General features: G+C 45.5%; 1 protein-coding gene across 1 annotated transcript; it reads right to left on the bottom strand.

The window, feature by feature from the left end:
* Positions 1-25268: 25268 nt before the first annotated feature.
* Positions 25269-60916, bottom strand: MARCO (macrophage receptor with collagenous structure). The gene is made up of 13 exons (XM_020914529.2): positions 60720-60916; positions 47086-47187; positions 45438-45569; positions 44018-44062; positions 39161-39259; positions 39015-39050; positions 38443-38541; positions 38287-38349; positions 29314-29358; positions 28355-28453; positions 27811-27855; positions 26934-27110; positions 25269-25559 (listed from the first exon to the last, which is right to left on the bottom strand). The coding sequence occupies exons 1-13, from the start codon at positions 60826-60828 to the stop codon at positions 25429-25431; spliced, it is 1182 nt and encodes a 393-aa protein (XP_020770188.2). The 5' UTR covers positions 60829-60916; the 3' UTR covers positions 25269-25428.
* Positions 60917-72089: the final 11173 nt, after the last annotated feature.

The raw sequence follows: 72089 nt of genomic DNA, 5'->3' as shown, positions 1-72089 counted from the left end.
GGGGCGTGGGGGGCCGACAGACTGGTGCATGCGCATAGGGGTGTTCGTTCCCTCCCCGGCACAGCTTAAGATGCGCTGGGGGACTGTGATGTCACCGCACCCGTTGGTCATAAGAGAATGCATCGGTTGGAAATCTCCTCTGGCATTTCTCCACAGCCTTCAGAGGAGACAGGTGTGGCCGCCCGTGTGCTCAGCGTGTGCCTGCTGTTTCTCCTCTGTCCGTGGGATTTTCCGGGCAGGAATACTGGAGCGGGTTGCCATTTCCTCCTCCAGGGGATCTTCCCAGCCCAGGGGTCGAACCTGGAAACCCGTGTCTCTTGTGTCTCTCTGCACTGGAGGGTAGATTACTTACCACTGCACCACCCGGAATGCCTCGTGGCCACCGGTAGAGGCTGCCTGACTTGGATCCTGGGAAGAACTGTGGGTGCCACCCTGTGTGCCAGTGGTGGGAGGCACACAGGGTCAAGGAGGCTTGCCACCACTCCCACTGCCCTCAGGTGCCATGGACTGAAAAAGCGCTGTGCGGGGAACACACCCAGGAAGACCCAGCCCGTGGACCCACCGTGGTGGCTCAAGCCTGAAACTCCACTGTGGACTGTGATAGCTCAGAGCCCCAAATTCACTCTCTGTCTGGCATGAATGAGAGTTACCCCAAAGCAGCATGTCAGCTCCATTCTAGGGGTGAAGGTCCAGGCCAGCCAGTGAAAGAAATACATAACCAGCCAGCAATTTGACCTACTCAGCTGTGATCCACTCCTAGAACCATAGCCTGCTCATGGGGCCTTAGGAAGATAATGAGTCCTTGAGGGCTTCACTTGTCTTGTAGATGCTCTATATTGGGTAGAGGGTCTGAGAGCAGCTGGGAAAACAGGGTTAGGGTCCTCACCAGTCTAAATCTGGGGTAGGGCTGCCCTGCTCAGATGCTCTTCCAGCCCTGCAGATCTCAGGTACTAGAAAGGATCTAAGAAAATTTCAAGAAGGGCGTGGCTAAAACCTGGGAGCACACGAGATCTGAGGATCTGCTCTGGACCTCGGGTTCCCTGCTGGACTTCTAGCCAAGATTGATCCCAGGTACCCAAGGGCGCCCAGAGAATTTCAAGGAACATAGCCCCTTTAGGTGCAGGGCCAGGGCAGGGGTCAGCTTGCGATACTTCCAAAGAAAACACTGAATGAGCTTTCGAGTCTAAGGTCCATGAAAGACGGAACTGCATAAGGACTTGTCTGCCATGTCCAGCATTCAGCCTGGTCACTCTGGGCCTGGTGGGCTTCAGTGGGGCAGACGGACTTGGCCTGGGAATCGATAGTTCAGGTCCTCTAGGGAGGCCACTGTTTGAAGAGAGTAACTCAGCGGGCCAGTGCCTCTCCTCTGGCCCTGCCTTTCTGTGCCAGGGCAGAGGTGCTCAACCGGGATAGGCACTGCAGTTATCTGGTGATGTCCCAGTCCCATGCCAGACCAGTTACAGTGAATCTCTGGGGGCTTCTGTGCTCAGAGAATGGATGAAGAGGGAAGAGTGTGCGGCACTGGCTTTGGGGTCAGCAGAAGGAGAAAGCGTTGGTTTCTCAGTCATGTCCAACTCTTTGCAACCCCATGGACTGTGGCCCCACCAGGCTCCTCTGTCCATGGAATTCTCCAGGCACAAAAACTGGAGTGGGTTGCCATTCCCTTCTCCAGAGGATCTTCCAGGACCAGGGATCGAACCCAGGTCTCCTGCACTGTAAGCAGATTCTTTACCGTCTAAATCACTAGAGAAGCCCCTTGAAGATCAGCAAGCCTGAGTTTAAATCTTAGTTCCTCTACCTATAAGCTGTTTGACCTTAAACAAGTTAATTAACCTCCCTGAGATTCAGTTTCTGCCTCTGTAGATGGGATAGGACTCTGCCTCTCAGGACTGTCACAAATGCAGTAATTGAGACCTTGGACTTGGAGATCAGGCACGTTCTCTGTTCTTCACTAGCTGTGTGACCTTGGGTGATTATCTAACCTCCTTTGAACCTTCATTTCTCCAGTTTTTAAATGGGCATTATAATGTCACCTCCTGGGCTGTGGAGACGGAGTAGGATAAAGTGTGCTAAATACCTAACATAGTACTTGGTGCATCATTAGGAATTTTTATAAAGGATGATTCTCCTGCCGGTAGACCTGACTGTAAGGAGTGGCTGACCCAGATCGCTCAGTGGTTTTTGGTTGTTTCCACTTTTGCTTGCCTGTCTGCCTCTCCCGCCCCTGGGCCTGACAACACACACCTCATCAATCCTTCTCTACCCTAACTGCTCCAGTCATATTAATCTTCCTTGTTCTTTCTTATCTCCCAGCCTTTGCTCCTGTCAGGAGCAACAGAGTGATACCCCCTCTCCTCTCTGCCAAACTAGGCTGAGCACCTCATTCATGCCTTTGTCAAATTAAAATCTTCTCCATGGCGAAAAAAAAAAATACCATGAACAGAGTAAAAGGACAAACCGCAGGAATCTATTTACATATTTATATCCACACAACACGAAGAGCTCTTCCAAATTAGTGAAAAAGAATGATCACTCAATTAAAAACTAGGGAATGGACACATAAGACAGTTTCTAAAAAGGGAAACAAATGCTCAATAAACATGAAAAGCAGCTCAGACTCACTCACGATGAACAAAAATGCACATCAGAGCCATGAGATGCCATTTTCACAATTACGCTGGCAAAATAATGATGACCACATATGATCAGACAAGAGGATGGGGAGAAAGCCAGTCGGGTACTGTGAATGGGGATGTGAGCTGGTGAAGCCTCATGGGACAACGGTTTGACAGATTCACCAATATTTTTAAAGCTCGTCCCCTTTGAGAGGGCAATGCCACTGCTAGGAGCTATTTTACAGTTGTAATTACATGCGCACCTCTGTGTGTTCAGCAGATCTGCCGTTAACCCCCACTGTAGATGCTGTTCTTGGCAATGAGGGGAGGGCAAAACACAGCTACCTCTGGATTAGTTTCTTAAGGCTGCCAGAACTGATTACCATAAACCAAGTGATTTACAACAACATGGATTTATCGCCTCACAGATCTGGAGGTCAGGTGGCCTACCATCAAGGATGCAGCAGGGCTGAGCTCTGCTGGAGGCTCTATGGGATGATCCTTTTCCCTGATTTCCCAGATTCCAGAGACTTCCTGCATTCCTTGGCTCATGGCCCCTCTCTGACTCTGAGCTTCCTGCCTGCCTCTTAGGAGGACACTGTGAGACATTTAGGGCCCACAGGAATAATCCAGGACGATCGTCCCAACCCCAGATCTTTATTTTGATACTTTTATGTATTTCCTTTTGGCCGGGCTGGTCTTTGATGCAGTACAGATTTATGTCTAGTTGCGGTGAGCGGAGGCTACTCTCTGGTTGTGGTACGTGGGCTTCTCACTGGAGTGGCTTCTTCTGTTGTGGAGCACAGGCTCTAGGTGAGTGGGCTTTGGGAGTTATGGCTCACGGACTCGGACTCAGACTCAGAGCACAGACTCAATAGCTGTGGCACATGGGCCTAGTTGCTCCAAGGCACGTGGGATCTTCCCAGACCAAGGATCAAACCTGTGTCCCCTGCATTGGCAGGCAGATTCTTATCCACTGCACCACCAGGGAGGTGTCTTAGCTTTAATCACAACTGCAAAGTCCCTTTTGCTACAGAAAGGAACGTGGCCAAAGGTCCTGAGGATTAGGATGCGGGCATCTTCCTGGGTGGTGCTAGTGGTAAAGAATCTGCCTGACAATGCAAGAGACATAAGAGATGCAGGTTCCATCTCCGGGTCGGAAAGATCCCCTAGAAGAAGAAATGGCAACCCACTCCAGTATTCTTGCCTGGAGAATTCCATGGACAGAGGAGACCGGTGGCCTACAGTCCATAGACTGTAAAGAGTTGGGTATGACTGAAGTGTGTTCTGCCTGCAACACAGCCTCATGGGGTTAATATTCTAGTGATATTTATACACAAAGATATTCATAACAGTATCACTTGTAACAGCAAGAACTTAGCAAAGAAAAGCCTAACCATCAGTAGTAGTGAACTAGTTGAACTAGATATGATACACCCACTTAGTGGACTCCCAGGCTGCCTAGGACCTGAACGGTAGAGGTATATGTAGTCCCAGGGCTCCATCTCCCAGACACTTTGCCGGGTGGAGAAGGGACTCCAGAGCAGGACGAAGAGTAAGCTGACAACTGAATAGACAGAGAAGTGCTTGCACTTCTGCAGGTATAGACTATATATGAAACTATACACAGGAAACTACTAACGAAGACTGAGACGGGGAACTAGAGTTTGAGTCAGACGGAAACTTACTCTTCATAATATATCCAGTCATAATTCTTTTTTTTTTTTTTTACCATCTGTGAAAATAACTTTTCAATGAAAAAGAAATCTAGCTAAAGAAAAGATAGAAATGACACTCTCAGTGTCTTACCTGTCACCTCCATCACTTCCCCAAAGCTCTACCCTATCATCTTCCTCCATGACCTCCTCTCCCAGGTACCCCAAAGCAAGAGGGAGTTTTCTGCAAACTTGAAGCATCAGAAACCCCCATCCTCGGAGGACTGGCTAGAGGGCCAAGGGTGCTCAGAAACTTCAGGCTGAGGCAGTGACAGAGGTGGAGGTGGGATCTGAAAAAGAAGGGAAGTAAAGGCAGGAAAGAGAACCCAGCTAGTCTTCACTCATTCATTCAACACAGAGATGTAGGGAAGCCCTGTGTGTAGGGTCTGAGTCAGGGCCTGGGAGGGGGACCTTGAGATAGCCCAGGGGGATGAGCTTGAACCCCATCTCATAACGTCCCCCGTCTCATTTCAGACTCAAAAACATGTGTCAGTTGCCCGCCCTCTGCCAGGTCCTGGGCTGGAATTCTGCCCCACGGAATAATGAAGTCAGGCTTGAACATTAGAGACCCCTTTGGGCTGCACGGGGCCCAGAGATTGGATGGGCCGAGGATTAAGGCAGGAGATCAGCTGGAGGCTGGTTCAGGGGAGAGGGGACAAAGATCCAGATTGAGACAGTGGCTGCTGGGGAAGAGGGAGAGGGTCTGAAGGTGACTTGTGATAGAAATGAAAGGACTGGGAAAGTGGAAGCGCTCACGCCAGGAACTGCTGGCTCTCCGAGAGACTGCTTAGATGACAGCATCTTGAAGCGAGAGAAGCGATCTGGTGAGAAGGTCCTAGGTTGGGTCTGTGCAGTAGAGGCACGCGTGGGGCACTCAGAGGGTGGTGAGGCTCCAGTGGAGGAAAGCCGAGGGGGCCCAGGCAGCAGGCGTGACCCCAGGAGGGACAGAGCAGGAGCCCTGCTGGAGGGGAGAGGCTGTGTGCGCATGCGCAGCGCTCTGGCTTAGGTTACGTCAGTAGAAACTGCAAGGTCTTCTAAGGTGTGCTCAGTCAAGCTCTACCGCAGAACGAGAAAACATGCGCTTCATGTGGAGCACTTCACTCACGGTTTTTTTTTTTTTTTTCCTCTCCTTTTTCTTCTTCCCCTGATTTGGAGGATGCTTTGGGAGGAAGCAGGTGGAGTTGCAGGATAATCACCCCCAGCCACCCCTTGGCATCATCCCTACTAGGGAGCATGTGGACAATGAAGAGAGAAGTGAATGCCCATTTTTGAGTCACAGGAAAAGGGAAAGAAGCCAGGGAGGAAGGCAGAGGGAGAGTCAGGGGGACGAGTGGACTGAGACTCCAAAAAAGATTGAGAAAATCAGGGGGAGAGAATGTTTCAAAAAGCTCTATGTGCTTTTTGAATTAAAAAAAAATTTTTTTGTAAGGAAGTAATGATTAACACAAATATCTCCAATATCTATGTATCTATCTATCCATCCATCTACCTAGTCAGTAAATACTTAAGACATGCCTGCCAACAAGACATTGCATTAGAATCTGTAGGTAATGCTATTACGGCACAGTATACTCTAGTCAGTTGAAAACTGAAACTAGCTATAAAATATTTAAATAACATTTTAACCCTGGAGCCACAATGGAAAATACTGACAAATTTGACTGCACAAAAATTAAAAGCTTTACTGCAAGTGAAAAAAATCTTCAGGACAAACTGTAAAGGTATTTGTAATGCATATGACAGACAAAAGACTAATTTCCTTCATTTACATTGTAGGAATCATTCTGAGACAGACCCCAAATGAGCAGATGTGAACAGGAAGTTCTCAAAAATGAAAGCTGATATGAAAGTAGTCTCAACCTAACGCATAATTAAAGAAATGTAATTCAAACCTTCATTAACCACATCTCAGGCTGGCAAATATGAAAATGCTCATTACTACCCAGGGCCATGCAGAGTGTGGGGAAACAGACCGCCTCTTACTACTGGTACCAGTTAACTGCTGCAGACCTTTTATGGGAGGTAATTTTGGACCAGGTCAACATTTCAAATACGTATCTCATTTGACCTAGGAATCCCATCCTAGGAATGAGTGTTATAGGTGTCTTGCATAGACACCAAGGTGGACCAGGAAGGAGCTCCTGGTGCAAAGACTGCACACAACCCAACATCCATCAGCTGTGAGTGGAGAGATAAGTTATGCTGTGCCTGAGTGCGGAATATCATGTGGCCACCAGGAAGCTGTCAGCTCAGCAGAGAACAGAGTATCATCTCTCGTGATGACATGACACTGATAAAAATTGTATACATGATATACGGATTATATTTACATTTTGTTTTGGAAGAAGATTCGTGATGCTAATGACCATTTCTGTCTTGAGACACTATGTGAATGATTGTTCCATCAAGTGAGATAACAGATACAGGTGCAGGTCTTTGGGTGAAAATCATGTCTGTTGACTCTTGAGTGTAAAGTACACTTGGGAGGAGGACTGAACACAGTTCAATATAGAAAGGAAGGCTGCTAGTATCTAGTTTATGTTTCCAAGTTCTATATGAACTTTTAACATTATGTGCATGTAATATATTTTATAATATTTAAAATATTTTATAATAGCTTTTAAATAAATTGCATATTAGGGCAATCCTTGAGCTGTTGGCCCAGGGCCACATGTGAGAAACATCATTCAACTTTTCCCCCAACAAGAGCCAAGATGGGAATTCTTTGTGATCACCCCACTGTACCACAAGTTGTTTCTCTACCTTGTGAAATCCTTTCATCACTTTTTGTTCATGGAGGTCCTTAGGAAAACCCCCTGAAAGATTCCTGAGATGCACCCTGCTCCAACTGCCACAACAAACCCCACCATCTTGCCTCAAGATAACCATAACAGGATTTTGTTCTGAACCATTTCCATTTCCCTGTAATCCCCAAACATCAAAGTATGGTCTTAGCCAAAGATCTAAAGAATCATGCAAGTGGTGCTAGTGGTAAAGAATCCATCTTCCAATGCAGGAGATGCAAGAGACACAGGTTCCATCCTTGGGTCCGGAAGATCCCCTGAGGTGGGAAATGGCAACCCACTCCAGTATTCTTGCCTGGAAAATTCCATGGACAGAGCTGCCTGGTGGGTCACAGTCCACGGGGTCGTAAAGAGTCGGACACGACTGAGAATGCATGTTGACACTGACATTTAACACATCACTGATTTGGACAACTGTGTGTTTCTGTGTGTGTGTTTGCATCCCAAGGTGAGCAGAACAGTGTGATCAGTGGACAGAGCCCTGAATCAGGGACCAGAGGGCGTGAGTTCTAATCCCCCTCAGCAGTTGACCAGCTGTGTCCTGCGGCCATCACAATGCCTCTTGACCTTCATCACTTGTCTCTTAAAAGAAGAAATCCAACTTAGTCATGGTCCCTAATGATCCTCACAGGTCAGACATTCTGGTTTTTCTACATTTCTTTCCTGGCCCCAACTCAAAGCTTGGTTATATATTCTTCCATTTCTCTACTTTACCTAGAACCTCCTGTGGGGCTGAGCATGCAGAGGTCTGGTGTGCATGGCTTCCTGGGGTGGAGAGTTTGGGCCTTAGAGGCAGATAACCTTGGCTTCGAACTTCATTTCTGCTCCTCAACAACCATGGAATCAGCCAGTTATCTTCTGTGAGCCTTGATTTCTCCATCTATAAAGTACATTCAAGGTGGTGGTACAGATTAGAGAGTGCCACCTCCATCTCAGGGGCCTGGCACATGATGAAGGTGAGTCACTTCAGTCATGTCTGACTCTTTGTGACCCATGGACTGTTGCCTCCAGGCTCCTCTGTTTATGGAATTCTCCAGGCAAGAAGACTGGAGTGGGTTGCCATGTCCTTCTTCAAGGGATCTTCCCAATTCAGTGATCAAACCCAGACCTCCCACATTGCAGGCAGATTCTTTATGGTCTGAGCCTAATAGGTGCTCAATAAAAAGGGAAATTCTTATAATGGCATCAGAAAGCAATGGCAGAAGGGCACAGGATGCCTACTTCCTTACCTCCTTCAAGTCTTATCAAACACCCTTCCTCTCTCTGGGCATTTGTGTCCTCACTCCTCTGACAGTGTGTATTGTGTTCTATTGAAATAGTCTGTTGATGTCTCTGTCTCACCCACTAGACTGTGGAATCCTTGGGATCCTGAATCATGAGCCCTAGTCCCTGGCACATGCATGCACTGTGATACATAGAGGTCTACGTGTCTATCTTCTATGGGCGTCCCTGGTGGTTCAGATGGTAAAGAATCCGCCTGCAGTGTGGGAGACCTGAGTTTGATCCCTGGGTCGGGAAGATCCCCTGGAGAAGGGAAGGGCTACCCACTCCAGCATTCTTGCCTGGAGAATTCCCATGGACAGAGGTCGCCAAGAGTCAGACATGACTGAGCGACTTTAGATATGTGGTCTTAGCCGAAGATAGAATGAGTTACTAACTTGGACAACTGTGAGTGTCTGTGTGTGTGTCGAGCGTTACCTGCCACAGCTAGGTCTGGGAGGCCTGCAGACTTTGGGGGCGGTTTTGGCTCAGGCTCAAGCTATCCCTGGCCCACATGTTTCAGCTCTGACTGAGCTAACCTAGGCGGGTTCCTGTATGCAGTGGGGAGTGGGGGGCTCTCTGGGCACACCGATATACGCAGTGACCCCTCAGCCCAGCGCCTGGTGCAGACTCAGCTGTCAGCCAGCCAGGAGTCCCAGGGAGAAGCACGTCCATTCATCCAGGAGATAAAGAGACTTCAGGTGCAGTGGAGAGCATCTGCAGGCGCCACTCACCAGAGGAGGAGGCTCATTTTTAATTAATTGTAGCCTCTTTCATCAATGACAGCAGGGGCCACAGTCAGCATCACAGAATCACTTTAATTGCCTCTGAGAACTCTCCACACTTCGGGTGTCCTGGGAGGGTCTCCTCGGCAGGCCCAGGCAGCCCCACGGGCTCTCCTGTTCACACCAATTGCACAACTCCTCGAGGGTTCCCACAGGTCAAACCCAAGCTTTTCTCTCCCTCAAAAGGCCCTCTGCTTCCGTGACTAGCACAACTACAGTCCCAGGCACCCCAGCCAGGAGCCCAGGAATAAGGCTAGAGCCCACCCTCCTCTCCAGGCATCTGGTTGGAGAGGCCCATCCTATGCCCCTTTCCCCTGTTCAAGGCCTCGACATCTCTTAGCTGGGCTGCCATGCCAGTCTCCTCACCACTCTTGACCCCTACAAGTCCAGCCGCCCCCCCACCCCGAACCTCACCCAGCTCCCTCTTCCTAGAGCGTCTTCCCTCTGCCCTCACTCCCCGAGCTGACTTTATCCACTCCCTGCCCTGGGGGAACTCTTGCTAGAAGCTGCCCCGGATCTCCATCACCCCCCAGTGCTTCCGTCCTCCTCTGGGTCCCTGGGCCTTGTATTTAATGGCCTAGCTGTCTGTGGATGGTTCTGTTTCGCAGTTGGATGGAGAGTTCTGGAGGGTCAGGCTGCAGGTTGCCTCCATCCCCACACCCCCACACCTGACATACACACTGTGTCTGGGCAGAGTATGTTGGAACAGAGTTAAATCCAACGTGTTTATAGTGGAAACAGCCAGAGGAGACAGACAGCTTCTGCCCTGAAAAAGATGAGCTGTCGTGTGCTGGGGGTACCGCCTGATGACAGAGGGCGTGAAGAGTCCCCCGCAGCCCCTGGTTACGGAGGGGCTCACTGAGACCCGGGGTGTGCACCCGTGGCGGGCTCTCTGCTGCCTTCCCAGGCCGCTGGCCACCCTCAGGCAGGCCTGGGATGGGGCGGCTTTTCAGAGGCTCTGGCCCTCTGGTACCCGGACTTGAATTCACAGATGGCATAGTCCTGAGACTATATGCATGAAGGCCCTTTCTTGGCTCTTTTCTGACCTCTCTGGCCAGTCCTTGGAGGAAGCCCCTAGTTAGGGAGTTCTCCATGCACAAACTGCTGGAGATGTTGAGGGTGGGGGCGCTTGGGAAATGACCTAGTCTCATCCCACCTTGTCCAAATAAGGAAATGGGTCCAAAGGGGAAGGACCTGGCTGGAGGTCACCAGCTCATACTTGACAGAGTAGAGGCTGGGACTCAGGTCCCTGACCAGTTTGATGCCTTGTCATTGTAGAATTCGACCTCAGTCTCCTCCACGCTTTTCAGAAGTTCTTCCATCAGACCTGCTGTGGTTGCCCCCTCCTCCTGCCCAGCTTCTTTTCCCTGGGCTGTGGGCACCCGCAGCATTAGCAAGAATGGGGAAGGACATGAGCTTTGGGTCAACCTTGGGATTTGGATTTCTACCCCTGCTGCATGTCAGTTCGCTGGTCCCCCTGGGTAAAAAAAAAAAAAAAAAATCTAACCTCTCTGAGCTTCTTAGTGAAATAGGAGCTATAGAATCTCATGAGATTGTTCTGAAGAACTAATGTATATAAAGAACCTCACACAGTACTGGTTCACAGTGAGTACTTAATGAATGGGAGTTCTGCAACATCCTAAAATGAAGGTGCTGATCCCCTAAATGGTCCCTTTTGAATGGCTTCCGTCCAGGGCCAGCGGTAGATTGGTTACTACCGGGCATCCGGAGGAGAAACGGAGGAGAGAGTTTCGTGGAGGCCCGGACCGGGCACAGATGGATCGAATTTCTTCCGAGCGGTGGGCTGCGTCCAGCCCGGAGCCTTTGCGGGGATCCGCAGCCTCTCCAGTTCCGGCCCTGGCGGAGCCGGGCAGAGACTGAGGTCGGAGCCCGGCGGGCCGAGCACGGCCTGCAGCGCCCCCTCGTGCCCGCAGCGGGGAGGCGGCCTCCCCAGCGACAGGTCTGCAGGCCTTGTGCTCTGAGGGGAAAACGGGGTCCAGTCGATCCTGCGGAGTGGGTGTTTGTGGGGCAGGAGACGTCCCCAGACTGTCCCCCGGTCGCAACCCTGCCACCGTCTGCAAAGGTCAGTCATTGCCCAGTGTTTCCCGAGTTCTTGGAGTCCCCCAAGCCTGTGGTGCCAAGACCTTCTGTGTTCCACGCAGCATTCTTCCCAGCCCCCAGCAAAAGGGGCAGAGGGCCGGAGCAGAGCTCCCATCTGCTTATCGCGGGACTCCAATCAGAAAATCCAGAAAAATGTCGTTCTAACATGCATTTTAACAAGCATGCAAATTTCATTTGATGGTTTGTATGATTTTGAGTAGGGCTTCCCAGGTGGATCAGTGGTAAAGAATCTGCCTACCAACACAGGAGACGCAAGAGACACAGGTTTCATCCCTGGATGCGGAAGATCCCTTGGAGAAGAATTGGCAACCCACTTCAGTACTGTTGCCTGAGAAATCCATGGACAGAGGAGGCTGGAAGGCTACAACCCACAGGATCGCAAAGAGTTAGACACAACTTAGCGATTAAACAACAACAATGATTTTGAGTGCATTTAGTGAGGAGTTACCATACAGCTGTTTGGTTCTTTAAGATTTTATCATACAGATTTGGGCAAGTGGTAGGGAAGGAATCCCACTGGTCCTGGGCCTGGAAGAGGGGAGTTCAGAGCAGAGACCCCTCTGGCCCCCGCATTCGTGGACCAGACCAGCCCATCACTCTGCTGACGTGTTCACTTGTGGTTTCCCCCCTGAACCCTGACCTCAGAGGTCACGAACTGGGTTTTTATTCTTTGTGTCAGTGGCTCCCTGCATAGCACCTCACATGGAGAAGCCACAGGTGAATGCCAGATTAGGGGGCAAAGGCAAATGTGAGAAGGTGAGGTTGGGGACACGGTTGTGACAGGTTGAAGGAAAAGAGAGGTACAGTACAGAATTAAGCACAGAGGGGCCCCCGTTAAAGACACCCCAAACTCCCCTAGTAGGACATTAAACCACATTCATTCATGTACCAGAGCCCCCAAATTTGCCAATCCTGCAGGAAACAGGACTTGACCCGGTGAATCCTGGGTTGAGGTGGTGCCCAGTGGGGTGGATGGAATGAGACTATGTGGTTTTACCAAGGCCATGTCCAACAGGCGTGTGTGCAGAGGGTCACTCACCTCTGTCATCAGAAATACCGGGTTCAAATCTGGCCTCTGCCTCTTGCTAACTGTGTGACCTTGAACCCACAGCTCCTTATCCATGATCCTAGGAACTCCTACCTTGCAGATTGTTCTGAGGTTTGAGAATATGTGCCTGGCAGAGGGAACCCTCAAGACAGTTGCCTAAATACTCCTAATGTTTCCAGCGAAGGTGGCCATGCAGCCCTGCCACCCCAGCTTCAGATCTTTCTCTCTCCACTGGCCCAGGACCCATTCTTCCCCAGACCCTACTCAGCTGCTGACTTTGGCTCCTGCCCTCTGAGAAGATAGAAACAATCAGATGAGAACTCCCTCATCCCTCATCTACCAAATCCACTGGCTTCCATGTCTTTATTCAGATTTCCATCTTCCTTCCTGCTATCCTAGAACTATTCCTGTTCCCACCAATTGCTCAGAACTCTCTAGTCCTCCTAAAGACCTGGCTCCTGAAATTGTGCCCTCCCTCCTGAATTATTAATTGAACCTATCTACTATGCTCATTCCCATCGGCATAGAAACAGGACTTTATCTTGTTACAAAAAATAAAGTCCTCCCTTGCATCCCACCTGTCTCCCTCCAGCTGCAGCCCCATTGCCCTCCACAGCCACACAGCCGAAGCGTCTGCTGGGCCCTGTCCTGTCCTCTGAGGTGCCTGCGCACCAGTGATGCCCAATGACATGCAGGGAGACTGGGATGCAAAGTCCGAGGTCGGGAGGGGGATGGACCCTGATGAGTCCATTTATTGTTTATATTAAATAATTTCTTTTCTCTTTCTTTAAAAATTTATGTTTACCTTTTTAAATTGGGGGATAATTGCTTTACAATGTTGTCTTAATTCCTGCTATTAAATGAACTGAATCATCTATAAGTATACAAATATCCCCTCCTTCTTGAATCTCCATCCCACTCACCCCCAAATTCGTCTGCCTTAGGTCATCACAGAGCACAGACCTGAGCTCCCTGTGTTACATGGCATCTTCCCACTAGCTATCTATTTTACACATGGTGGTGTATATATGTCAATACTACTCTCTGAGCATCTGTGAAGGCTCTTGAATAATCATAATAACCCAGACTGACCATTTACCACATGCCAGGCAACATTTAACATGCTTTCCTTTAACTTATCATTTCTTTTGGTTTTTCTAAACTTTATCTTTTACTTATTTGTTTTATTGGAGTATAGTTGCTCAACAATGTTTATCAGTTTCAACAAAGTGGACCAGTTACATGTATATTTATATTCCCTCTTTTTTGGATTTCCTTCCCATTTACGTCACCACAGGTCACTGAGTAGAATTCCGTGTGCTATACATAGTTGGTTCTCACGAGTTATCTGTTTTTACATAGTAATGTGTATACGTCAATCCTGATCTCCCAATGCTTTCCCCTCCCACTTCCTCCCCCCCCCCCTTGGTAACTGTAAATCTCTACTTCTGTGACTCTATTTCTGCTTTGCAGATAAGTTTATCTGTACCATTTTTCTAGATTCTACATACAAGTGATATCATATGAGAGTTTTCTCTTTCTGAGTTACTTCACATCTATAGGTCCATCCACATCTTTGCAAATGGCACTGTTTCATTCCTCTTTAAGGTGAACATAATATTTCATTGTGTATATGCACTACAGTTTCTTTATCGCTTCCTCAGTTGATGGAATTTAGGTTGCTTCCATGATATTGTAAATACTGCTGCAATGAACACTGGGGTACATGAATCTTTTCAATTATGATTTTCCCCTGATATATGTATAGGATTGGGTTTGCTGAATCATATGATAGCTCTAGTTTTAGTTTTTTATGAAATCTCTGTACTGTTCTGCACAATGGCTGTATTAATTTACATTCTCACCAATAGTTTAAGAGAGTTCCCTTTTTCTCCACACCCTCCCCAGAATTTATTCTTGGTAGATTTTTTGATGATGGACATTCAAACTGGTGTGAGATGATACCTCATTGTAGTTCTGATTTGCATTTCTCTAATAATTAGTAATGTTTGGCATCTTTTCATGGGTTTGTTGGCCATGTGTATCTCTTCTCTGGAGAAAAGTCTATTTAGTCTTCCACCTATTGTTTTGATTGGGTTTTTATACATATATATATTGAGTGCATGAACATGGCAGAAAGTGAAGAAAAACTAAAGAGCCTCTTGATGAAAGTGAAAGAGGAGAGTGAAAAAGTTGCCTTAAAGCTCAACATTCAGAAAACTAAGATCATGGCATCCAGTCCCATCAACTCATGGCAAATAGATGGGGAAACAGTGGAAATAGTGGCTAACTTTATTTTTCTGGGCTCCAAAATCACTGCAGATGGTGATTGCAGCCATGAAATTAAAAGATGCTTACTCCTTGGAAGGAAAGTTATGACCAACCTAGACAGCATATTAAAAAGCAGAAACATTACTTTGCCAACAAAGGTCCGTCTCGTCAAGGCTATGGTTTTTCCAGTGGTCATGTATGGATGTTGTTGGACTATAAAGAAAGCTGAGCACTGAAGAATTGATGCTTTTGAACTGTGGTGTTGGAGAAGACTCTTGAGAGTCCCTTGGACTGCAAGGAGATCCAATCAGTCCATCCTAAAAGAGATCAGTCCTGGGTATTCATTGGAAGGACTGATGCTGAAGCTGAAACTCCAGTACTTTGGCCACCTAAGCAAAGAGCTAATTCATTTGAAAAGACCTGATGCTGGGAAAAATTGAGGGCAGGAGGAGAAGGGGATGACAGAGGATGAGATGGTTGGATGGCATCACTGATTCAATGGACATGAGTTTGGGTAAACTCTGGGAGTTGGTGAAGGACAGGGAGGCCTGGCATGCTGCGGTTCATGGGGGTCGCAAAGAGTTGGATACGACTGAATGACTGAACTGAACTGGACATGACCTGCTTATATATTTTGGAGATTAATCCCTTATCAGTAGTTTCATATGCAAATATTTTCTCCTATCTGAGAGTTTTCTTCTCATCTTGCTTACGGTTTCCTTTGTGTTCAAAAGCATTTTAGTTAGGTCTCATTTTTTTAAATTTGTTTTTATTTCCATTGGATCAAAAAACATCTTGTGGTAATTTATGTTAAAGATGTTCTGTCTGTATTTTCCTCCAGGAGTTTTATACTATCTGCCTTTACATTTAGGTATTTAATCCATTTTGAGTTTATTTTTGTGTATGGCATTTCAGTTCAGTTCAGTTGCTCAGTCGTGTCTGACTCTTTGTGATCCCATGAACTGCAGCATGCCAGGCCTCCCTGTCCATCACTAACTCTCGGAGTTCACCCAAACCCATGTCCATTGAGTTGGTGATGCATCCAACCATCTCATCCTCTGTCATCCCCTTCCCCTCCTGCCCTCAATCTTTCCCAGCATCATTTGGGAGCATGCTATTTTGAGTCTTTTACATGTAGCTGTCCAGTTTTCCTAGCATCACTTATTGAAGATACTTTTCTCCACTGTATATTCTTGCCACCTTTGTCATAGATTAGGTGGCCATAGGTGATTGGGTTTATTGCTAGATTTTCTATTCTATCCTGTTCTATTGATCCATATTTCTGGTTTTTGTTTTTAGCAGTACCATACTGTTTTGGTTACTGTAGCTTTGTAGTATAGTCTGAAGTTAAGGTGCCTGATTTCTCTAGCTCCATTCTTTCTTTAGGTTGCTGTAGCTGTTTGGGATACAAAGAATACATTTTTTTGGTTCTAATTCTGTGAAAAATGCCTTGTAATTTGATAGGGATTGGATTCAATCTATAGATTGCTTTGCATAGTATAGTCATTTTGACAATAATGATTCATCAATCCAAGAACATGGTATATCTATCCATCTCTATCATCTTTGATTTCTTTCATCAGTATCTCATAGTTTTCTGAGGATATGTCTTTTACTGCCTTAGGTAGGTTTATTCCTATGTATTTTATTCTTTTCAATGTGATAGGGCATAGGATTGTTTCTTTAACCTCTCTTTCTGATTTTTCATTGTTAGAGTATAAGGATGCAAAAGATTTCTTGTATTAATTTCATATCTTGCAACTTTACCAAATTCATTGATGAGTTCCAGTAGTTTTCTGGTTGTGTTTTTTTGATTTTCTATGGATAATATCATGACATCTGCAAACAGTGACAATTTTACTTATTTTCCAATTTGGATTCCATATACATATATTTTTCTCTGATATCCATGGTTAAGACTTCCAAAACTATGTTGAATGAAAGTGGTGAGAGCAGACATCCATGTTTTGCTCCTGATTTTAGAGGAGCTAAGGTCCTGTTGCCTCAGTGTTAGAGGAAATGCTTTCAGCTTTCCACCATTGAGTATGATGTTATCTGTAGGTTTGTTGCGTATGGCCTTTATTATGTTGTAGTTTCCCTCTAGGCCCACTTTCTGGAGAGTTTTTATCCTAAATGGGTGTTAACTTGTCAACAGACTTTCCTGCATCTATTGAGATGATCGTATGTTTTTTACTGTTCTATTTGTTAATGTAGTATATCACAGTGAATCACAGAAGTGAATCACAGTATATCACAGAAGAATTTTTGTATCCCTGGGATAAATCCTACTTGGTCAGTGTGTATGATCCTTTTACTGTGTTGTTAGATTTGGTTTGCTAGTATTTTGTTGAGGAGTTTTGCATCTATGTTCATCAGTGACATTTGTCTGTAATTTTCTTTTTTGCGAGATTTTTGTCTGGTTTTGATATCAAGGTGATGGTGGCCTTGTAGAATGAGGTTGGGAGTGTTTCTTCCTCTGTGATATTTTGGAAGAGCTTCAGATGGGTAGGTGTTAGCTCTTAGAATTTGCCTGTGAAGCCATCTGACCCTGGGTGTTTATTCGTTGGAAGATTTTTAACTAGTTTCAATTTCAGTACTTCAATTAGTCTGTTTATGTTTTCTATATCTTCCTGGTTCAGTCTTGTGAGATTATACCTTTCTAAGAATTTATTCATTTCTTCTAGATCGTCCATTTTATTTGCATATAGTTGCTTGTAATAATGTCTTATGATTATTTGTATTTCTGTGTTGTTGTAACCTCTCCTTTTTCATTTCTAATTTTATTGATTTGAACCCTCTCCTTTTTTTCTCCCTGATGAGTCTGGCTAAACGTTTATCAACTTTGTATATCTTCTCAAAGAACAAGCTTTTAGTTTCATTGATCTTTGCTATTGTTTTATTTATCTCCATTTCATTTATTTCTACTCTGACCTTTATGACTTCTTTCCTCCTATTAACTTTGGGTTTTGTTTGTTCTTCTTTCTCTAGTTGTTTTAGGTTGTTTGTTTGAGATTTTTCTTGCTTCTTGATGTAAGATTGTATTGTTATAAATTTCCTAAAAACAGCTTTTGGTGTAGCCCATAGATTCTGGATTGTTGTATTTTCGTTGCCATTTGTCTCATTTGCCATTTTTTATTTCCTCTTTGATTCCTGCAGTGATCCATTGACTGCTTATTAACATACTGTTTAGTCTCCATTTTTTAAAAACTTTTTTTCCCCCCTGTGATTGATCTCTAATCTCATAGTGCTATGGTCAAAAAGGATGCTTGATTTGATTTCAATTTTCTTAAATTTACCAAGGATTGATTTGTGACCCAAAATGTGATCTATTCTTGAGAATGTTTCATTTTCATTTGAGAAGAAAGTGCATTCTGTTGCTTTTGGATGGAATGTCCTATAAATATCAATTAAGCCTAGTTGTTTTAATTTACGGACTGTGTTTTCTTATTAATTTTCTGTCTGGATGATCTATCCACTGGTTTAAGTGGGGTTAAAATCCTCTATTGTTATTATGTTGCCATTGCTTTCCCCTTTTGTGCCTGTTAGCATTTGCCTTATATAGTGAAGTACATATATATTGTATACTGCGTACATATACATTTCTAATTGCTATGTCTTCTTGGATTGATCCCTTGATCATTATGTAGTGTCCTTCTTTATCCTTATGCAACCGTCTTTGTTTTAAAGTCTATTTTATCTGATATGAGCATTGCTACTCCAGCTTTCTTTTGATTTCCATTTGCATGGAATACCTTTTCCACCCCCTCACTTGCAGTCCACCTGCATCCTTAGGTCTGAAGTGGGTCTCCTGTAGACAGTGCATATGCAGGTTAGTTTCTGTATTCATGCAGCAACATCTATACTTTTTTTTTTTTGGAGCATTTGATACATTTACACTTAAGGTGATTATTATTATTTTTTAATATTTTTATTTATTTATTTTGCTGTGCCAGGTCTTAGCTGAGGCATGTAGGATTTAGTTCCCTGACCAGAATCGAACACAGGCCCCCTGCATTGGGAGCATGGAGTCTAAGCCGCTGAACCACCAGAGAATTTCCCCAAAGGTGATTGTTGATGTATGTGTTTCTGTTGCCATTTTCTTAGTTGCTTTGGGCTTGCTTTTGTCTGTCTTCTTCTCTTGTGTTTCTCACCTAGCCAAGTTTCTTTAGCATTTGTTCTAAAGCTGGTCGGGTGGTGTTGAATTCTCTTAGTTTTTCTTTGTCTGTAAAGCTTTTGCTTCCTCTGTTGAATCTGAATGAGATCCTTGCTGGATGGAGTAATCTTGGTTGTAGGCTTTTCTCTTTTAATACTTTAAATATATCTTGCCACTCCCTTCTGGCCTACAGAGTTTCTGCTGAAAAAGCAGCTGATAACCTTATGGGGATTCCCTTGTATGTTATTTGCTGCTTCTCCTTGTTGCTTTTAATATTTTTCTTTGTATTTAATTCCTGTTAATTTGATTAATGTGTGTGTTGGCATGTTTCTCCTTAGGTTTATCCTGTATGGGACTCTCTGTGTTTCCTGGACTTGGGTGACTATTTCCTTCCACATGTTAGGGAAGTTTTTGAGCATATTCTCTTCAAATATTTTCTCAGATCCTTCTCTTCCTCTCCTTCTGAGACTCATGATTCAAATGTTGGTGCATTTAATGTTGTCCCAGAGGTCTCTAAGACGGTCATGACTTTTTTTCATTTTTTTGTTCCTTTGTTCCGTGGCAATTATTTCCACCATTCTATCTTCCAGCTCACTTATTTGTTCTCCTACCTCAGTTATTCTGCTATTGATTCCTTCTGGTGTATTTTTAATTTCAGTTATTGTACTGTTCATCACTGTTCATTTATTCTTTAGTCCTTCTAGTTTCTTGTTAAACATTTCTTGCATCTTCCTAATCCACGTCTCTATTCTTTTTCTGAGATCTTGGATCATCTTTACTATCATTACTCTGAATTATTTTTCAGGGATATGTATTTTCTATATCTTCTTCATTTATTTGGTCTTGCAGGTTTTTACCTTACTCATGTGTCTGCACATGAGTGTTGTCTCATTTTATCTAACGTACTGTGTGTGGTCTCCTTTCCATGGGCTGTGGGATTGTAGTTCCCCTTGCCTCTCGTGTCTGCTCCCTGGTGTGTCAGCTTGATTCAGGGGCTTCTGGTGGCTCCTGGTGGGAGGGACTTGTGTCTACACTGTGGTGAGTGAAGCTGTGTCTTGTTCCTCTGATGGGTGGGGCTGCATTGGAGAGTGTGTTTTGGGGTGGCTGTGAGTTTAGTGTGACTTTACTGCTGATAAGTGGGGCTGTGTTTCTGTCTTGCTGGCTGTTTGGGACGACTCCCTGAGGCCTCTGCTATCAGTGTCATTGTCCCCACGGTGAGCCACAGACAACCCCTTTCTTCCCAGGAGGCCCTCCAAGACCTCTAGGTAGGTCTCTGTGCGTGCTGTGGGCACTTTGCAGACAGCTCAAACTCTGACCTGGTCCAACACCCACATGTGCTTGTCCTCAATGTCCACAGCTGCTAAAGCTAGACCAGTCTCAGTTGTGGGGGCACTTGTGTCCATTCCTATAGGCTGCAGATGCTCGGTTTACCAAGTGATTGCTGGGGTTTAATCCATGACCTACTTGTCCCCAAAGTCCACAGCTGCTAAAGCTAGACCAGTCTCAGTTGGGGCACTTGTGTCCATTCATATAGGCTGCAGATGCTGGGTTTACCAAGTGATTGCTGGGGTTTAATCCATGACCTGTGCAGTTTCTTGGAAAGATTTCAGTTCTTCTTCCTTAGCTGCACAGCCCCAGGCTCAGTTTTGGTTTGGGGTCCAACTCTGCCTGTGGGCGACCCTCAGGTGCCTGTCCCTTGCCCAGGTGAGAGGAGGTCAGTGGCTGACTAGGGTGCCCTTGCTTGCTTAGGTGGGAGGGGCAAGAGGCTGCTACAGACTGGAGTGCAGGCTCACTCAGACGAGAGTGATAAGGCAGCCATGGGGAGCACGGGTTCACTTTGATGGGGCTCCCTTCTAGTGTCCGTGGAGGCAGGGGCTGCTGTGGTGGGGAGAGGGTCTCCCTGTCGAGGACTCCTGATGGAGACCCCTCCACTTGTGCGCCACTCAACAATGGCACCTCGCTTCGGAGGCAGACCACGTTTCCTCCAGGAGCTTTCTGGGATGTGGAGCTCCTCACTTGTGTCTCCTCAAGCTGTCTCCATGCAGCCAACAGCAGTCTTCTCCCCAGATCTGCTCTCCCAACCCCACACTTCAGCACCCATCCCCTGCCTGCATTGGCAGACAGCCGTCTCAAGCTGGGGTGCCCAGGCTATGACCGTCTCCCTCCAGTTCAGTGTACTTTGCTGCCAGGAAGGGTGCCTCCCCAGGTGCAAAACCCCTCCTCTCCTTCAGCTCCCCCTCCCAAGGTGTGTGGGTGCCATCCTGTTCCCTCTTTCCTTCTTCTTCCCTTTTTCTTCTTCATCTGACCTGGCCATGCTGGGATCTTTTCTTGTCCTTTTAGATGTCTGAGGTCCTTTGTTAGAGCTCTGTGTGAACTTTTCAACTTGTAGACGTACTCCTGATGGACTTGCGGGGAGAGGCAAACCCCAGGTCCTCCTCTTCCATCATCCTGACCTTGACCTTAACTTATATCCAATGAATCCTCACAAGAAATCTAAGAGGGGGGAGCTGTTACTAGTTTTTATTTTACAGTTGAGGAAACTGGGACCCAGAGAGTTTCAATAATTTGATTGTGCAGGTGGAGGCCTGTTAAATGGCAGCACCGGATTCTAACCCAGGATGTCTGACTCCAGAACCTCAGTCCTGAGTTGCATTTCTAGAGTTGGATGCTGGGAAACTCTCTGAGCTTGCCCTGCCAGGGCAGTGATGGGGGTCCTGCGCACAGAGGGTCCTTTGAGGGCCCTTCCGTGTCTGCCGTGCCCAGCCAGTGTGCTGATTGCTGGTGTCCATGCTGCTGGCCTCAGCGAGGGTCCAGCATCCCCAGGAAGGGGACGCAGGATGGAGGAGAGTGTTCTCAAGTGGACGGCAGTGTCACACAGAGGTCATGCCCATCATATGGCGGCCCCAGGCCCCAGCCTGCTCTCCAACGGTTGAGAATGCTGTCCTGCTAATTTTACCCAGTTCCTCTTCAGCCCCACAATGAGCCGCCAGTCAGCCACAGCACCAGCAGGCCACTTGCTGCGGCCAAGTTCTGTGGTCACTGTGGTTCCAGAGGATTTCCTCAGCTGAGCTCGGCCGGAGAGCTTATCAGGAAATCAGGCAGACGTGCAGGCAGCAACGCTCCTGCTGTGCGAATCCCCCGCTACTTCTTTTTAGCTGCGTGTAGTTCTCTTAGGCCGTTATTGCTATAAAACCAACCACCCCTAAACCTAGTGGCTTTCAACCACAACCGTCTGTGATCACTCACGAATTTATGGGCTGGTCTTCTGATGTGGGCCAGGCTTGACCCGTCTTGGCTGGGCTCACTAACGTGACTGTGGCCAGCTGTATGCTAACTCACGGAGGATGACCTCAGCTGGGGCAACTGGGTCATGCTTCACACACTTCACACTCCTTCACATGCCTCCTCCATTAGGTTTAGCATGGGCTTGGTTTCATATCATGGTGGGGATTCCAAGAGAGACAGTGAAAGAGTACCAGCCCTGCTTCCTGTTGAGAAGAGCAGCAGTCACGTTGCAAAGGCCGTCGGTAGAAAGACGGTGAACTGGAGCCAGCACAGCATAGGCCACGCCTCTCAGAGACCCAGTCTGCACGCTGGCAAGGTGGGCATGGCGTCCCTTCTATCCTGCGCTGCTCTGGTGTGCTGTGTTCTTCGATGGGATGGTTGGTCGGGTGTGGCCTCAAGAGGGGACCCAGAAGAGGTGTGGGGATTACACTCACCAAGACAGAGTCCCTACAGGTTGAGAGGGGTCCCAGGGAGTGGGCCAGCCACTTAGACGGGGAGCCAGGAGAGGGTGAAGACTCATGGACAAGGGTCTTCGCTGGGGGGTCAGGATGGGGTACAAGCAAACAGTGCGAGGGGATTTCACTGGTGCATTTGAATGTCACTGGGTCACAGTCACTGTGGGCAGGGGGAGGAAGGGGGATTCGTGGCAGGGGCCGAGCTTATCACAGCGGTGCCCCTGATCACCTGGGCTGGTGCTCACAGCCTGTTTGTGGTGATGCTGAGACAGTGGGAAGATAGGATCTTTTAAAATTACAATACACCTTGCAAAACTTGGACCTCATAATTTTGTTTCAAAAGCTAATCTCCTAAAGTGTGAAAGGCCTAGGATTAGACTTGCCTTTGGAGAAAATCTTCTTCATATTGAGGAACCACTGCATAACAAGGATATGTCTCTCGTCAGAGGAGAGACTGTGAAGCAATACCAATATTGAAAAGCTAAGTGCTCTGTTTAGCATTCCTTCAAAGAGCCGGTCAGAAAATATTTATCACCAGTTTGTTGTGTAAGAGACGTTATGTAAGAGCAACTGAATGAACAAAGGGCTGGATGTAATAGAGGGGAAGTGAAACACTAAGGTTGCAGGAGGGCTTTGTGAGATTGTCAGGGGCACAACCTTGTAAGTCACGATGGTGAGTCTGACCCACCGCCTAGGGGAATGGGGAGCCATTGAAAGACATAAGCACAGAGCAGCACAGTGAGCTGTATGATTTCTAAAGATCCGTCAGGCTGCTGCCTGCAGAGTGAACAGGTGGTTGGTGGAGCACAGTGGAGGAAAGAGACTGATCAGAAGCTCCAAGCTTCCAGGCCACGGGGCAGTGGCCTGGACCGTGACGGTGGCGGAGATGGAGACACCTGAGTGGACTGGAGAGACATTCTGGAGGTAGAATGCGTGGTGCCCGGTGGGGGCAGGGCTTCTGACACCCAGTTTCCATCTTGGACACTGGACGGAGGGAGCAGGTTCTAGCTACCCGAACGTTGAGGTGCTTGCGTGGAGGCAGCTGGTGGAATATGGGTAGCCAGAGCTCAGGAGAGAGGTTTTCACTGGAAGTATGGATTAGGCGATCAGCACTGAAGAGGTGAAAGCCAGAGCCGTGGAAGGGAGATGAACCGTGTCCTTCAGCTTTCCTGCTGGAGGAGGGGAGGGGTAAGGGGAGGTTGGTCCATTCTCTGCAAGGATTTTGTCTATTCTGCTTATAAACTATTATTTGTTCCTGTGGAAAGATGTGTGTGTGTGAGAGAGATAGAGAGAAGAGTGCATGCATGCTCACACATCCCTAAGGATGGTGCAAGGGGTCCCCCAGGTAGGACCCAGTCCCACAGTCCATCGCTCTTGGAGGAGGCAGATCCTGGGAAAGATGAAGATGGGAGAGTTGGGCCTGATACTCCAGGGAGAACCCTCCTCTATTTCTGTCTCCTCATCTCCTTTCCCACCTTCCCCAGGGAAGGGCAGGGGGCTTTCACAGCACCCTTCCTTCCTGCTTGCTCTGCTCTGACCTCTTGCACTTAAAACACTGTGAGCAAGTCAGCCAGGCTTGGCTTTTGGTAAGCTGAATGGAAAAAACCAGAAAACTATTTCTGATTTCAACTCTGCTTTCTTGGTTCTCCTGCTTCTAAAGAGGTTCAGAAAGTCACTTTGAGATTCAGATGGGAGAGATGACCCCCCGCTCTGTTTCAGGTTGGACCTGCTCTTGACTTTCCTTGTGGGTGGGTGGATGGGAGGGACTTGTTAGGATAGAAGGAATGGGCAATAAAATTTGAGAGGTAAGGAGGCTGACAAGACACACAAGTTACATTTGTAAAATAGTACATCTTAGAACCCCTGACAGGCTTCCTTCCTCCCTGACCTTCCATTCTTCCATCCTGAAGCGCCAAGAAAACCTGCATCATTATAAAGGTTTCTACCAAATTAAAACAACCAGCTTTCAAATCCTGGTCCCATTTGCCTCTCTGTGCCCAGGTCCAGAGAGCTCTCCCATCCCCCTGCAGCTCTGATCCTGGTGCTGATTTCTGAGCAGTTGCAGCCTCTGAGAGCGCAGACTGGGTCCTGGGTGGCCGGTGGAGCTCTTGAGGGAGGAAGCCCTGTGGTGTCCGCTCCGTCTCGTAGCCCTTTCACTGCTCCTCCTGGCTCTACCATTTACAAGTGCGTGCATCTGTGCTAAGTCGCATCAGTCGTGTCTGACTCTTTGCGACTCCATGGACTGTAGCCCACCAGGCTCCTCTGTCCATGGGATTCTTAAGCAAGAATACTGGAGTGGGTTACCATGCCCTCCTCCAGCCAGATCTTCCCAACCCAGGGATTGAACCCACATCTCCCGCGGGTGAATAAAATGGATGAAAGTTCCTGCGTGTATGGAACTCACATCCTAATGAGAACAAATTTTCATGCTTAAAGGTACAGTTCCTATTTTCCATGCAACCTGGTGTCAGCTACATGAGGTTTCTTCATTTGCTGGCGAGTCGCTCCAGTGCTGGGGGGACCATCCACTGCTACACGAAGAGGCTACATCTGATTGACTGAAGGGCTGGTCATGACTAATTCTGACAACAGGTGAGCCCCACTTTCACCATCGGATTTCAGCCCCCATGTACCTCAGTTCTGAGCTAAGATTCCACTGTCCCTGTGCGTCGGGTGGGGGTGCGAGGAGCATGAGGACTCAATGAAGCACTGCATGACAGGAGAGATGAGCTAGTAATTTTAGCCACAGCCCAGGGTGGTGCCAGGTAGCACTTTGAACTTTATTAGCTTTATTGAACCCACTTTAGAGGCTGCCAGCCACCTCTGGGAGCCCCTCAGAGGGCACCACCTCCCTTCGTGGGCTGAGTGTCTTGGCCGTGGACACCTTGGGGGCAGAGTGGTGAGTGGGCTGTGGGGTCAGCTGCAGCTCACGCCCGCATCCTCACTGTGGTTGCAGTTGTGAGAGCCCCAGCTGCTCTTGTTGCAGTCCCACAAGGTTGATTCTGACCCTCGACACCCAACATCGTCCAGCCAGATGTTCCCAGAGCCTGGACACAGAGAAAGCAAGGAGCGAGAGGGGTGTGGGATTAGGGGCCAAGCTGTGTGGTCCGTCTGTCCTCGGGGTCTTCCACAGGGAGCTAAACTGATCATTCCTCCTGCAACTGCCCAGGTCCACGGTGTGGACGACTGATCTGCTCTCTTATGAGACTCTGCCTCTGTTCTGCTTTCTACCCTTTGATAAAATCTCATCCAAGTATTTAATATGTAATCCAAGCATGATTTGAAATCTCCTAGGGATCTCTCAGGGTTTGTCTCTTCCTTAAATGCCTTTGTAACCAGGTCATTCCCAGTTCCAAAGCATTCATATCTCCTTCAAACCCCCTTCCTTCTGATATAATTGATTTCAGATCAAGAGCTCAGAGGAATTGCTGGCTTATTTGACTCCAGTAACTTACACTACAGTGTAACAATCTATATAGGCTTAATCTGTGGGAGGAAATGTATATTTTGAAGGAGTTTTATAATCCAACTAGACTCAGATTAAAAAGTAGGTATGCATTTTTGGTGGGGCGGAGGGGGAGGGGTAAGGGCAGAGAAGATTTGGGGGCAGGAGCAGGAGAAACCAGCCTAGTGTCACTGGCAGGTCAGCTCTTGGTGGTTGTTTAGTTGTTTAGTTGCCAGGTTGCCTTTGCAACCCAATAGGCTGTAGCCCACCAGGCTCCTTTGTCTATGGAGTTTTCCAGGCAAGAACATTGGAGTGGGTTGCCAAGCCCTACTCCAGGGGACCTTTCCGTCCAAGGGATCGAACCCATGTCTCCTGCATTGGCAGGCAGATTCCTTACCACAGAGCCACAGGGAAGCGCAGGTCCACTTTTATGGCCAAAGAAAATGACCTTTTGTTGCAAAACATAGTTGAGTCTCCAGCACTCCAGGACATCTTTCCAAAACTGATTTTAGGAAGTCCCTGTGACTTGCTGTCTCTTCCCTTCTCCTTGAAGATGATCAAGCTTGGGCTGACCAGGCCTTCATGCTCCAGAGAGCTGAGATGACCACTGTGCTTGCTTGCCTGGCATCTTTGTTCTCCTTTGTTCACCCCTCAGCTGTCCTTCAGAGAGCATCCCTCACAAACACTGTTGGACATGTGGCATTCTGGCTCTAAGGCTGGATAGATAGCAACTTCTGTCCCCGTAGGAGAAGACAGCCTTCTTTCTCCTGGGGCTGCCAGCCAGAAGGATGTAAGCTGGGGCCCTGAGTTGCGAACCTTTTCAGTTGCTTGAACCAATCCCTTTTTTTTAAGCCAACCACTATGAATCACTTGCAACTGATGGGTGCCAACACCCTACCCAGGAGAGAAAGCTCAGATCAATACTTCAAAAAAAAAAAAAAAAAAAAGGCTCCTGGTTGAGGACTGATTCACTCACCAGCTCCCACATTGTAGATAGCAGTTCCAGAGGAGTAACCCAGCATGCGGCAGAAAACGGTGGCATCTGCATTGTCCCAGCTGTCATCGCAGATTGTCCCCCAGGCACCGTTATAGAAGACTTCAGCTCGGCCTCGGTTTCTAGTGCCGATAATCCGGACGGTTAACGAGGAGTCACCTGGTGACGAAACACACGGGGAGAGGTGAGGGACGCAGCACCGGGCTTTGGGCAGGTGCAGGTTCGGCCTTTTAATTTTTGGAAGTCCTGTTGTTGTTCAGTCATTCAGTCATGGATGACTCTTTGCGACCCATGGACTGCAGGATGCCAGGCCTCCCTGTCCTTTACTATCTCCCAGACTTTGCTCAGACTCGTGTCCATTGAGTCAGTGATGCTATCTAACCAGCTCATCCTCTGCCTCCCCCTTCTCTTTTTGCCTTGCAAGTCCTACAGTTAGGGAAAAGAAGTCTCTGCATGGCTGTCTTCACGGCGGTAAGATCCCATGTTACGGCTCCAGCACTGTCAGCGGCCTCTGTGCACTGAGGCTTGCAGGCCCGAGGCCACAGCAGGAGGTGCCTGGGCAGCTGGCCTTGCAAATCCAGCCCACCATGTTTTGCTTGTGTTGTGGAGGGAAACAAAGGGAGGAGGAAGAGGGAGGGAATTGGGGGTGGGGAAGAAGCAAGGAAAGAAGGGAGGGAGAGAAATTGTTACCTGTGGCTCTGGGACACGGGCAGGCTTATTCAAGGGACAAGCCTTTTAGCTTTCCCCCCAAATGAGGAACCTCTCTGAGAACCAAGGCCTCTCTTCCAGGACACATACAACTTTCAAGTACAGAGTAGCCTCTATAGCATGTGTTAAAGAGAACAGAAATAGCAATTACCTTTTTGACCTTTTTCTCCCTTGGCTCCTTGTGGCCCAGTAGCTCCTGTCATGGGGAGAAAAACCGCACAGTTTGCAGGAAACCGAGTCAGGAAGCCCCGCTCTCCTTTGCCACCAGTGGGGAGGAATGCTGGGGGTCGGACTCTCTCCTCCCTCTTTGCTGGCCCCCTGGCATCAGGGGGACTGGATATGCCATGGATCTCCATGGCTGAGCAAGAAGAAATGGGCCTGAGCTACAGCAGGAAGGACTTAAGCTAGATTAGAGAAGGACATTCAAGAGGCATGGAGTGGGAAGTCTCTGCTGAGGTCAGTCACGGAGACTGCAGGGTCCAGGGCTGGGCGTGGTGCCAGCAGATTGTCACCTGCCGCTCTGAGTGCCCAGCTGTGCCTTATCCACCTCCGTAAGCTCCGGGCCGAGGGCGGTCCCAGCACGAGACTTCTCCACAGAACCACTGAACCTCTAGCCTTCTGGTTCTGAAAACCACTCCCAGCCCCTTACAACAGGCCCCTCCTTTGAACTCTTATGTCAGAAGCCGAGACCTTACCTCTCGATCCGGGCTCTCCCTTCTGGCCACTTGGTCCAGGTGACCCCTTGAGGCCTCCCAGGCCTGGGCTTCCCTTCTCTCCCTTCATGCCTGCAAGGCCTGGGGGAGAGAGACCACTGCCATCAGATGCTCTGATCTACTTTCCAAGGGAAACTAACAGCCTTCGTGTTTAATGAATGAATTGTCCCGAAGGCCGCCCCCCCATCAGTGGGCTAATTGGATGTTCAGCCTGGGGGCAGGGGCAGAGTGCTGCCCTTGCCCCAACCCCCCACCTCCCAGGTAAACTCGAGGGAGAAGAGGGTGAAAAGAGCCGACAGGATTCTGAAGTTGTTGGTCCTCATGGGGCCATTATGTGGAAGCCATTCTGGGAGAATTTGCTAGAACATTTCCAGGCCTCAATTTCCTCTTTAGTAAGTTAGAATAGGAAAAGAAAATCCACCTTAGGAGTAATAAAGACTGCTCAGGAAATGTGTCTGAGGAATTTTTGTTTTGGCTCCTTAGGGTGGGGCCAGCAAGAAGACTAGAAATGCCGTGTGTAAGGGTGGGGACCGACGAGGCCTATAACGATAGTCCTGTGAGAATTAGCAGGAGGAGGGGGTGCCTTGAGGGCCAAAGTGAACAGGGAGATGGACCAAAGAGATACAGGCCAGGCAACCACCTTGGGAACTGGAGAGAAAGGTTGCTTAGCTCCACGCGGCTGCGCAGCCTGAATTCACCGCCATGCGGCAGCTCCCGGGGCTTCTTTCGTTTTCGCTCTCAACTCCACCCCCTTCTCTGTACCCTTTCCCCTGGGTTATCACTGCAAGAGCCTGAGGCTTGAAAGACAGAGCCCTGGAGGCCTCGGCACTCTGGTGGAAAGTTACTGTGGTTACAGCCCAGCTTTCAGGGTCAACAAAACCTGCCTCAGACAGTCCTTCCAGTCATTATTGTGGAAAATTAAAATGAAGCCAGTGCTTTACCTGGAAATCCTGATTCTCCTTTTGTTCCTTTCTGTCCTTGAAGTCCTAAGATCAAAATACAGAAAAGGGAAGAAGATAATAAAACTTAGATATTAAACACTTTTAATCTTAGACAGCCTCTACCTTCTGTCTGATTAATGCAGATGGAAAGGTACATTGGTTCTCCTCGATTGTTTAAAGCCTCTTTAGCAGAGCATAAAAGCAGACAGACTGCAGATAAATGGGGACGTGTATTGGGGTGAAATAGAAATGTGGTGAATGAAGGTCTGGCTTAGGTGAACAGACCCCACACTCAGTAACTGACTTTCTTTGTCCAGTAATAACCTGGCTTGATATCTATTCCTTCTTGTTGCAAAAGAAGGAAAAGATTGGAAAAAAGATTTTCTACTGGAAAAGAATTGAGAGATATTTTGAAAATAAAGTTATTTTTATTTCTAAAAGACTGTGGAGGGGACTCAGTGGCCACTAGAAGCTCTGGGAGTCTCTCAGCCTCAGTAGATATTCCATAAGTCTATTGGTTTATTTCATTGTGGCCCCCGCTGTAGCTAAACAGTTAGGCAGCTAAAGGTTCTCATGTCCAGAAAATGGAAAAATAAGCACTGCAATTATTTGAGATGATCCTACTTGTAGTTCTGATGTGAAAGTTCCTCCCTGCCTCCCTTCCTTCCTTCCTCCATTTATCTCTTTATTCACTAACTTATGTAGAAGGCCCACTGTTCCCAGCACCGTGACGGGTCATTACTTATTGTGGGATAATAACCTATTGGTTTAGAAACCCCATGATCTCTCAGTTTCAGGGAAATAGGACTCTCCAAGACAGTCATGCAAACTTGGGGAAAGTAAAGCTCATTACTGATCATGAAGTAACAGTTTCTTGAGGGTAACAATGGGATTGTACTTCCACCATGATCTTGACTGGGGTCCCTTCCAACAAGCCAGCTCGGCTTTAACCAGAAACCCACTCACTGGATGGTCACTAGGAACCAAGAGGAACTCAGTTACTCTCACTGCGAATCGCCTGGGGGACGTTCCTGCCTCCCACTTCAAATTCCTGGCTTTCCTGAGCACCCACTGTGTGCTGGTCAGTGGAGGGCAGAGGCGGGGCCTGGCAGGCCTCTTCAGGATCCCTTCTTGGAATGATGAACAAGGAGTCCTGGCTCCTGGCTGCCTTTCAGATGGCTAGCCTGAGGAGGAGGGTCAGAGGGCTGAGGAGCTAGGAGCTGCTACTGCAGGCCTGAGCACGAAGGGAGGTTGGAAGGGCTAGAAAGATCTGAGAGAGCAACTAGTTTTGCCCCTCATTCTTGAGATGAGGACCAGTTTGAGTCTCAGAGAGCCTCTCCTAAAAGCTGGAGGAAATTTGAGGTCAGCTGGCAGGCAGGCCCCAGCTCACTCTGGGCCAGCTGTGCTTCCTCTGTTCCCTCTGTTTGGAAAGTCTCACCCCTTTGGTCTCCTGGAGAACTGGATCAAGCCTGTGAAAGCTGCTATGATGCTAGATGTTGCCGACTATAATACCTTTTCTGGCCTTGCCCATGGATGATGCGCTTCCTCCTAAGGCAGCACAGGGCTCAGAGTCAGATAGCCTGGGTTTGCATCTTCCTCCAAGACATTTAGTCCAGTTCCCTCTCCATCAGCCTAACCTTTCTCCTCTGAGCTTCTGGTTGCCTCGGGGATGGTTATGAGACTGAAACGAAGTCACCTGTGTCAAGCCCTAAGCCTCGTGTCTGGCAAGTGTTGCCATGCGGACCCTGGGGACCCTTTTGGTACTTGTATGTATTCCTCCAGTGGGGAGCACCTGGGACCCTGGGGCTAAAGGCCCCACAGGAGCTCCGGCCTTGCTGCCCAGGAAGCCCCTCCAAATGTTTGCCGTTGACCGTAAGTGGCCCAGCAGGGGCGGCAGATGTGAACTCTCTACTTAGGTGTGTGCTCAATCCTCAGTAGTACCTGACTCTTTGTGACCCCATGGACTGTAGCCCATCAGGCTCCTCTGTCCCTGGGATTTCCCAGGCAAGAATACCGGAGTAGGTTTCCATTTCCTCCTCCAGGGCGTCTTCCTGACCCAGGGATCAAACCTGACTCTCCTCCATTGGAGGGCAGATTCTTTAGTATGGAGCCGCCTGGGAAGTCATCCTCTGTGCTTACCTGCATCTGAATTGCAGGTGTCAAGAGTAGAAAGGAGAAACCGCATTCAGAAACCTGTCTTTGGTTGTTAAATAGAGAAATGGTTCATATCTAGACTCTTGACCCCCTGTGTCTCATCCTAAAGGGTGCCATATTGCACAAATCTTTACCTTAAGAGCCTGTCCCTAGATGCAAGGTTGAAGCCATCTCACACTGTGATCTCTCCTGGTTGCCTGCCCACTACCTAAGAAGCCTCCAGAGCCCCAAACAACAAATTTCTTGTACAAGCAGGAGCCCTAGGTAAGCCCCGGCTCACTAGGTCCATGGTCCCCGAGGCCTGACTCTCCCACCTCATTTCTCACACCCTTCCCCAGCCCCTCACCTCTTAGAGACTAAGCATCTGCCCCTGCATGCGCTATGCTGGACACCCTGTCAGGGGCTTCCCATACATCTCTCAGCTGCCCTGCTAGGTTGTGCCATTTCCCTCTTTATAGAGGAGGGAGTCTACACTCAGAGATGCTAGGTGATTTATCCCAGGTCACACAGAGAGGGAGTGGTGAAGTTGGGCTTGGGAACCAGCGTTGGCCTCCCACTGGGCACTGTGGCTGCCTGTTCCACCAGCGTGCCGGCTCACTCCTGCCTGGGGTTTCACATGGGCTCTCCACCTGGTTCCAGAGACTTTCAGTAGCCTTGGGCCATTGCTTACTCCTACATGAGTAGTCAAACTACAGTGAACATCAGAGTCACCTGCACAAGGTTTGTTAAAAACTTTCTGGGGCTTTTCCAGTGGTCCAGTGACTAAGACTCTGAGCTCCCAATGCAGGGGCCCTGGGTTCCATACCTGGTCAGGGAACTAGATCCCACATGCCACACTGAGAGTTTGCATGCTACAACTAAGACCAAGTACAGCCAAATAAATAAATAAAAATATTTAGAAATCCTTCTCCCTTACATTTCTAAAAACAAACAGACAAACAAACAAAAAACAACTTGCTAAGCTCCACCCCAGAGTTTCCGATTCAGTGCATCTGGTTTGGGCATCTGAGACGCTGTGTTTTTAACAAGTTTCCAGGTATTGCTGATGCCTCTAGTCCAGGAATCAAGGTTTGAGTAACCACTTCCCTAAACACATCCCACTCAGTCTTCAGGGACCAGCTCACAGCTCACCTCCTCCAAGAAGACTTCCTGTCTCTAGAGAACTAATGACCCCTCCCCTGGCTGAGCTCTCACGGAACCCACTGGCCCTCGATAAAATGCCCTCTAAGAAATGTATAATAGGTATGAACAGATATATAATAGGTGTAGGTTTTATCTTCAAAACTCCCCTCTTCAAGGGGAGAACACTGGAACTGAGTTTTGTGTGATTTCTCTCCAGGCCTCCCTTGACCCTGAGAGGGTGCTCACTGAATGTGCATGGATCCAAGGACTAGTAATTACTTTGCTATAAATTAAGGTGGTATCCTGATTGGATCAGGGAGAAGGAGAAATGGCTGAAAAACAGAAGTGCATGTTCAGCAGTGCATGTTGTAAGCCTACACTGGAAGGGAAGGAATGCTGAGTTTGTCCTCTTAACCACAAGCAAACTGGGATTCCCTGGGTGTCACAGGCTCAAGCTGAAAGGGCCCCAAGTGTTTATTTGCAAGGTGCTTATTTAGAGACTTAATTTTCTCCCAAGAAAATAGTTTAGTTGAAAAGCACAAGCCTTCCTATTGTTTCATGTTCAGTTGGTGCTCTGCCTAAAATCTTTCCCTTTAGTCAGGGGAAATTGCCTATCCAGAATGCTGGCTAATTGTCAGGGACCTGGGTATTATTCTAGACCTTTCCCTGTACTCCATAGAAGAGCAAATCAAGGCCTTGCAAGGTCCTATATCAACCTACCATCACCTAGCTAGTTGACAAGTCCAACACAATATACAGGCCTACTGACTCTGATTTAATGTAGAAATTTCCAGTACGTTGGGAAACTTCCTTCAATACCATCCTAACTTACAGGCTAAGTGCAGCCTGGAAAACTTATGGTTAATTTAATAACGAACAACTTAGAGTTGTCTGATAAGAAGTCAGATGGTAGATAGGGGACCCAAAACTGGGACACATGTAGACGTCTACAAATGTCTCTAAGAAATAGGAAAATGAGGGAAAATCTGTGGCAATTTAGTAATATGAGTTGGGAGAATTTAATAAATTCTTAGACTAACTCAATACTTAGACACGGGGAATGAAATTAGCTGAGAAATTGTATTCATGATCTAGGGCTTAATTGCTATTGGATTATTCTTTGTTACTGTAAAAGTAAAACACATCTTTAAATACAGATGAGGAACTAGATTTCAAGTTATTGGCACATTGACTTAGCCTCAAAAGAAGCATAAAAGGACATAGAAAATTCAGATTCTTGTTATATTTTAGACATGAGTACTGTTGAGATGCAGAAATTTTGATCAGACTGGTATTTTGGAGCTTAAATGTTTTGGCTGCTTCTAACATCATTTCATGAAATGTGGAGGTAGAAAGAGAAATGCCATGATCACAAGCTGAAGTGAGCCCTTCCTTATTTTCAAGCAAAGTTTACTTTTCGAAATGGCTAAAGGATTTAGAGCTAAAATTAGTTTTGTTGTTGATTTTTTTTTTTTTTTTACTTTTTTTCCCTGAAGTCGAGTGATTTTGCAGTCATTTGAAAGATCAAAGGTTAGAAAACACTAAGTTTTGGGGGTTTGTGAGTGGTGAAAGGAGCTACCATTAGAAAAATTTCTTCTCGGTGATAATGCCTCTTAAATATTAGCTATGCAGTCTCTCTTCCCAACAGAATGGAAGGAGTCTCCTCTTTGCCATCTTTAATCTGAGATGGCTTCTTTTTCTCAAGGGGTGTAAACATGGGGAAATATTCCACCAGAATGGATTGGAGTGTGGTTATTGAGTGTTTAAAATAGTGGGAAGATTTGATGACTAAATCAAATTGACCCCTCTACTGTGGGGTGGAAAATATGGGCATTTCTGATCTCTCTGTGTCCTATACTCTATGCTATTCTATACAACAAAGTTTAGAAAAGCACAATTTTGGAATCAGACTTTGGGATTAAATCTTGGACTCAGTGTATATTAACTATGAGACCCCGAGGAAAGGTCTTACTTTCTGGGAGCCTTTACTTCCTCAGCTGTGAGGTAGGGATGGTGAAACTCAGCTGTGTGGGTGGATGCACTATGATCATGGGAGTAAAGGCTCAAACAGAGTACCTGGCTTAGAGGTGTTGTTAATAATAATAATAATAAACAGACTTCTTTCTTTCGGTAATTAATGCACAATAACGGGGCTTCCCAAGTGGCTCAGTGGTGAAGAATCCACCTGCCAATTCAGGAGACACAGGCTTGATTCCTGGGTTGGGAAGATCCCTGGAGGAGGAAATGGCAACTCACTCCAGTCTTCTTGCCTGGGAAATCCCATGGACAGAGGAGCCTGGTCACTGAAGTCCATAGGGTGGGAAAGAGTCAGACACAACTCAGCAACTGAGCATACATGCACAAACATGAGATCTAGCTGTTACGTAGGTTACGTCAAGGGACCACAGTTTCTCTGTTTTCAATCCCATGCAGCTGGATAGTCTCCTGTGAGTCTGATGATTTTATTTACAAAATGGGAAATACATCAGTTTGAAAAACTGGCTTGATATAATCAAAACTGAACAAATACTGCAGTACCTCTAGCTTGGGGATCACCAACATCCTGACACTGACAAATAGAAATTGCCTTCCATGATGAGAAGATCTGGCTCCCACCCACCCTTCCTTCTCCCACTTCAGAAATCTGACCTCTCCAAAAGTCCATTAACCCATGACTTCAGGATGATACACAGCCCTGGCTACAGCTAGCCAGGTTATGGCCCCACGGGAATCCAAGCTGTCTATGTGAACCATCTGTTACTTGATCAAGGGAAACGTTTGGATTTAAGTGGGAAACCTATGCAATTTGGAATAAGTTATGATCATCACACACCCCAAATTGAAAATGCAATTCATCGTGTTTACTTGAGCAACTGGAGTTAAGGAATAACCTTTAGAATTTTCCAGGTTTGGTATTCACCACTAGGCTTGGCTGATGGAAGTTCCCATAAAGATGCCCACCTAATATGCATGTGTGCGTGCTGAGTTGCTTCAGTCATGTTTGACTCTTTGTGACCCTATGGACTGTAGCCCGTCAGGCTCCTCTGTCCATGGGATTCTCCAGATAAGAATACTGGAGTGGGTTGTCATGCCCTTCTCCAGGGGCTCTTCCCAGCCCAGGGGTAGAAGACACACCTGCATCTCTTATGTGTCCTGCATTGGTGGGCAGGTTCTTTACCACTAACAGCCCCAAGGGACTTGATAATGAAGGTAAAATGATTCCCAGTGAACCAAAAGTGTCTGTGGGATCTTGGGGTGGGATCTTGGGTAAATAGCAAAGAACTATAGCAGGGCCTAACAGCTCTGTTTCCTTCTAAGAGTGGAAGAGCTGTTGAAGCTTCCACTCTGATCCTTCCAGGACTTGGGTAGAGAGAGAAGGCACTCATCAGAATGCCCTGATGGGGTGGGGGTGCTCTCAGGTTGTTTGAGGGAAAAGGCAGCATGATCAAGTATAATGGATGCGGCCCCAAGTTTTGAGTTAGCCAGCCCTGGATTCCAACCCTAGCTGCATCTCTTACTGTGAAGCAGCTCTAACAAGAGTGTGGATCCTGTTGAGCTATCATGAAAATGCCCTTTGAGTTTTAGGAATCAAACCCTCCCAGGATGCAGAGTGCAGGCAAGATTCCCTGCCTTCAGACAGTGGGAGACATAGGCTGGGGACCTGAGAGGTGGGTGCAGTGCTGCTTGGTGTAAAATCTTGTTTTATCACCCATAATCTTGCTTAGGCAAGAATCACTAGTCTGGCAAAGGGGGGATGGGGTGCAGGGGCTCCCCCCAAAATTTATAACTGAGGGAGAAAAGCCAACATTGCCATAAAGCCAAGCAGAAAACTCAGGGGTAAGACAGCTTTAGGCCTCAGAATCAGAAATCCTAAGATCTGGGGTTGGGGAAGAGAGAAGTATAAGATCAGAAAGAAGCAGCCAGTAAATTGGGGTCGCCTGACCACTAAACCCAGATGGAGCCTGGAAGGCAAGATTTTGCTGAGAGCCTTCAGGTGGCATCCACATGGGATTGGGTAGCAGAGCCCCTGCCTGTCCTGACCCACCATCTGTGAAAAGGAAAGCAGCTTTGAAGATGGATGGGTTAGAAGGACAGCGTGTATAGGAGTCACTTGTCCCAGGGCTCCTGACAGCCTTCACGGGGAACCCAAATGTCAAAGGCCCAGAGTCCTCGGCTCAAAGAGTGGCCTGCCCAGCTCTCTGGCCAGAGCTTCCCAAGCCTTCACCACATGCCAGACCTGGACTCAAGGGATGCCGACCTACAGAGCCCTCCCTCACCTTCCAAGACTTCGCCTGCCCTGTTCCCTTTCTCTAGACTTGCCTTCCTCTCTCCACCTGGCCAAGCCCTAGTCACCCTCTATGACTCAACTCCAGCTCCATCACTCCTGCAAGATGCTGCATTTTGCTACCCACACCAGGGGCCACTGTGAACTTGAAGATTTTGACAGGGCCAAGTCACATCTGTTTAAAAAGCAATCAATCAATCCATTGGCCACTTGAGCAATGAAAAATGAGAGGGCCTGCCCCCAGTGTGGGTTTCTAGCGTGGCTCTGGGGTGGAGGCATCCAGATTGTCTAACTCAAGTATGACCTTCCGCACTGGCAGTGACTGTCCACAGACATCCTTGGAAGATGCCCAGCCCTTTCTCACCCTGCACTGGCCACAGCACCTCCTGGCCTGCACCTGGCTTCCTAAATGACACGTGGCACTCCTCCATGCAAAACCCTCAACAGAGTGGGCCTGACGCCATCTGACAACAGTCTGTCTGCCTGTCTTCTGTACCAGCCTGCATGTCTGAGGGCAGGAACCAAGTCTTATGTGTCTTGGAGGCCCAACACTTTCTAGACTATCCAGTGGACCAGACTTTCTAGATCATCATGGGTGCCCGGACTTACTTAGTGACTAGCAAAAGTTAGCAGTTGTTTATAAAGCAGACCACATTGGTAGGATGGTTTATAACTTTGACTAAATTGGCCTACTGGTTTATGACCTTGATTAAGTTGGCGTGATGGTTCATGAACTAGTCTCTGTGAGTTGGGTAACTGTGGGTCACTCCTTTCAGCCTGGGCCCCCCTGGGAGAATGTGCAAGAAGGGTTTTTTGACAAAGTGAAATCACTCAGTAGTGTCTGACTGTTTGTGACCCTGTGGACTATAACCTACCAGGCTTCTCCATCCATGGGATTTTCCAGGCAAGAGTACCAGAGTGGGTTGCCATTTCCTTCTCCAGGGGATCTTCCCAACCCAGGGATTGAAACTGGTCTCCTGCATTGCAAATGCTTTACCCTCTTGAGCCAGGGTTTTTTTGACAACTGCTGCCCAAATCCAGAGCCCTGACCCTTGGGGCCCCACCTCAGGTCAGTGGAGAGAACGGGCTCTACATGCACACAGCTGGAAGGCAGGCCAGGAGACAGTGCGAGTAAGGTGCCCACACCACCCCCTCCTGTTTGCCAGTGGAGATTTGATTGTGGCATTCAAGGTCTCTCATGGACTCTGGGCAGAGACAAACAGCCACAGGGCCTTGGACTCAAAGGGCTCTGGCAGAGAAAAGTGCCCTTCTTAAATCCAGATGCTTCAAGGGCCAGAGCACAGGAGACCCTCTGCCTCCTTCTGATGGCCCTGCTGGGCAGTAGCCCTGCTCCGCGTCCATCACTGACACCCAGAAACCCTACCTGCCCACCTACCCCCAGCCTCTGTTACCTGTGTCCCCCTTGCTTCCTTTCACACCTTCGACTCCTGGTCCCCCGGGCATCCCTGGTGGTCCTGGACAACAGATGCCACAGAGAGTGTCAGGGCTGGGCTGGGTGGGTCTTCAGACGTCACTCCCCACACCCACCACAGGACCCAGGACCTCACCTATCGGCCCAGTGGGGCCAATGCTGCCAGTCTCACCCTTGGCACCTGGGGCTCCCACAGCTCCTGGAAAGCCTGGAAGACCCCTCACTCCAGGTGGTCCTGAAAGGAGAGTCATGAATAGAAGGCTGAGGGTGGTTGGTAGAGGGCCTGGCTGCCTATGCTTTCAACACACTGTTCTCTGCAGAGGAACATGCATCTCTTAACACCTTAAATATTCCCTGGGCAGCTTGAAAGATCTCTCTTTAGAAGCCTTAAACTAGCCCTATTAGTGGGAGGAGAATTACAGTCTCAGCAATTTATTAATTTATTTCCATTCACTGCTGCAGGGTTTGAAGCTTACGGACTTACTCAGAACTCGGGGTGTGAGTGTCTGGCTGCACAGGCCTGAGCAGCAGAGTGAGGAGAAGCTCTCTGAAAGAATGTCAATTAGGCCTGCCCTCTGAATACTGCTCTGTTCCTCTTAAGGATCGGCCAGGTTTTATAAAATCTCAGAGGCTCTGGGTTAATATTACAGTCATATACAGGACAGGGACAGTGGTACCTGGAATGATGCCCATTCCGACAATTCTTACCTTGATCACCTTTGATTCCAGGAATTCCAGCCACTCCTAAAATACAGAAGGATTTTTAGGGATTGTATTTTTACCCTCTAGCTTCAGCCTGCTAGACAAAAGGGGAATACCCACAGGACAACAGACTTGACAGTGCAGACTCTTACCTGGGGAACCCGGCATTCCTGAGTCACCTTTATCCCCCCGAGCTCCGGGGAGTCCCATGACCCCCATCTCTCCTTTCATGCCCACGTCTCCTTTTCTTCCTAAAAAACCAAGAAACTGTGGTCAGACGTGGGAGGAGGGCGGGGCTTCCCTGGTGGCTCAGTAGTTAAAGAATCCTCCTGCAGTGCAGGAGACCCAGGTTCGAGCCCTGGGTCAGGAAGATCCCCTGGAGAAGGAAATGGCAACCCACTCCAGTGTTCTTGCCTGGAGAATCCCATGGACAGAGGAGCCTGGCAGTTTACAGTCCATGGGGTCGCAAAGAGTTGGACACAACTTAGCAACTAAACCACCACCACCATGGGAGAAGGGCAAGCCCGGCCACCACATCCAACTCTGATACTTCCGGTCCCACGCAAATTCTAAACTCAGACTCCTTCAACTCCTTGGTGCCCAGAAGTGGAAGATACAATGACTGCCCTCAAGGAGCACACCGCTTTGCCCAGAGACCAGGCATAAACTCATGAAAAATAGATGAGAGGACCTGGCCTGGCTGATGGGAAGTGGAAGGTCCCAGAAGCTGAGCTCTCCATCAGCATTGCCTGGCTTATTTCAGTGTCTGAATTTGGAGAACTATTTTCTTAAATTTCCCAAACATAATTCTGAATATTCCAGAAAACAGATTTTAAGCGCTGAGAGCAGAAGCTTTGAGGTGCTGATGGGGAGAAAAACACTGCACCAGCACTTATCCCCCTAGTGGTTCAGACACCTGGTGGCCAAGGTTTCAGATTTTCCACTTGGCATCAGTGTTCCGGGCTTGCCCCAGTCTATCCTCTCCTCTGTCCTCCATCACTCCCCTCTCCTTCCTGCCGCTGTTCAGAGCGTATCAATCGAGGGAGGCTCCTCCCTGGGCGGGCTCGGCAACCCCTTCCTGAACTTGCCAGCCACCCATAAAGGGCCTGCTCATCGGTACCCACTGGCTGAGGAAGGCTGGTGAGGTCCCACCATCAGCAGAGTCCCAATCCTAGCAACTCCCTCAGGGGGCAGGACTGGTTTGTTAAGATGGAATTTGGTTAAAGGGCTCTATTCCATTATTTTCATGATTCCAGAGCTGGAGGGAGAAGGAAATGGCAACCCACTCCAGTACTCTTGCCTAGAGAATCCTGTGGAGAGAGAAGCCTGGTGAGCTGCTGTCCATAGGGTCGCATAGAGTCGGACACAACTGAAGCAACTTAGCATGCATGCATGCATGCATTGGAGAAGGGAATGGCAACTCACTCCAGTGTTCTTGCCTGGAGAATCCTGGGGGTGGAGGAGCCTGGTGGGCTGCCGTCTATGGGGTCGCACAGAGTCAGACACAACTGAAGCGGCTTAGCAGCAGCAGAGCCGGAGCGAACACAGAAATGCCCTGGCCTCCTTTCTAATGAATTACGAAAGTAGGCATAGTGGTCTTGAGTGGAGGCAAAGAGACAACTGCCGTACAGAACTCTCTGGGTCTAAGAGTTGAGAGATGTTAGGTGTAAGTCTTGAGAATGAGATTCTTTGAGGTGGTTAGGATACTTAGAGATGATTATTCCTTGCTGGAAGACAAAACAGCCAGAGACCTTGATTGCAATGGAAGTCCCTTACAACTGCCTCAGATGCAAAGAGCAAACAAGTTTTTGGTCCTTCAGAGCATCCACTTGAGCAGAAGGGCCAAAAGGCCAGGACAATGCAAGGAATTATTTTCCTGAGGCAGTCGTTGGTGCCCTGCGGCTCTGGGCCAGTCAGGGTCATCACGTTAAGGCAACTGTGTGACTGTATGAGGTTTCTTTTCTCTTTTTTTGCTCTCCCACGCAGTTTTCAAGACCTTAGTTCCCCGACCAGGGATTGAACCCCAGGAGGATGGAGTCCTCACTACTCCAGGGAAGTTCCTGTAGGAGGTTTCTTGAAACTGGTGTGGGCCTAAGTGAGTGTCGCTGTGACTTCCGTGTCTCCACAAAGAGGGCCACCTTGGGAAGCAAAGCGGGTGAAAGTACCGGAATCTGGAGCCAGCTGAGGAGCCACAGCTAGTCTGACTTCAGAACCTCCCCATCATCACAGCTAAAGGTGGACTGAAGGAGATTGACATGATCCCCTGGAACCTCATCACAGTGGCATTACCCATCTTCTGGGATAAAGACAGGAAGGCCTCTGTACTCAATACTGCAGGGGCGGGTCCCACTTGGTCTGCTAACCCCGTCTGCAGGCAGAGGATTGGGCAAACGGTGGGTAATTTGGGAATAGGAGTCCTGATTTCTGAAGACGTGAATCTGATGCATTTCCCCTCACCAGCTGCAGTGCTCCCAGCCCCGAGCCTGGGTGTGGCATTGGGTGAGGTGGGAAGCAGTGTGGTTCAGACTCCACAGGCAAAGGCGTGGCTCTCATCCATCCCCGCTCTGGGGCTGCCGGGGCCACCCTGAGAAAGTCGGGGCCACAGAGAATTGCGGAGGGCCACCTTTGAAACCATCCTCATAGGTCAACTGTCCGACCACCTACCTGGTGCAAGGATCCCCCTTCTGTTCCACCAAGGAGAATTCTGTAGCCCCTCCTCTCCACCCCTGCATCCGCTTGTTTCATTGTGGGGCAGCCCCAAGTCTTAACTGTTTGTTCCTCCCTTACCTCAGCACAACTGGCTCTCCAGAAACCTCTGCCCCTTGGCCTCCATTCTTCTGCCAGGTACCACTGAGAGCCAGTCTATTTTCTCTTCCACGAGAACCTTTCTAGTATTTGAGGATGGCCGACACGTGGCTAGAAGGGCTCACTTCGTGAAGGCAAGCACCCTCAGTGTCTTCTGATGCAGATAATTCCCACATGCCAGCTACAGCATCACACACCTGTCTTATATTTCTGTTGTAATCAGTCCTCACTGAAGGTTACTAGTACTATCCCCCTTTCATAAGTGAGTTAATTGAGGTTCAGAGCGTTTACACAGCTGGTGAGCCACGTTCGAACCCAGATCTGTCTGACCTAGGAACTGAAATCCTTTTCTGTGTTATAGGATCACTCACACCACCTACGTGTAGCAGAGTTTGAAAACAATGCTCTCCAGCCCTTATAGCTGTCCTGCAAAGCACATATAATTTAATTAGCATTATTTTAGTGTAATTGCCATTCGTTGCTGAAATGAAGTTAAATCTCAGCAAGCCAAATGATGTGTCCAGTTACACAAGTGAGTAGGCACGGAGCAGGAGTGGCAATCAAGTCTGCTGGCTCCTCAGCTCCATCCATCTACTGCACCCAGAGCCACCCCCAGGGTGGTCTCTGGGGAGGCCGGAGACCAGGAGCATGAGCTGCTCAGTCAGGGCCAGAGCAGTGGGCTGTGCTTCTCAAAGCCTGTCCCCCACACCTCCAGGGTCTGAATCCTCCACAGCCTCTAAAGCATCTCGAATGGTTCTTATTCGTGGCCATTTGCCTGAGAAGCACTGCTCTAGACCAAGTGCGGGCCATCAAGGGAAGATCTAGATGCCTTATCAGCCCCTTTGTCCTCACCACCAGCGGTCTCCCCTCCTGACTCAGGCCCACCTCAGGCCCCACTCGGGTCCCCCACCTTTTTCTCCTCTGAGTTCCCAGCACTGCCTGTGTCTGCCCTTGCCACCAGTTGTACATGGCGGGGGGTCCTTCCCCCTCTCACTCTCTTCTCAGATTTCCCATCCTGTCTTTTGCTCACCTGGACAGAAGGGACCACAGCTGTGCCCCTGGGATGCCTGGTGACCCACCACCCTCTGGGTGGCCTTGCCCCTCCCTGGCCCTGAAGGCTGAGTGAGAGAGTGTGTATGAGTTTGTGGAGGGGTGGTGAGTGCATGCGAGTGCGTGTGTGGGTGTGTATGCGTGTGAGTGTATGTGTCCGTGTGAGTAGGTGCCTAGTGCAACCGTGCATGTGTGACTGTGTGCCTGGGTGGGCCCCTGAATTCTCCTCTGACTGTTTGCCCATCCTCCATTCTGAAAACCTTCCCCAGAGAAATCCTGCTGGAGACTTAGAACACTAGCCCCTCTGGGATTTCCCCTTCTATTAAAATCTTTCTAAAAATTAGTTCCTGGAAAAAAAAAAGAGTTTTCCCTCCTAACAAGTTTCCCTTCTGCAAATAGTGGTGTTTTTCTTTCTGTCTCAGTGTCCTGGAGACTTAGAGGCTCTCAGTCTATTTCCCCCTTTCTTGCAAATCCTCTCATTCTGCTCTTTCTTTAGTAACAGCTTTCTTGGCATTTTTACAACTCGGCAGCCTCCACCCCTCTGGGGATTGGAGGTTTGAGAATCTAAGTGAAGGGCAGAATGGATTGTAACAGTGATGAAGCCCCTCTCCCCCAGGGGCCAGCCGAGCCCCCACATTCTCTGACCCAGCCTTGCCGTGGCCACTGGTAAGGCACCTGGGCATATTAAGGCCACAGCCTAAAAAAGAGAGCCAATCATGGGCTTTGAATTGTAATTTTAACTTCCCAGTAATCCTCTGAAGCATTCTTATCCCCATTTTACAGACAAAGAAACTGAGACTCAGAGAGGTAAAGGAGTGCTCCCCAGGTCGTGCAACCAATCTATGGTGAAGGCAGTTGTGTCAGGCTCTGGAGTCTGGACCAATGAGCTTGACTGTCTCCAGGGATGCTCATAGGCTTGTACTCTGAGCACCAAGGAGGGTCTTGGAGTGTTCACCCTTCCATCCTCACCTAGGTGTCTCCTCCGTGAAGCAGGTACTTCCCAGCATCCCAGGACACGTAGGGTCTCACCCCAGGTGACCTTCCTCACACACAGACCCCACTTGGAGTTCAGACTCTCGGGGTGGGGCGTGTGTTTGCAGCTGCTCCGAGACGGGCTGCTACCTGGCCGGCACACACACCCAGCCCCTGCTCACCTGCCTCTCCCTTGATTCCTGGTGGGCCTTGGGGTCCTGGGGGTCCTGGAAAGGAAAAGGAATTCAGAATGTAGCCTGGACAAGGAGGAAAAAAAAGGATTATGGGGCCAGTAGACAAAGGCGGTTTCTATGACTTCTCTGAGAGTGGTCCTGGCAGGTGGGGGAGGCGAGGTCCACCCTGGGCCCCTTTGGACCTGAAAGACCTAAAGAGAAGGAGCAGAGACACCATGCCCCAATGAACAAGGTGCCACTCACACCATCATTCATTCAACAAGTGTCCTTGGGCACACGGATCAGCCAAACGGTGTGGAAGGAAGAAAAGACGGAGTGCCTTCCCACAAGAAGCTGATGGCCCAGCAGGCAAAATTCAGTTGTGTAGATGATGACTCCAGAGGGAGGCTGAGCCGGACAGACCTGGGCTTGAACAGCAGCACTGCCCCTTTAGCTGAGCGACCCTGGGCCTGACCTTTCATCGTTTGGAGCATCAGCTTTCTCATCAGTGAACTAGGGTTCATATACTAGTTAAGCAGGGCAGCTCTGAGGCTGCCACATGGAAACCCACATAGAAAGCGTGCCCAGGGTGTGATACATGGCACCCATCGCTGCTGCTACCCATATCAGATCTCTCCCTTTCCAGGACTGCTTTGGGGATGACAGCCTCCCAAAGACTTGGGTGGACGTGACAGGGCTCCTCGTCCTGTCTTAGTCCATTCTGGCCACTATAGCAACGCATTATGGACTGGGGAGGTGGGGCTTAGACAAAGAAATTCACTTCTTACAGTTTTGGAGGCGGAAAGCCGAAGACAAGGGGCCTGCAGGGTCGAGTGCAGGGGAAAGCCTTCTGTGTGGCAGTCTGCCACCTCTCTGCGTCCCCACGTGTGGGAGGAGCCAGGGTGCTTTCTGGGGTCTCTTCTACAAGGGCAGGTCCAATGTCCTCTCCCCTTCATGGTTCCTGCTTTGGCCAGATTGGCTTGATGCCCACCATTCCTCTCTCCAGCCACAGACCAGTATAGTTTGCCACTTGGAAGTGGTCCTGGGAATCGCCCCGGGCTCCGCATTTTACCTGAGCATTCTGGGCTGGTCTGAGGGCTTTGGGACTCAGACCTGACCTTTGGCTGGTTGCTGAAGACCTTGGCTCTTGGATGCCATAATCATTTGGATAAGCTCCTTGGCTCCTAGCTTCCTGAACCCTCTCTCACCAGATCTGTCTGCAGTCACCCAGGGTGCCTGTAATTTCACACACTCCTCATTCAACCTTCACCCCCTCTCTTGGCCTCCAGGGTCTCATGCCAGGTCAGGGTCTGGGAAGCCCCTCTGCCAAAGAAGGGAATTCAGGTCTAAAGACCCTCTTGTCCACACACAAGCAGCTCCCCCATTCCCATTCTCTCTGGAGAGTCGAGCTCAGCGGGGAGGGACCAACCTGGGATCTGAATAAAGCTGTCCATCCGTTGTTGTAGTCTCTCCTGCTTGGTGAGGACTTGGGTGATCTGGGCCTGCGTTTCATTGTTGTGGGGCATCTCCAGGATCTGGAGCCGCTCCTGCAGGTTTAGAACTGGACACCCCACACCCCAACCCTTCAGCATTCTCTTAGGGACTTCGTTAAAGCCCAAGACATTTGAACATAACCCTGACATTCTGTGTCCTATGTGCACAACTCTGTAAGTTCTGACTGTGTAAACGCGTGTTTTGTGTACTATGGGGACCTAGTGTGAGCACAGAGCTTTGTCTGTATCTTGCACACGGGCATTTCACACTCACAGATGTTACACGTCCATGGAACACACTGGCACAGCCTGTGCACCCACTGCATCCGTGATCAGCCTGCATGCATTTAAGAACTTTGTGCATGCTTGAGCCTGAGTGCATGGCCACTAATATGCTGACCCGGCCTAATCATGTGAGGCATTAACATGTGTGTGATGTGTGCTTATAACAACTGGGCACATGACACGCTTGAGCAACTTCACTGTCTGTATGAGGGAATTACTTCCTGACCTAACCATTTGGACTGGGAGCACTTTAAAAGCCAAATCATGTTGAAATGAAACACTGATCAACAAAGCTCCTTCCTAAACCAGATCTGAAAGAGACACGTGCACCCCAATGTTCATCGCAGCACTGTTTATAATAGCCAGGACATGGAAGCAGCCTAGATGCCCATCAGCAGATGAATGGATAGGAAAGCTTTGGTATATATACACAATGGAATATTACTCAGCCATTAAAAAGAACACATTTGAATCAGTTCTAATGAGGTGGATGAAACTGGAGCCTATTATACAGAGTGAAGTAAGCCAGAAAGAAAAATACCAATACAGTATAATAACGCATTTATATGGAATTTAGAAAGATGGTAATGATGACCCTATATGTGAGACAGCAAAAGAGACACAGATGTATAGAACAGTCTTTTGGACTCTGTGGGAGAGGACGAGGGTGGGAGGATTTGAGAGAATAGCATTGAAACATGTATATTATCAAGTGTGAAACAGATTGCCAGTCCAGGTTGGATGCATGAGACAAGTGCTCAGGGCTGGTGCACTGGGATGACCCAGAGGGGTGGGATGGGGAGGAAGGTGGGAGGGGGGTTCAGGATGGGGAACACATGTACACCCATGGCTGATTCATGTGAATGTATGGCAAAACCACTACAATATTGTAAAGTAATTAGCCTCCAATTAAAATAAATAAATTAATAAAAAAAAAAAAAGCTCCTTCCACCCAGAGACAGGAAATTCTTGATGGGAGATGCACAAGGCATACCTGTGTGAAATCACTGCCTCTTTGACTGCTTCAGACACACATATGTGTGGTCTATTTCTCTTTGCCTCCCTCTCCCACGCCCCCTCATGCACACACACACACACACACACTTAACACGTAACACACACTCCCCTTTCTGCTTTCCCCTCCCCTCCCCGCACCACCCTGGCCGCCCAGGGCCCGGGAGCTCTCTCCCAGCAGATGGGCAGCAGTGGCCCCGGGGCTCTCCCCTGACCCTGGGTTCTGTATCTGGTGGGTCCTTGTTGTTACCCAAGGAAGGACCAGGCAGGACTCAGGTGCTTTACCTTGTATCACCAATAGCCCAGCGCCCACAGTGAGCAGAACCAGGTACGTGACCACTAGGACCATGATGCAGTTCTTTCCATTTCTCCTTTTGGGCTTTGGACCTGAAGTGGAACACAGGCAGAAAGCAGCTGCTAGAGAGGGTGGAGAGAAGAGGTCCCTAGCCTGGGCCCAGATGCCCACTGGGTGAGCAAGGGGCTCTCCCTGAGGTTCCATGCGGGGAAGGGCACAAAGACCAATGACAGCCAAATCCTCCCCTTGACCCTCCTTCCACAAGGCAAGAAGCCACTCGCTTATGTGGCTGGGTGAAAAACACCTCTGCATATACTCTTTGCTGAAAGAGCACGGTCCTTAAACCAGATACTACATCAACCTTGCTCACTGTAGAAGCCCCCGTGTTCCACCTGCTACAGGGGGTGCTCAGTAGATGTACATCCAATTAACCAATGAATTAACATATTTCAATTTCAAAAGTTTTGGAGGAAAATGATTGTTCCCATCTTATAAACAGTGAGTGAGGTTTGGAACAGTTGAAAAACCTACTAGGTTATAAGACTAGATCTGCAAATTTTGCCCAGGCCTTTGCTTTCTTTTCTTTTAGATTTTTAAATTATGAAAGTAAAACATGCATAATATAATGTATCAAACAATATGGAGAGCATTTCAAGGATTAATAATCTCATAATTAATCCCCTGAGGTCCTAGCTTGCTGAGGTAAGCTTCATTGGCTTTCTGGGATGTGGCCTTCCTCCCATTCCCCCATCCTAACAAACTCATATCCTCCTAGATGGAGTGTTTCTCCTTTTCTTTTTACACTAATGATATCATATTACACATACATACTACTGTAGCCCATGTGCTTATCATGTTGTGCTCATCACATGTGCTTTAGTAGTATGTAATCAACTAAAGCACATGTTCCTTCTGCAATGAAGAATTTTTCCATGGGCTTCCTTCTAGTGTTCTCAGTAGACAGAGATTTAACTGTTCTCTTTATTAGTTGCTTCATATTGCTTGAAGACACATGGCTACTCTCTGTCTACCACAGGGTGTTCTCCCTACCTGCATGCACCCCTGAAGTCCAGGCCCACACAGCGGCCTGAGTGAGTTCTCCAACACACATCCAGCCCCAGTCGCTCCCTGGTTTTCAGCCTTTATGCTCACTGCCCTCAGGACAAACAACTCCCCTGAGAGCTGGTCTCCAGCCAGCTCTCCTGTGGCCATGCCTCTATACCTCACCTCCACCCCTGATAACTGACCAATGGTCAGGCCAGACCACGGGGGTTACACCCTTCTGACTTCAGACAGTATCTCCTCTGAATACCCAAGGAAGGAATATTCCTTCCTTCTTTATGCATAACTACTTCTTACTCATCCTTTGGGAGCAGAGCAGAGACTTCCCTGTGCCAAGATAGACCCTCAGGTTCCCCTGGGATGGGTGGGACCTTGCGCTGCTTCCCCACAGAATTGTGCTTTTATCTGCTGTGACCCTGAGCACCTTGAACTATTTCTATGTCTCTCTCTCCTCTATATGGTCTGGAAGTTCCTAAGGCTGCATTCCAGCATCAATATGAAATGCTGGGAAAATAGCGACTGGCTAGTTGAATGGATGAATGAGTCGTCTGGGTGCCAAGTGTGTGCAGAGTTGAACACTCCCAGTTGAAAAGTGTTGGGAGGGCATCAGGAATGCAACTTAAAACCTCAGGTACCATATAGTCGTGATAGTGAGAATGAATAAGCGTGGGGGGAAGCCTCACGCTTAATAGAAGATGGTGGGCAGCAAATACAGTCTTATAGACAGCACAAAATATGACAAAACTTAACATGTGATGGGAATAGAAAGATAAGCTATGTTTCAGAGACACACATATCATAGATGCTAGAGATGGGGTGAGGGCCAGCATGGAAGATACAGATATTTTCAACCACACGGTAGGAACACGGTGTAAGGCATGTAAAGAAGGATAACAAGAGGAAAAACAGACATGACAGGGAGCTGGGAGCAGTTCAGGTCCAGAATGCAGAATGCTTTTAAATTCAGAGCTATAACTGGCATAAAGGCAAAGTATTTTAGAACTGGGAACTTTAAATCTGTAGGTTTTGTCTAACTTGCTCTGTACAAAGCAAAGGACATGATAAATTATTTACCCCTATGTTGATCATTAACAGAAGCAAAAGATATTAAGAACAGATGGCAAAAATACGTAGAACTATACAAAAAAGATCTTAATGACCCAGACAACCATGATGGCATGATCACTCACATAGAGCCAAGTCAAGTGGGCCTTAGGAAGACCATTACGAACAAAGCTAGTGGAGGTGATGGAATTCCAGTTCAGCTATTTCAAATCCTAAAAGATGATGCTTTTAAAGTGCTGCACTCAATACACCAGCAAATTTGGTGATCACAGGTGGTCACAGGACTGGAAAAGGCCCATTTTCATTTCAATCCCAAAGAAAGGCAATGCCAAAGAATGCTCAAACTACCACACAATTGCACTCATCTCACATACTAGCAAAGTAATGTTCAAAATTCTCCAAGCTAGGCTTCACCAGTATGTGAACTGAGAACTTCCAGGTGTTCAAGCTGGATTTAGAGAGCAGAAGAACCAGAAATCAAATTACCAACATCTGCTGGATCATCGAAAAAGTAAGAGAGTTCCAGAAAATCATCTATTTCTGCTTCATTGATCCTGCTAAAGCCTTTAATTGTGTGGATCACAACAAACTGTGGAAAATTCTTAAAGAGATGGGAATACAAGAACACTTTACTTGCCTCCTGAGAAATCTGTATACAGGTCAAGAAACAACAGTTAGAAGCAGACATGGCACAATGGACTGGTTCCAAACTGGGAAAGGAGTACATCAAGGCTGTATATTGTCACCCTGTTTATTTAACTTATATGCAGAGTACATCATGCAAAATGCCAGACTGGATGAAGCTCAAGCTGAAGTCAAGATTGATGGGAGAAATATCAATAACCTCAGATATGCAGATAACACCACCCTTATGGCAGAAAGCGAAGAAAAACTAAAGAGCCTCTTGATGAAAGTGAAAGAGGAGAGTGAAACAATTGCCTTAACACTCAGCATTCAAAAAATGAAGATCACAGCATCCAGTCCCATCACTTCATGGCAAATATATGGGAAAACAATGGAAACAGTGACAGGCTTTTTTGGCGGGTGCTCCAAAATCACTGCAGATGGTGACTGCAGCCATGAAATTAAAAGATGCTGGCTCCTTGGAAGCAAAGCTATGACCAACCTAGATAGCATATTAAAAAGCAGAGACATTACTCTGCCAAAAATATCCATCTAGTCAAAGCTATGTTTTCTCCAGTAGTCTTGTATGGATATGAGAGTTGGATTATAAAGAAAGTTGAGTGTCCAAGAATTGATGCTTTTGAACTGTGGTGTTGGAGAAGACTCTTGAGAGTCCCTTGGACTGCAAAGAGATCCAACCAGTCCATCCTAAAGGAAATCAGTCCTGAATATTCATCAGAAGGACTGATGCTGAAACTCCAATACTTTGGCCACTTGATGGGAAGAGCTGACTCACTGGAAAAGACCTTGATGCTGGGAAAGATTGAAGGAGGAGAAGGAGACGACCGAGGATGAGATGGTTGGATGGCATCACCGACTCAATGGACATGAGTTTGAGCAAGCTCTGGAAGTGTGGTGTGCTTCAGTCCATTGGGGTTGCAAAGAGTCAGACACAACTGAGTGACTGAACTGACTGATGTCGATCATTTCAACTATTAGTGGTTAGAAGAAACTGTCAAGAATGATAGCCCACAAAATGGGCCAGAATCTATCTAATAAACCTAAACAGTTTATGCAAGAGACTCAAACCTAAAATCATTGAGATGACACCAGTGTTGGAATTATTCAATAAGATTTTAAAGCAGCCAGCACAAAAAAAGCTTTAATGAGTACTTACAAACAAAACTTTAAAAAATCTCACAAGATAGAAGATATACAAAAGACTCAGATGGAAAATTATGTAATTTCAAAATGCCAAATATCCTTTTTAAACCTCACCACATTGGTTCAATAGTGTAATAAATATGACAAAAGAAAGAATCACTCAACTAAATGATAGAACAATAGAAATTGCCCAATCTGAGAAACAAACATCAACAACAATAAAACGACAAATAAACAGAGCCTCAGAGATGTGTGAGTCAATAAAAAAGACACACACACAAAAAAACACATAATACTCATCATTGAAGTCCCAGAAAGAGTGTTTAGCCAAAAAAAAAAAACCTCAAAAAAATAATGGTAGCTGAAAATTTCTCAAATTTGATGAAAGACCCTACAGATCCAAGAAGCTGAGCAAATCCCAAACATGGTAAATTCGAAGAAATCCATATCAAGACACATAGGCAAAAATCTGAAAAATTTAGAGATAAAGAAAATTAAAAATCTAAAGAAAAAGGAAACGTCTTGAAAAGAGCCAGAGGGAAAGGAGAAATTACTTATAAAGTAATATCTATTTGGAATATCAGCAGATTTCTCATCTGAAAGCACAGAGATCAGCTAGAAGTGGCACAATACTTTTTGTGTGCTGAAAGAAATTGTCAACCATGAATTCTATTTCTAGTGCATCCTTTAACAATGATTAGAAAAGAGAGGTTCTCAGATGAAGGAAAACTAATAGAGATGATTGCTCGTGAACTTACCTTTGACGAATGGCTAAAGGAAATCTTCAAATAGAATGGCAATGATGTAGGAAAAGGTTTGACACCTCCAAAGGGAAGAACAGGAAAAGGGAAAGAATGGGTAAAATACAAGGATACATATTAGATCATCCTCCTCACAGCTTTAAAGATCGCAATTGATGGTTGAAACAAATATATAATACCATCTAATGTGACTCTCAGTGTAAGTAGAAGAAATACCTCAGACAATTCATTTTAAAAAATGAAGACAATAAAAAGACATAAATGTAAATAAGATTTTTACACTTGACTCAAAGTGATAAAACGTTGATACCATAGACTGTGCTAAATTATGTATGTATATTGTAATGCACAGAGAAACCACTAAATAAACTATTAAAAGAGATATACCACAAACAAACTATAAATAAATAAAAATGGAACTTTAAAAAGTGCTCAAGTAATCTATAGGAAGATAAGAAAAGAGAAACAGATGAATGGGAAATAGAAGAAACAAAGAGAAAATACAAACTAGGATGGCAGATTTAAACCTAGCTATAATTATTTTCATAAATAGTCTAACTATACCAAGTAGAGGGAAGAAATTGGCAAAGTGAATGAAAAACCATGACCTGTTATAAGATGTATAAGAAACCAATCAGTATAACTTCTATTCACATGAAACAGAATTGATATAACAGAAAAGAGAAATGGACAAATCCCAGTTATAGTTGGGGATATTAATATCCCATTCTCAGCAATTGATAGGAAATCAACAAAAGTATAGAACTGAACACCAACAGGATCTAACTAACATTTATAAAACACTCCATGCAACAATGCAGAATATACATTCTTTCCATGCATACATGGAATATTTACTAAGACCATATCCTGAGTCATAAAACAACACTAACAAACTGTAAAAGAAATTAAAATTTGCAGATATCCTCTGACAATAATGGAATCAAAATAGAAGATAATAACAGAAAAATCTTCAAATAATTGGAATCTTTTTTTAACTTCTAAATAATGCGTGGGTCATAGGAAAAGTCTCAAAGAAAAAAATCTTTAAAAGAATTGAATGAAAGTGGAAATAAAATATATCAAATTATGGAATGCATCTAAAGCAGCACTGGAAAGGAAATTCACAGCACTAAAAATTTACAAATGAGGAAAGTTCTCAAATCAATAAACTAAGTTCTTACCTCAAGAAAACATAAAAGAAAAGTAAATCATAAACATTCAGAAAAAAAAAAAAATAAAGACCAAATCAGAAATCAATGAGATTTAAAATAAGAATACAAGGGAGAAAATGAAAAACCAAAAATCTGGTTGTTTGAATAAAATAAATAAAAATTGGTAAAGTGCTATCAAGACTGACAAAGATAAAAAGAAAGAAGACGCAAATCACCAATATCAATAATAAAACAGGATGTATCACCACAGATGCTGCAGCCATTAAAAAGAAAACAAGGAAATACTACTAACTTTTTGCTAACAACTTAGAAGAAATGAACCAATTCCTGAAAAGTGACAAACTACAAAAACTCAACCAAGGTGAAAGAAATAATATAAATATCTATGCCTATTAAACAAGTTTAATTTGTGATTTAAAATTTCTTATAAAAGAAATATCCAGGTCCAATATCCTAACAAACCTTTAAGAAAAGAATTAACACCAAGTTCAGACAGTCTCTTATGGTTTACAGAAGAGTAAAGAACACTTTTTAACTCGTTTTGTATTATCATAATATAAAAACCAAAGGCAGTACAAAAAGAAAACTAAAGATCAATATGCCTCATGAATGTTGACACAAATATCCTCAACAAAATAGCAGCAAACCATATTCAACAGTGCGTTAAAAAGATTGATATACTAAATGGGATTTCCAGGTAAGCATGACTGGTTCAATATTAGAAAATCAATGTAATCTACATATCAATAGACTAAAGAAGAAAAATCATGTAACTGTATAGTTAATGCAGAAAAAAGTACTTAACAAAATTCAACTCATGATAAACTGTCATAATTATTGCTCTCATAATAAATAACACATTTATAATAAAACTCTCAGCAAACTAGAAGAGAACATTCTCAAATTTTCCTTTTTAAAAAAAGAGTATCAACAGCTATCTAAAGCTTACATCACTCTTCTTTTTTTGATGTGGACCATTTTTATAAAGTCTTTATTGAATTTGTTACAGTATTGCTTCTGTTTTATGTTTTGGTTTTTCACCGGAGAAGCATGTAGGATCTCCATTCCCCAAGTAGGGATTGAACCCACACCCCCTGCATTGTAAGGCTGTCTACACACTGAACTGCCAGGGGAGGCTCCCTGCTTATCTCACTGTTAATGATGAGACAGAAAACATTCCTCCTTAGACTGGAAACAAGGCAAGGATGTGTATTGCCACTCCCTTTTTCTATATACAACTGACAAACAAGTGGAAATCAAAATTTAAAACACACATTTAAATTGCTCTAAAGAAAATGAAATACTTTGATATAAATTTGACAAAATGTACACAAGATCGGTATGCCCAAAAGTTACTAAATTTTCACTTAAAAAAAAAAAGCAGCAAAGACCCAAAGAAATGTAGGAACATATCAAGTTCATGGATTGTAAGACAACATAAAGATGTAAAGATGTCAGTTTTTGAACTATCTAGAGGTATAATATAATTCTTACAAAATCCAGCAAGGTTTTTGATGGTATAAATTTATCCCAAAATTTATATGGAAAGGCACAAGCCCCAGAATAGTTAAAATCATCTTGAAAAAGAAGAATAAAATGTGAGAAATGACGTTATCTTATGTTTAGAGTTACAATAAATCTACAGTATCAAGACAGTGTGGTACTGGTTCAGGGACAGACATGTAGATGAATGGACAGAATAAGGACACAGAAATAGACTCATACAAGTAAGTAAATGTAAGTGGTAGTCGCTCAGTCGTGCCCGACTCTTTGCGACCCCATGGACTGTAGCTCACCAGGCTCCTCTGTCCATGAGATTTTCCAGGCAAGGATATTGGAGTGGGTTGCCATTTCCTTCAAGTGTGCCCAACTGATTTTTGACAAAGGTGCAAAAGTAATTTCCTTGAGGAAGGATAGTACTGATTGCTTCAATACCAGCAGATGGTATTGAAGCAGTTGGACATCCATAGGCAAAATAAACAAACCTTGACCTAAACTTCACATCAACTCAAAATGAACCATGATATTATAATATAAAACTATAAAAGCTTTGGAATTACGCATAGGAGAAATCTTTAGGATCCAGTGCTAGGTAAAAAGTTCTCAGACTTGACACCAAAAGCACAATCCATAAAAGGAAATGTCAATAAATGGGTCTCCAATAGAGTTAAATACTTTCACTTTGCAAAAGACTTTGTTAAGTGGATGAAATGACAAATTACAGACTGAGAAAGAATATTTGCAAACTGCATATCCAGCAAAGGACATATATTTTGAGTATATGAAGAATTCTCAAAAAGTTTAGCTTTAGGTTAGCTTAGTAAAGAAGAAAAATCTTATTAAAATATTGGCAAAAGACACAAAGAGACATTTGACTGAGGAGGGTATATAAGTGACAAATGAACACATGAAAAGATATTCAACATCATTAGCTACTAGGAAAATACAAATTAGAATTACAGTGAAGTATTACTATCACATGCTTATCAAAATGGCTAAAGTAAAAATAGTGATAATACCAATTGCTGGCAAGGATGCAGAGACAGTGAATCAGTTGTACACCACTGATAGGAATGTAAAATGGAACATCCACACTTGAAAAACAGATCGACTGCTTTTTATAATACTAAACATACCTAGAATCCAGCAATTAATTGCACTTTTTGGCATTTTTCCTAGAGAAATGAAAATTTGTGCTTGCACAAAAACTTTCACATAAATAATCACAGCAGCTTTATTTGTAATAGCCCAAAACTGGAACCCAAAAGTCTTTCAGTGGATGAATGCTTAAACCAAATGTGGTCCATTCATATCACAGAATAATACTCAGTAAAACTCAATAATATAGAACCAACTATTGATACATACAACAACTTGGATGGATCTCAAAGGGGGAAAAAATCCAATCTTTAAAAAGTTACATACTTGTAATTCTACTTATGTAACTTTCTTTAAATAGCAAAATTATAAAGAGGAGGAGCTGATTAGTGGTAGCTGGGTATAGTGATTGTTGGACAGGAAAGAGGGCATGTGTGTCTCTAAAAAATACCATGAGGGAGATTTCGTGGTGATGGAACTGTTCTATATCTTGATTTTGGTGGTGGTTACACAAGTATACACATCTGTTAAAATTGTAGAGAACTATATTCACACACACAAATGAGTGCATGGAAAACTAAAGAAACCTGCATAAGCTCTGTGGATTGTACGAATATCAGTTTCCTGGTGGTCATATTGTACTAGAGTTATGTAAGATGTTATCACTGGAAGAAAAGGGTGAAGGTCACAAAGACTTCCCTGTACATTATTTGCAACTTTCTGTGAAATTACAAATATTTCACAATAAAAACTGGAAAAATACCTCTGGGTAGTCAGATTTTTAAAAAATGTTGAGAAATAGGGACATGACAAAACACAAAAGTCAGAACAATAATGTGAAATGAAAGTACTCCTTTCAGCAAGGCTGACCCCGCATAGACTCCAAAGTTAAAGTCTGTTAGCAGAATATTTAAAATTAACTTCAGAGCAGGAAGAAGGGACAGCTATGTCCGATGCTGGGGCCAAGGTTCTGTGTTAATTAAAACAAACAATACCCCCCCCCACCATAGCTTCTCTGTTTGCATTTTTTTGGGGTCTTCTCTGTCAAGAAGGATGTTCTTCAGTTGGAAATTGGTGGGAAGAAATATCATGATGAAAGCTATAAGACCTAAAATAATTGAGGGATTTGCATGAGAGGTCCAGATTCCATTTCACAGAAAACAGCAAGAGCATGCTGATCTAGTAACAGAAGTTCAGGTATCTGACACAACCCATAAGGAGAGTGACAGGAAGATGTGAGCCAGAGAAATGCTCATATTTTCAAAAAGGTGAAAGAAGTACATTCCAGAAAGATATGGACCACAGGGACAAATGTGTATTGTCATTTGGGCTCAAATGCTCCATTGTTGAAGGGAAAAGCAACTGATACTGGTTCATGAAGGAAGACCTGGAGTTTCATTGGGTCTTAAGGGCAGCAAGAGCCTGCAGTCTGCCGAGCCTCTTCAGGTAACTTAAGCAATCTTCAGTTGACAGAAAGATAAGTAGATAGATGATGGATAGATAGATAGATGGATAGACAGATAGATGAGGCTGGAGCCATTTACTGCTGAAGCAAATAGTTTTTTTTTAGTCTCAGTAAGCCCTGAGGTGTTACATAATCTCACAGTGAGCACTGTCCATAATGGTATTCATCTAGAAAATTCCATGCATTCCATGTTCTTTGTATGAGGAGATAGGAACTTGTGGATGCATTTAGGAAAATGTTCTCTCCAAACAGGAGTGATCGTGGTTAGATTTTTACTTCATGGTATCTGTAACCCCAGTCAGAAATCTAGGATTCACCTTTGACTTATGCATCATTCTCACTTGCCGTGACTCCCCTACCATAGTCTTGCTGATTTGACTTCTGTTTCTCCAGAGCATCCTCTCTTTTCCTTCCACACACCCACTGTCTCTCATCATCTCTGGCTGCCAAGCTCCTCTCTGTCCCCAGGGTTACTCTTTCCAACTCGTCCCCTATCTGTGAGGATAAGTAACTGAAGTGCAAATCACTGCCTCTCAGCCAACTTCAGTCTCTACAAAGCTCCCCACTGCCCTTGCCACCTACAAATTGGCACCTACCATCTCCCTCTACAAAGATTAAATCACGAGCCGCTGAAGCTGTTTTCAACACCCTCTGAAAGGAGTTCAGTGTGGAGGTCAAGAATGAGGCATTCTTGTACTCTGGGAAAAATGGTAGACTAGGTCTTCAGATAGATAAATAGGATTAGATTTTATGAGCACAATTCTTTCCTCTCCTCACATCTGAAAAAGCACTGAAATCATTAACAGTGACATCTGCTCTTTGTGATTGGCAGCAAGTCTCTGCCAAAATGTGTACTTGACTGCAAGTATCCCCTTCACTAAAATCATAGATAGCTCTGACCTTCCCCTTTGGCTCAGCATTTCAAATAGCTCTGACTCTTTGGAGTATTTTCTCAGAGCTATTTGAAATGCTGTCTCCAGGGCTATTGTCCTTATTTTGTCCCAAACAGCATTGAAATATACACATTTGTTGTTGTTGTGTTAGTAGCTCAGTTGTGTCCAACTCTTTGTGACCCCATAGACTATATAGCCCACTAGAATCCTCTGTCCATGGAATTCTCCAGGCAAGAATACTGAAGAGGTAACCATCCCCTTCTCCAGGGGATCTTCCTGACCCAGGGATGGAACCCTGGTCTCCTGCATTGCAGGCAGATTATTTACTGTTTGAGTCGCCAGGGAAGCCCAAAATATACATTCAGTTCAGTTCAGTTCAGTTCAGTCGCTCAGTCGTGTCTGACTCTTTGCGACCCCATGAATCGCAGCACGCCAGGCCTCCCTGTCCATCATCAACTCCCGGAGTTTACTCAAACTCAAGTCCATCAAGTCAGTGATGCCATCCAGCCATCTCATCCTCTGTCGTCCCCTTCTCCTCCTGCCCCCAATCCTTCCCAGCATCAGGGTCTTTTCCAATGAGTCAACTCTTCTCATCAGGTGGCCAAAGTACTGGAGTTTCAGCTTCAGCATCAGTCCTTCCAATGAACACCCAGGACTGATCTCCTTCAGGATGGACTGGTTGGATCTCCTTGCAGTCCAACATTCCCATGTGTAAAATAGATAGCTAGTGGAAAGTTGCTGTATAAGACAGCAAACTCAACCTAGGGGGTGGGGTGAGGGTGGGAGAGAGGCTCTAGAGGTGCGGGGATATACTTATGAACTAAAATGGCTCAGCAGGAAAGAGCCCACCTGCAATGAAGGAGATGTGGCAGGAGCTGTGGATTCAATTCCTGGTTGGGAAAATCCCTGGAGAAAGAACTGTCAACCCGCTCCAGTATTCTTACCTGGAAAATCCCATGGACAGCTCATGGGGTTGCAAAAGAGTGGGACGCCACATAGTGACTAAACAACAACGGCTGATTCACATTGTTGTGCAGCAGAAACCAACACATTATAAAGCAATTATCCTACAATTAAAAACTTAAAAAAAACTAACTCACTGCTATCACATTGTGCATTTTTTTTTCAGTAGACACTTTCAGGACAAGGTCTGGCTTAATTGGCCCTAATCTCAATCCCCATTGAGTTCTCCACCCAATTTTGAACCAAACAACATGGAGCTGTTTGTTTTTTTCTGAATATTCCTGGTGAAAGTCTCACAAAAATGTGGTGCCCTTCTCCTGTCCCAGTTTCCATTCCCTTTCTCTAATGGCTCCTCTTTATCCATTAAACTTTAGAAGAGATCTCAGCTCTGCCCTCCAGGGACCCGCACCAGATTAGATCTGTCCAGAAAGTCCTGTGCAAATCTCAGTGACAGCCGGTGACAAATCATATAGCAATGAGTTAGGAATAGGCTCACTCTGCCATCCTCCATCCTACATGACTGTGGGATCCCTGAGGCCAGAGACTGGGTTGATTCTTGTCTATTTTTTTGGTGCTGAGTACAGAACTCAGCAGGTAGTAGGTACTGAGTCTGTTTGATCACCTGACTTTGATTGAACATTTTCAGTACCTTAAAAAGTCACATGTCCATAATGCTGCCTTCTCCAAAGTTATGAATAACTAACAACTATTAAAGTCGTCTGCAATTCTGCCTTTATTGTTACTCCATTTGAACACCTGAAGGCAGAGCACCAGACCCTTCATCTTTGTCACCCTATCTTTCCAGCCACTGACTTGCACAAACAGATCCTGGACAAGAGGGACAGTTAAGCCAGAGGACAGCACTGCAGTTGTTCCTAAACATACAACTTCCAGAAAAGACAGAGTGGGAATGACTGATTGACTTGGAAGACAAATCCAAGAGGATATTCTGAAATAGGAAATCAGAGATCCCCTGTGGGAAGCACTCATTGGTGACTTTCAATGTTGTGAGTTCTAGGAGATTTTACAAAATACATCACCTGTGTAACATTGAGGGAGAAAATAAAACAACAGAGTTGACTGAATTTTAAAATCTGAGTTTAAGACAGACTAGTTATGCCACTATAACATATTCTTTGTTATTTAGGTGCTAAATCATGTCTGACTCTTTTGTGACCCCATGTAGCCCACTAGGGCTGTAGCTCTAGGTTACATCCTTTTGTGTATAGCCCACTAGGCTCCTCTGTCCATGGAATTTCTCAGGCAAGAATACTGAAGTGGGTTTCTATTTCCTTCTCCAGGGTATCTTCCTGACCCAGGGATCAAACCCGAGTCTCCTGCATTACAGGCGGATTCTTTACTACTGAACCACTGAGGAAGCCCACAAGTAGAGAACGCGTTCCCTGAGCAACATATGAGTATTCACAGAAACTATCAAAGAATTTTAACAGAATTGCATTAAATAAACATGACACTTGGCCTCAGTTTTCTTGAACTTTTTCATCCTTCTTGTTTTGCATTTTCCTTCTGTTACAAACATCACAGACATAATCTGTGTGTCAATGAGACATTAGTAAAAAGGAGGGACATATAAAAAGTATTAGTATTAATGAAAGGGAAAAATATTTAAATACAATTTAAACGAGTTGTGAAGCTAAAAAAAAGAAAACCCAACTGTATGTTAAAGACATAGTTTCTATTACTAGCGTTATACAAATTTCCAATGGAAGCATTCCAGAAATGCATCATTGAATCTCTAAGGCTCAAATTTAGGCTTTCAATGGATTTGTCTATTCCTATGTTGCCAAGAGAAAGACATCAAAGGCATGTCATTATTGGGGAGTAGTACTTTACCATTAACTTCGAATGTCTCCATCCTAGATAACATGGTTTGGTCGAGAGCTGTTCCGTCTTCACTGCTAGCCAAGACCTCTTTCTCCTTGAGAATTTCCTCATTTTCCATTGCTAAGGTTTATAAATGGCCAAAGCTCTGGAGCCAGCAGAAATGCTCTCTCCAAGAGGAACCACTTGGGGAGAGATTGTTCCCTTTTGACTACTGCTTCTACTTGTAGAGCACACAGGACTTCCTTTGACTCTGATTTCTGAATTTGCAAAATGTTTCCTGACATGGTCAGGATTAGGCATTTCTCAAAAATGGGGTATTCACATGGAGCTCCCGCTTGGTGCAACTGCTTGTTAAGGGGTATGCGGAGTCAGGGCACACATCACAGGTCCCTGAAATCACCGCTTGTTTTCAGGCACCCAAGAGCAGAACCAATGACTCCCATCTCCTCTGCCTGTCCAGACCCTGCCTTCATGCCAGACTCAGCTCATTGTCATGGGACCTCTCCAACCCACAGTGAAACCTGACTCCTTTGACCTATTTCAATCTTTTGAGTTCATCCTTGCTAGTCAAAGTGTGGGCCATGGACCAGTAGCGTCAGCATCACTTAGGAACTGTTATAAAAGCAGAATCTCAGCTCCCACCCCATAGAGACTGAATCCAAATCTATAGTTTAACAAGGTCCCTAGGTGATGTCTGTACACATTCAAGTTGAAGAAACACTGCTCTACCCTATACGTTGTAGCGTTTAATAATGTTTCCTCTCATTGCTTTCCCACGTTCTCTTTGTGTGTGAAAAGCATGTGCTTGTTCTGGTCCCAATAAGATCTGAGCCCCTCAAGAGAAACCCCTACACCAGGTACTCCCTACCAGGGAGGTTATATAGCACAGCAGTCAACACATGGACCCTGAAAGCTTAAATGCCTGAGTTCCAATTTCACTTTCTACAAGTGGTTATGTGACCATGGGAAAGTCATGACAGCTTTGAATATCTCATTTTTTCTTGTTCATAAAATAAGGAAAGTGGTAATAATTAGTATGTGCATTAAATGACTTAAATGGTGTAAGGTGGCCAGGGTGGCATCTGATGGGCAATGAACACTAACATTGTGCCGCTGCTATTATCACGAGAGACATTGTGAACCCACTGGGTTCAGGGAGATGAAGATAATAATAGCCTTTGCCTTAAGGGATGTCAGTCCAGTATGCAGAATGGTTGTGGATACAACTGAATTCTAGAAAATTGATGTTGGGGATTGGAGCCCCTAGGAAGACAGGGGTGACCTCGAGGCAGAGAAGGCAGGGCTGGGAATGCCACAAAGAGCTTGTCCATTAGATCTGGGTTTGAAGGGGTGACTGGGGGTTAACTCTAGAGCAGAATAAGGTGATGGTCTTGCAGGTGGGAAAAAATGGCAAGCATAGCATCACAGCAGCAGGATACTTGGAGGCAGAGGAATCATGGACCACTGGAGTACTGGGGGCATGAGCTGTGACGTGGCAGGAGATAAAGCTCAGCTAGACTAAGTCTCTTTCTTCAGCCAGTGGCATGGCAAAAAACCCAGGAAAGGGAGTTACTGACGGTGCCCTTCAAGGTAGAGGTCCCCACCTTGCTCACAATTTCAACATTCAAGAGGTCACTGATTTGGGCTGAGAGTTAGGAGCAGAATCCAGGACAGGAAAGGTTAAAAGAGAGAGTTGGCAGTGAGGAAATGAAGGCAGCTGGCAGCTCCAGTCACAAGTTTGGTAGTGGACCGTCCAAGAGGCCAGGGGCTGTAAGGGCTTCCTCCATGGGCAGGAAATCTCCTGGCAAAAGGAACCCATTACTTGGGCTGCAATGCCTGGTTATCTAAGCTCTGGCCAAGGGCAGTCCTCACTCGTGGGGTTGCAGAAGGGACTCTTTGGGAAATGCTTGTGTTAATTTACAGAGTGTAGTCCTCTTTAGCAGGAACATTTAGTAGATATCAAGCATAGTCAATTAGTTCTGACTCTGGGGTCAGACAGACCTGGGACTCAAATGCAATATTTCACATACTCGCTGTGTGACCTCAGGGGATTGGCTTAGCTTCTCTGAACCTCAGCACAATGTAATAGCTCACAGAAGCATTAACTGTTATCCAAGATGTATCAGGTGTCAGGCACTGTGCTGGACACATATACATGACTCAACACTCACAATAACTTGTAACTTGCCTCAGATCTTGTGGTTAGAAAGTGATAACACCTGAATTTGAATTCAGGCCATCTTGCCTTTACAGTTTGGTTTAAATCTAGTTTAATTCAGGGGCTCTAATCCAGAATCTTACACCAGATGAGCTTTTGAAAATACTCCCTGCTATTCTCCTACTCCAGCCTGAGATCCTGGTTTTAATCAGAAGCCTCATGGTTGGTTCTAATGCACATCCAGGCTGAGGACTGCTGTGCAGAATAATAAAGCAGTCACAGGCAGCACAGAGACCCATGTGAGCCCTCAGGACTCCATCCTAGGAGGACCCATGAGGTTGAACCATAGGAAATCACTCATATTAATCCCATTTGATAGTTGATAAATGGATACTTCATAAGATTCAAGCTAGTTCATCCACTTAGCAGGGCCAGATAAAGCAAACAAGGTACTAGCTTGGGGTGGAAAAGATTCAGTAATCAAGGTAAGTAATATTTTAACCACAATCCTTAAAAATAAAAATTAATGCAAAATGTCCGTCATGAAGACAAAGTCAACATTTTAAATAGACCACAGGATCCCATGCTGCTTTGTGCAGTGACCCTGGTCACCCACTCACCCAGGGCCCAGTGCTGCTCCTTACTCTGTTTCAGCATCTTCATTTGCAAAATGGGATACCAACAGTTTCCCTATTTTTCCATAGTGTGGGTTTAAGGATCAAACTAAGTAATAGAAGTCTGTTTGTAAACAAAATGGCATTCAGTGGAATAGCATCTTATCCAAGCTGGTACATAGTGTGAAACTTCTGGATTGTGGATGTCACCCTTAAAAATCCCTTAAGTCTTCCATGAAGTGCAAAAGACACAATTTGGAGACTCTTGTACAGTTTCTTCCTAAGTCCCACTCAGACACTTTTATCTTCGGAACACAGATTTGGCTGTTACTTTCCTTGAGCACCAGATGAAGTGCCGACTTGCATTTGGGGAGCATGCTGTTCAAGAAATGCAGGGTTTGGCTTTCCTTTTCATGAAGAGTGAATATAATTGCATTGGAGAATTTAAACATGTTTTCAGAGGGGTTCTGACATAGTTTTATCAAGATTTGATGTTCTCCAAATTGCCTTTCTTATACAGGAGTTATGGTGTTGGAGTCCCAAGAAAGCATGACCCCAACTCATGGCACCCCTGCAGAGTTTGACCCTCTGAACTAGTGGCTCCCAAACTACTACATTCATTGGGCCACCTGGCAGATCATCAAGAACTCCTGAGTAACCCCATTCCAGCTTAAAACGGGGGCAACCATGATGACACATGATGTAAAATTCACCCACACAAACCAAAATATTCAAAACAAATAAACAAAACTTCTCAGCAAACAGACAAGCCAGGTCTCCAGGACGCTCTTTGAATCCCTGTCACACCTCACTGACAGTTTGGCCCACTGTTCTGCCATCTCCTTAAGCTCACCAGTGGAGATGATAGAAAGAGGGACCTGGGCTAAAGAAAATAGAAAGGAGACAAATATTAAACATTTCTATCTATTGAGCTTATTTTTCTTGCTAGTCATGCATGACAGTGGTGGTCAGTGTCCCCCATGACTAGCTCAGCACTTAATTTCATTAATGGTACTTAATGAAGCATAATTATTATTAATTCATTTTAAAAGTTAAAAAAGCTCAAAAGCATAAATGAGCATCATTAGATTACCAGGTAAATAAATTTTGGTGTTTCCATTCAATGGGCTACAGCAATAAAGAGAAAGAGGCAGCAGCACAGATGAATCTTAAAAGCCATTATGTTGAGTGAAATAAGCTAGACCCCATAGAACATTGTGTGACTTCATTCACGTAAGTGTCCAGAACAAGTCACGCTCATCTAGAGTGTCAGAAAACAGAACCATCAGGCTTCCCTGGTGTCTCACTGGCGAAGAATCCATCTGCCAATACAGGAGACACGGGTTTTATCCCTAGTTTGGGAAGATTCCACATACCACGGAGCAGCTAAGTCCATGCACTGCAACCACTGAAGCCTGTGCGCCCTAGAGCCCATTTTCCACTGAAGCCTGTGTGCCCTAGAGCCCATTTTCCACTGAAGCCCGTGCGCCCTAGAGCCCATTTTCCACTGAAGCCTGTGCGCCCTAGAGCTCATTTTCCACTGAAGCCTGTGCACCCTAGAGCCCATTTTCCACTGAAGCCCGTGCACCCTAGAGCCCATTTTCCACTGAAGCCTGTGCGCCCTAGAGCCCATTTTCCACTGAAGCCTGTGCGCCCTAGAGCCCATTTTCCACTGAAGCCTGTGCGCCCTAGAGCCCATTTTCCACTGAAGCCTGTGCGCCCTAGAGCCCATTTTCCACCGAAGCCTGTGCGCCCTAGAGCCCATTTTCCACTGAAGCCTGTGCACCCTAGAGCCCATTTTCCACTGAAGCCTGTGCGCCCTAGAGCCCATTTTCCACCGAAGCCTGTGCACCCTAGAGCCCATTTTCCACTGAAGCCTGTGCGCCCTAGAGCCCATTTTCCACTGAAGCCTGTGCGCCCTAGAGCCCATTTTCCACTGAAGCCTGTGCACCCTAGAGCCCATTTTCCACTGAAGCCTGTGCGCCCTAGAGCCCATTTTCCACCGAAGCCTGTGCACCCTAGAGCCCATTTTCCACTGAAGCCTGTGGCCCTAGAGCCCATTTTCCACCGAAGCCTGTGCGCCCTAGAGCCCATTTTCCAGTAGTAGGAGAAGCAGCTGCAATGAGAAGCCTGCACACTACAACTAGAGAGTAGCCCCTGCTTGCTGCAACTAGAGAAAGCCCACACAGCAATGAAGACCCAGCACAGCCATAGATGAATAAGTAAAATTACTGTTGACCAAAGAGATGCACAACCTTTGAGAGTGATGAGCTAAGTTTGGGCAGAGTGAGGACTGCAGCCTGGAGATAGCACTCAGATAACTCTGAGACACTGCTGCAGAGAGGCCGTGGGGAAAGGTCAACATATAAGACTTAGGTGAAGGGAGAGCTCAGTGCAATCAAGCACCTAATTTACAAAAGATTTTCTCTTAGTTACAAGGAGATGACGTGACCATGAGGGGATTTAGTGCTTTCCTAGATACGAAGAGATGCAAGGATTGGGATCATGAAAACAGTTCCTGAGAATACCTAAGTTATCTAAAGACCTGTTCCACCAGTTCCCCTGGAGCACAGAGTGCCTCGCTCTCCACCCTGAATTCCCTTCAGCTGTTGAAGGTCAGCAGCTGCAGCGGGGCAGGCAGATGGCAGATGCCCTTGTTGTGGTTGTTCAGTTGCTCACAAACGCTCTTGGTAAGTGCCACTTTGTAGTAGACAGGCAAGTGATAACATGTAGTTGACAATTTAAAAGCAACACTAAAAAAAAAAAAAAAGAAAGAAGAAAAACAGAACCATGGTTTCCTGGAGGCAGAGGTAGGGGAGAATTGACTGATCAGGAACACCAGGGAAATTTCTGCATTAATGGCAGTGTTCTGTGTCTTGATTGGGTATTCGTTACAAAACTCACCAAACTTTACATTTGAAATACATGTATAGTTTGTGAATTATACTTCAATAAACTTAATTAAAACAGAAGTTAAAGAAAAAAGGGGACCAAATTATTATTGCTGGACCCTGGCCTAACTTAATGGCAGTGTTCTGCATCTTGATTGGGTGTTCATTACAAAACTCAGCAAATTTTGCATTTGAAATACATGTATAGTTTGTGAATTATACTTCAATAAACTTAATTAAAACAGAAGTTAAAGAAAAAAAGGGGACGAAATTATTATTGTTGGACCCTGGCCCAACTTGTAGAAGTTTGTCCTTTGAGAACCATTGAGAACCACTGGAGGTGAAGGGTACGTGAGACCCTGCTGAGCCACCCACATCTTCTCTTCCCTGTGAAGGGATGCTCACACGCATTTTGGGATTGCTGCATCAGGACTGCAGCCTGCGCTCCAGAACAGAGGGAAGGAAAGGGAAGCAGACTGGTCTGTGGTGCAACTTTCCCACTAAACCAGAGCTCCAACTCAGGGCACACCCAGGGCAAAAGCAAGAGAGGCAGCTGTGAGTTTCTGGTCTGATTTTTTTTTTTTTTTTAAGTTCTCCTGACCACAGACACCACCCTCTGCCTTCCCGACACATACAATGTTTTCACAGGAACCAAAACTTTTTTCTGTTGCTGTTTAATCACTAAGTCATGACTGACTTTTTGTGGCCACCGTGAGCTGCAGCTGCCAGGCTCCTCTGTCCACGGGATTTCCCAGGCAAGAATACTGGAGTGGGTTGCCATTTGTTCCTCCGGGAGATCTTTCCGACCCAGGGTTGGAACCAATGTCTCCTGCATTGGCAGGTGGATTCTTCACCACTGAGCCATCAGGGAAACTCAAACCTTTTATTACCCTAATTTAAATGTATTCATTTTTTTTTTTTTTGGAGATTACTCACACTGAAGAATAAATAAGCAATATTATTCCTTTCCCAGAGAGACTTTTGAGAGTTGGAGGCTATGCATAGGCAGGTAAGAGTAGAACAATTCTAGATCCTGGAAGCCTCTGCACAAGAAAGTGTTAAATGTGCACTTAAAAAAAAAAAGAGAGAGAGAGAGAGAGAGCCACTATTAGAAACTGTGCAGGCTTTGTGCCAAGGGTCACCTGTGCTAATTCTCATTGATCTAAAACAATTCTGCCTGAGCAATTCTGGACTGAGAACAATGGGGACGGGACAGAAAAGATAGGAAATCAATCAGAATTGCCTAGGGTTGGTTGTCAGTCATTCCCCATTCATTAAACAGATGTTCATTGAGTGCTAACTCCGACCCAAGCCCTGAACTGGTAAGAAAAGAAAGCAGAGTCTCTGATGATCTGGTTCTTCACCCCCCATTCGTCACATGCTTTCAGGTCATACCCTACCCTGTCATTTTTACTGATAGTAAATCTTTCATAATCACTCTTCCATTCTCTCTGTCACACCTCCAGTTCTTCCTTCAGTATGCTAGTCCCAACAATCCTTGGCATCTAGGACTTCTGATCTGTTATTCTGCCACACTTCCACTGTCCATTCCCCACTTCTTGTCCTTTCTCGTGTTTAAACTTATGGTCAGTCATTTTAATCATCCCCTGGCACACGTCCTCAACTGTTGTTCCTGTTTTGCTTCATTGTACTCACTTGCCAAAAAACAGCACAGGTTGGATCCAACCCTCTGGGCAGCTAGATGTAACTAGAGTAAGTGATGCGATTATGCGGGTGGTCTCATTGTTACCACCCTTCTGGCAATAGGGTATAGGTCTTTATTCAAGACTCTCTGCCAAACAACCCATTCATTGTCACTTGATCTCCTGTCTTCACTCTGAGCTGACGATCTTGCCCTCTTCCTTATTATGAAAATTCAAGCGACCAGAAGTGAAACTCTGGATTCTCACCATTACTACCATCTCTACCAAGACGCCATCCACCTGCTTTCTTATGACCTGGATGAACTGTTCAAGCTCCTGTCAAGAACCACTCTTTTAACCTGTGCACTGAATTCACCACCTCTTACCTCCTTCTGAGGATTTCCCCAGCAGCTGTCCTTCCTTCTCTCTCCTTCACAGCCTCAATAATGCAATTTCCATTGGATTGTTACCAACTGCTGAACACACATATTGTTAGCTCTCCATTTTGGAACACTTAATCTTGGTACACTTCCTTCAACCTACTACCCAATTTTTTACCCTCCTTTGTGGAAAACTTCCTTAAAATTGCTGTTGATACCCACTGTTGGTAATCCCTCTCCTTCTGTGCTCTTTAAATCCACCCCAGTGAAACTTTCATCCCTGTGATTCAACCAAAAATACTCTCATATTATCATCCATGGATTGCTCACCCTCTCCTTAAAATAATCTCTTCAGTTGTCCTTTAAGACATAGCACTTTCTTGATAGTTTCCTATTTCACTGGTCACTCTTGGTTTATTTTGCTGATTCATCCTCTCTTTCTTCATTCCTTTTTATGTTATGGTGCCCCAGGATCTGACCCTTCATTGTCTTTCCCATTTATACTCACTTCTTTGGTGATGTTATTTGGTCTCACAGGTTTAAGTTCGACCTGTGGAATATGTGTCATTATTCACAAATTTGCATTTCTAGATGAGACTTCACTCTGATGCCTATTTCCACACACCTGTCACATAGACATCTCAAGTTCTAAGTGCTCCTGAATTTGCTCCATCTTAGGGGATGGCAACTTGTTCACTCCAGTTGTTTCGATTAAAAAAAAAAAAACTGATACCAACCTTGACTCCTTTCTCTCTCATAGTCTTTCTCTCACTACACTCAATGGATTAAGAAATCTTTGCTTTTACCTTCAAAATATATCCAGAATTTGAAAGTTCTCACCATTTCCCCACTACCACTCTGGTATAAGTCATCATAGTCTCTCACCTAAACACTTCATTAACTTCATTTTTTTAAAGAAATAGGATTTTAATATAATATTCAACCCTAGAATTTACTATTCTTTTCCTTTCAGTTTTATTGAGATATATAGTCTAAGGTATACAGCATAATGATTTGACTTACATACATCATGAAATGATTATTGCAATAGTTTTGGGAACATCCGTCATCTCATAAAGATATACTATTAAAGAAAGAAAAATAATTTTTTCCTTGGGATGAGAATGCTTAGGATTTACTCCCTTAACAACTTTCATGTATAACAGTCTGCAGTGTTAATTACATGTATCAGGCTTTACCTTGCACCCTACTTCAGTAACTTTCTAACTGGTGTTCATACCACAATATGGGCCACATTCAATACAGCAGTGAGTGATCCTTTCAAAACATAAGTCAGGCATGATGTCAGAGAAGATGATGGAGTAGAGAACTAGCAGGTGTCTATTTCTCCAGCCAAATAGCAATTATACTGGCAGAAACAGTGTGAAGTGACCAAGTTGTAGTTCTGAAGTTTATTTGAACATTTGTGGTTTTTAGGAAACAACTTGGCTGATAAGTTGCAGTTAATTTCTATCAATAGTATTTCAGCCTTCAGCATGATGGCAGCTGCCCATCTCCTACTTGCCCTCACTGGTAGACATTTGTAGGGATAGAAACCCAATTTCTGGCATGACTTTCTAGAACCAGAGTGTGCAGTAAGGACCTTGTCCTCCAAATGTTGGGGTTCTGTGCTCTGACTCGATTGCTCCTTCATGTTATGAAGGAGAAGACATGGCGGATGTTTGCTATTGAAGTTGGTGTAAATTCTAATTAGACTGCTATAACTTAGGATTTGAATTTAATGGTTGAGTGAGTGAAGTGAAGTCACTCAGTCGTGTCCGACTCTTTGGGACCCCGTGGACTGTAGCTCACCAGTCTCCTCCATCCCTGGGATTCTCCAGGCAAGAGCACTGGAGTGGGTTGCCATTTCCTTCCCCAGGGATTTAATGGTTACCTAAAAGAAATATTTATAGATTTCACATGTAAGAAAATGTCAATAGAAATCAAAATGTTACACTAAAAAAAAATTCAGCTGAACACAAATAAGGCATTAATGGAGGAAATAAGGAGGAAAGCTATAATTCATGTAGAAAACAAATAGCAAAATGGCAGCAGTAAGTTTCTCTTTTCCAGTAATTATTTTAAATGCAAACAGATTAAACTCTACAACCCAAACAGAGAGTTTGGAAGAATATGGGATTTAAAAAACATAATGCAACTATATGTTGTCTACAGGAGATTCATTTTATTTATTTGTTCTCCTTGTAGTGTTTTATTTCATTAATTTTTATACCTTATGCTCAAATAATTTTCTTTTACTGGAGTTGCTTTAAAATATTGTGTTAGTTTCTCTTGTACAGCAAAGTGAATTGGTTATATGAATACACATATCTACTCATTTTAGATTTCCTTTCAATTTAGGTCACCACAGATTATTGAGTAGAGTTTCCTGTGCTATACACTAGGCTCTCATCAGTTATCTGTGGTTTATATATTAGTTATATATATCAGTCCCAACCTTCCAGTTCATTCCACCCACCATTTCCCCTCTTGGTAACCATGTTTGTTTCCCACCTCTGTGATTCTAATTCCTCTTTGCAGGTAAGTTTATCTCTACCATTTTTCTAGACCTCACATGAAAGTGATATTATACAAGATTTGTTTTTCTCTTTCTGACTTACTTCACTCTTTATGACAACTTCTATGTTCATCCATGTCCCTGCAAATGGCACTATTTCATTCCTTTTTATGGCTGAGTAATATTCCATTGCATGTATATACAATATCTTTATCCATTCCTTTGTTGGTGGACATTTAGGCTGCTTCCACATGTCCTGGATATTGCAAATAGAGATGCAATGAACACGAGGGTGCATGCATCTTTTCAAATTATGATTTTATCCAGGTATATGTCTAGGAGTGGGATTGCTGGGTCATATATTAACTGTGGTGTGCTGCAGTCCATAGGGTCACAAAGAGTCAGGCATGACTGGGCGACTGAACAACAACAATAACAATGGCAGCTCTGTTTTTAGTTTCTGAATGTCCGTAGTGGCTGTAGCAATCTATATTCCCATCCACAGTGTAGTAGTTCTCATTTTTCCACACCCTCTCCAGCATTTATTCTTTGTAGATTTTTAAACAACCATTCTGAACAGTGTAAAATGGTACTTCATTGTGGTTTTGATTTGCGTTTCTCTAATTATTAGTGATGTTGAACATCCTTTCATGTGCTTGTTTGCCATGTGTATGTCTTCAGTGGTCAAATGTCTGTTTAGGTCTTTTGCCCACTTTTTGATTGGGCTGCTTGTTTTTTTGATATTGAGCTACATGAGGTGCTTTTATATTTTGGAGATTAATTCCTTGTCAGTTATTTCATTGCAAATATTTTCTCCCATTCTGAGGGTTGTCTTTTTGTTTTGTGGTATCCTTTGCTGTGCAAATACTTTTAAGTTTAAATAGGTCCCATTTGTTTGTTTTTGTTTTTATTTTCATTACTCTAGGTGGTGGATTGAAAACGATTTTGCTGTGATTTTTGTCAAAGTGTGTTCTCCCTTTATTTTCCTTTAAGAGTTTTGTAGTGTCTGGCCTAACATTTGGGTCTTTAGTCCATTTTGAATTTATTTTTGTGTATGGTGTTAGGGAGTATTCTAATTTCATTCTTTTATATGTAGCTGTCCAGTTTTCCCAGCACTGCTGACTGAAGAAACTCTCTTTTCTCCATTGTACATTCTTGCCTCATTTGTCATAGAT

Source organism: Odocoileus virginianus, chromosome 13 (assembly GCF_023699985.2).
Source record: "Odocoileus virginianus isolate 20LAN1187 ecotype Illinois chromosome 13, Ovbor_1.2, whole genome shotgun sequence".
NCBI classification, from domain to species: domain Eukaryota; kingdom Metazoa; phylum Chordata; class Mammalia; order Artiodactyla; family Cervidae; genus Odocoileus; species Odocoileus virginianus.
The sequence above is the reverse complement of the archived record's forward strand: the minus strand, read 5'-3'. Positions and strand labels throughout refer to the sequence as shown.

Coding starts and splice junctions, on each gene's coding strand:
- MARCO (XM_020914529.2), bottom strand. CDS start 60,828: ATGGAAAATGAGGAAATTCTCAAGGAGAAAGAGGTCTTGGCTAGCAGT. Junction 47,188..60,719: donor GGAGACATTCGAAGTTAATG/GTAAAGTACTAC, acceptor GTTCCACTTCAG/GTCCAAAGCCCAAAAGGAGA. Junction 45,570..47,085: donor TGGGCTATTGGTGATACAAG/GTAAAGCACCTG, acceptor TGGGGTGTCCAG/TTCTAAACCTGCAGGAGCGG.